The sequence below is a fragment of the Malurus melanocephalus genome, unplaced genomic scaffold, assembly GCF_030028575.1.
Source record: "Malurus melanocephalus ecotype Western Australia unplaced genomic scaffold, MMel_1.1 scaffold_356, whole genome shotgun sequence".
Lineage (NCBI taxonomy): Eukaryota > Metazoa > Chordata > Aves > Passeriformes > Maluridae > Malurus > Malurus melanocephalus.
This window is the reverse complement of record NW_026623588.1, coordinates 103,423-170,438: the sequence shown is the minus strand read 5'-3', so window position 1 is coordinate 170,438 and position 67,016 is coordinate 103,423. Positions and strand designations below refer to the sequence as shown.

General features: G+C 55.3%; 6 protein-coding genes across 11 annotated transcripts; 2 read left to right on the top strand and 4 right to left on the bottom strand.

The window, feature by feature from the left end:
- The first annotated feature begins 7,529 nt into the window (after positions 1-7,529).
- SRC (SRC proto-oncogene, non-receptor tyrosine kinase) lies at positions 7,530-22,745 on the top strand. Of its 2 annotated transcripts, XM_057378373.1 has the most exons (12): positions 7,531-7,637; positions 10,984-11,233; positions 11,441-11,540; positions 15,321-15,419; positions 16,143-16,246; positions 17,351-17,500; positions 17,765-17,920; positions 18,080-18,259; positions 18,339-18,415; positions 18,775-18,928; positions 19,068-19,199; positions 19,514-22,745. In XM_057378373.1, exons 2-12 carry the CDS (start codon positions 10,993-10,995, stop codon positions 19,720-19,722), a joined length of 1,602 nt encoding a protein of 533 aa, XP_057234356.1. In that variant the 5' UTR covers positions 7,531-7,637; positions 10,984-10,992; the 3' UTR covers positions 19,723-22,745. The 2 variants fall into 2 exon arrangements, with proteins under 2 accessions (XP_057234357.1, XP_057234356.1); XM_057378374.1 differs by lacking the exon at positions 15,321-15,419 and having other exon boundaries at positions 7,530-7,637.
- A 4,253-nt stretch (positions 22,746-26,998) lies between these two features.
- Positions 26,999-34,862, bottom strand: BLCAP (BLCAP apoptosis inducing factor). Of its 2 annotated transcripts, none has more exons than XM_057378397.1 (2): positions 34,650-34,862; positions 26,999-28,620 (listed from the first exon to the last, which is right to left on the bottom strand). In XM_057378397.1, the coding sequence occupies exon 2, from the start codon at positions 28,530-28,532 to the stop codon at positions 28,269-28,271; it is 264 nt and encodes an 87-aa protein (XP_057234380.1). In that variant the 5' UTR covers positions 28,533-28,620; positions 34,650-34,862; the 3' UTR covers positions 26,999-28,268. The 2 variants fall into 2 exon arrangements, with proteins under 2 accessions (XP_057234380.1, XP_057234382.1); XM_057378399.1 differs by lacking the exon at positions 34,650-34,862 and adding an exon at positions 31,611-31,711.
- A 1,952-nt stretch (positions 34,863-36,814) lies between these two features.
- PIGT (phosphatidylinositol glycan anchor biosynthesis class T) lies at positions 36,815-42,193 on the bottom strand. Its single transcript, XM_057378375.1, has 12 exons — positions 41,993-42,193; positions 41,430-41,607; positions 40,446-40,573; positions 39,887-39,987; positions 39,656-39,742; positions 39,302-39,389; positions 39,130-39,227; positions 38,665-38,830; positions 38,375-38,575; positions 37,677-37,842; positions 37,476-37,559; positions 36,815-37,363 (listed from the first exon to the last, which is right to left on the bottom strand). The coding sequence occupies exons 1-12, from the start codon at positions 42,180-42,182 to the stop codon at positions 37,111-37,113; spliced, it is 1,740 nt and encodes a 579-aa protein (XP_057234358.1). The 5' UTR covers positions 42,183-42,193; the 3' UTR covers positions 36,815-37,110.
- Positions 42,194-44,047: 1,854 nt separating this feature from the next.
- DBNDD2 (dysbindin domain containing 2) lies at positions 44,048-51,669 on the bottom strand. 4 transcript variants are annotated; one of them, XM_057378378.1, is made up of 4 exons: positions 50,878-51,012; positions 46,032-46,187; positions 45,441-45,584; positions 44,048-44,670 (listed from the first exon to the last, which is right to left on the bottom strand). In XM_057378378.1, the coding sequence occupies exons 1-4, from the start codon at positions 50,918-50,920 to the stop codon at positions 44,468-44,470; spliced, it is 546 nt and encodes a 181-aa protein (XP_057234361.1). In that variant the 5' UTR covers positions 50,921-51,012; the 3' UTR covers positions 44,048-44,467. The 4 variants fall into 4 exon arrangements, with proteins under 4 accessions (XP_057234361.1, XP_057234362.1, XP_057234363.1 ...); XM_057378379.1 differs by lacking the exon at positions 50,878-51,012 and adding an exon at positions 51,472-51,669 and having other exon boundaries at positions 44,062-44,676; XM_057378380.1 differs by lacking the exon at positions 50,878-51,012 and adding an exon at positions 51,485-51,668 and having other exon boundaries at positions 44,062-44,676.
- A 3,480-nt stretch (positions 51,670-55,149) lies between these two features.
- LOC130580718 (neuritin-like) lies at positions 55,150-60,581 on the top strand. The gene is made up of 3 exons (XM_057378402.1): positions 55,150-55,287; positions 55,674-55,821; positions 58,461-60,581. Exons 1-3 carry the CDS (start codon positions 55,245-55,247, stop codon positions 58,684-58,686), a joined length of 417 nt encoding a protein of 138 aa, XP_057234385.1. The 5' UTR covers positions 55,150-55,244; the 3' UTR covers positions 58,687-60,581.
- A 1,378-nt stretch (positions 60,582-61,959) lies between these two features.
- Positions 61,960-65,041, bottom strand: SYS1 (SYS1 golgi trafficking protein). Its single transcript, XM_057378401.1, has 3 exons — positions 64,837-65,041; positions 64,120-64,187; positions 61,960-63,551 (listed from the first exon to the last, which is right to left on the bottom strand). The coding sequence occupies exons 1-3, from the start codon at positions 64,996-64,998 to the stop codon at positions 63,311-63,313; spliced, it is 471 nt and encodes a 156-aa protein (XP_057234384.1). The 5' UTR covers positions 64,999-65,041; the 3' UTR covers positions 61,960-63,310.
- Between the last annotated feature and the right edge of the window lie 1,975 nt (positions 65,042-67,016).

The following is a 67,016-nucleotide window of genomic DNA, read 5'->3' as shown; positions in this document are numbered from 1 at the left end:
GTCTCACCTTGGGGTGCCCTTTAGCAGTAATTTGGGGTTGGAAGTGTAGCGCCGTGTTTGAGTTTCACTTCTCCACCTTGCTTTCCCACTGCGTTCCTCAGTTTCCCCCAGGAGCACCTGAAAAGCTGCTGTTGGATCTTGGTGAGGTTTTACACCGAGTGGGTGCCTCAGTTTCCCCCTCTCCCAGCCGCAGCTGCACTGCCCTACCCCACACAGGAACGATGGGCAAAACCTCCCCTTAGCAGGGTGAATGGAATCTGATCTCTGGGAAGCACAGCCACCTTCCTCATCCTCATCTACAGCTGCAGTGGGGTCGGGCAGTGCTGTCCTGGGTTTCGGATGTTCCCGGGTGGAAGCATGTGCTTGCTGACTTATGCAAAAAAATCTACACGAGAAGGCTGCTGGAGTCACTCCCTGCTCAGCCCGGCCCTTTCCTTCTCCTTGGGAAAGTGCTGGTGGGTCCCTGCTGTACTGGGAAAGGGATTAGGAATCCTTGGCACAGCTGAGGGGAAGCGTCCAGTGAGCACCCTGATGGCAGGGAGTGTGACATGGGGTCAGGAAGGTGCAGATGTCACTGCAAAAGTCACCATGACCAGGATGAGTTCCGTGCTCCGATGCCGTGAGCAGCTGGGTTTGGAAGGGTGTGTGTGTGTGCTGGGGGCAGTGAGGGTGGCTGGGGCTGGCAGGGGGAAGGCTGCACAGCTGCAGGGGTGTGGGGTGTGTGCACACTCACCTGAGCCCTCTGGTGCCTTGGGGACAGGGACAGCTCTCGTGCTCTCGTGCTGTGCTCCAGGGGGCTGTGCTGAGGGCACCGTGAGCCACAGGTGATGGAAGCAGAGGAGACGCCCTTCATCCCTTTGTCCCTGCATCCCTTCATCTGTCCCCGCAGGATGAGCGGTACCAGCGAGGGCTGGAGAGATGCCATGGGAGGGTGCAAGGTCCTCGTGTCACTGGCCACATCCCCCTTGCCCACAGCCCATCTCTGTCCCCTCCAGCCCTGCAGCGAGCRGTGCCAGAGGTGTGCAGAGCCCGTCTCTCCACTCCAGGAGTGACAGGGATGAAAGACACCAGCTCAGCATTTTTCTTTGTTTTTCATCTGCTCGGGCTGTTGATCGTGAGCACCGTCTGGGGCTGCACCTCCCAGCTGGATCCTCTCTGGCACGAGCATCCCGCTCACCGCGGGAGCAGCTGGCAATCCAGCGCGGCTTTTTGGGCTCGGAAATGCCTTTTTTGGGGCTGGCTGATCCCCGTTTGCTCCTCAAGACCCTCCCTGGTTGCTTCCTCTGGCGCATCCTGAGCGATGCTTTGTTTTGGTGGCGCAGATGGGAGTGGCTGTGGGGACCAGCATGTCTCAGGGCTCTGTTGCCAATGGTGGCCAGGCTCTGCTGGGTGTTCCAAGGCCACGCTGTGATCACTGGTACGGGACCTGCTCCTGGTCCCATCTGTGCCCACAGAGGTGAAAGTAAGAGTCAAATGTGCACAGCTGGAGGCTGATCGTGGTCACCCAGCCCTGACCTGCAGCCACACGCAGCATGTGTGCTGGTGGCCCCACAGTCCCCGGAGCATGAGGCTTGTGTTGGGCCTTATCTGTCCCAAAGTAAGACAGGAAAATAATCAGCATAAATTTGCTCCGTGGGATCCTGCTTATTTATTTAAAAATGTTGAGGGGTCTGAAAAGTGGGAAGGGTTTGAAATCTGTGACAGAAGAGGCTTGGCCTCTGCTCGGCTTGTCCTTCACCCATTGCAGTGAGCCCCAGCGTGTGTCCTGTCCTTCCCGTGGCTCCAGCATGGACAGGGGCCATTCCCAGCTCCGTGGCTTTGTGTCAAGGGTGCACAGACCCACATACCCTCCCCACATTTTCCCTTTTTTCCCCCGTGAGTGTTTCAGTTCCTGTTGCATGTCAGGAGGGCTGCTGGGAGGTTTCCTGCCATGGGGGTCCTCGGCAGGGCTGATGGGGCTGTGCCTCTGGTCCTGGAGGGCYGATGGAGCCCCGGGAGCTCCTTGCCTGGCCGGACTGGATGGGCTGGTTTCTCTGAGAGTGGAAATGTTTTAGCAGTGACGCCAGCGTGGCCAGGGGTGGTTGTAACTTGCTCAGATCTGGAGCTTTTCTGCCTCCTGCGTTCCTTGCCCCTTCCTCCCCCTGCCCTGGAGATTTGCCGCCTGCCCGTGCTGCCGTCTCGCCCGGGTCACAACGGGTGTGGCAGCCCTGGAGCCACGGCAGACGCAGGTGGCACCGCTGTTTTGTCCGGATCTGAGCCACCTGTGAGTCACATCAGCCTCCTGCTGCCACCTGCCCCTTCCCCAGGAGCCGGGCAGGGCACGGAGTGGGCTGGGTGCTGTCCCTGTGAGCACCCGGGGTTGATGTTCACTTCCAAAAAAGCAGAAGGAAACCACATTTCCTGGAGCCTGAGSCTGCCTGTGCTGGGAGAGGCGCTGCAGAAATGGGGAACAGAAATCAGCTCTCCTCCTCCAGGGGTCAGCTCGTGTCACCAGGTCCCCATAACCCCCTCCTGCGGGGCCGGTCCCTTGTGCTGGTGTTTTGCCTGGAGGAGGATGGGAGCAGCGCTGATGTGATGGGCATAGGAAGTTGGAGAATCAGGTGGCAGGCAGTGGGAGCTCAGAGGTGCCAGCATGCCCGGGGGCTAAGGTTAAAAGGGCACATTTTGAGGAGTGCTGAGCCAGAAAGCTTTTTTGGGGAAGAATTGCACTGTGGCTCCAGGCAGTCCTTGTGGCCAAGAGCTCCAGCTCTTACTGCCATTCCAGCTCGACATCAGTTTCCCTGCCCAGCATTGTCCCTTCCCAGCCCCACGGGCACTCCTACCTTTGGAAGCATTTCCTTTCAGTTTCCTTCTCCTGCTCTTGGCAGGAGGACAGCRGTGCCCTCATCACCTGTCTGGGAGAAGCCAGCTTCAGGTTAACACAGGCCAAAGGCTTTGTGTGCCTTGGAAAGCATTTGCTGGAGCTGGTTGGGCAATCCCTGGCTTTGGCTGACATCCTGATGCTGGAAGTGCAGGCTTGAGTCAGGCTGGGAGGCACTGGGAGGCACTGGGAGATATCCCTGCTCCGAGCCAGGGCAGCACAGCAGTCAGGCTACACAGCACCCAGCCAGCTCTGAGCATCTCCTGCTGGGATCCCACCAYCACTGCAGCCTCTGTCCCTGTGCTGGGCCACCCTCAGGGTGAGAAAACTTTCTTTTCCCTTCTTTAATTGCTGGATGCCCTTAGAGTGCAGAAAGGACCCTGTGGGTCCCCAGGCTGGCGGGATGTGACAAGGTGTGGCAGTGGCCACCTTCCTTCTCACATCTCTCTGTGGAGAAAAGGCTTAAAACRGAGTGCTCAGCTCAGCACCAGCAAGCACAACTTGCAGCACATCCTGCTGCCTCCGTTCAGCTGCTGCATTGTTCCAGGGAGATAAAGTCTGTGGCTTTCTCCCRCCAGCCTTATGCAAGATGGGGGTGCCCAGTGTCAGGATGCCACTGCCCTTGCCTGTTTTGGGGTGCTGTAGGGGACAAGAGTGGCATAGCCTGCAGCTCTGTGACCACTGGTGTTGGCAGAGCCACTGCCCATCACCCCAGCAAGCCAAAAKCTGCCTGTGGAGGGGCTGATGGCAGGGAGAGCTCAAGCTCCCTGCATGCTCCTGCTGTGCATGTTTGGAGTTTCCCAGTTTCTTGGCCACATGAACATCCAGAATGTGCTTGTGTGCTTCTCAGAGGTTTGTTTTGGTCTTTCAAACTCCCTGTTTTGACATGTCTTTTTGGAGGCGTTCTGCATCGCTCCTGACCGTGACTCTCCCCTGTGCTTAGGGGGAGTGATTTTGGATGGTTGATCTAATTATCCTTTCCCCTTTTGTGACGCACTGGCCTCTGCTGTCTTGGGCTGTGGAGCTTTAATTAAGATGGTTTTAATTTTAATGGGAGTTGACAGGGTCAGATAAGGAGGGGTTGGGACTTATGACTGTGGGGAGTGTGTAGCTGGGCCCCCGCACAGCAGCTGCACTGCTCTCCCTACTCCAGCCGTTCCTTCAGCTGGAAGAGCTCTCCATCAGCTGGGGGAGCCAGGGGATGGCTGGAGTGCCTTGGCTCAGGTTATGGGGTGAAGGAGAAATCCCAGACAGGCACTGGGGGCACCTGCCTGTGGCTTCTCCTGTCTGCAGGTTGGAGCTGAGAGATGAAGTGAGCATTTCTGCATTGCTCCTGGGTTGGGAGTCAGTGCAGGTGAGAAATGAGTGTCCTTGTGCAGGAGAAGGGCTGGAGGCACAGCCCAGACTGAGTCAGCCGGGCAGGGAGAGGGTCTGCAGCATCACACCCCACTTGTGGGGCTGGAGGAACAACTTCCCCCTTCTCACTCTCTCCAGTGAGCTCCTGGAACTCACTGCAGTGAGGCTGCTCTCAGCCTGGCAGAGACAAGCCCCTGTTCCTTGTTTTGTACTGAGCAAAACCTGATGCCATGGTACACGGGACAGGAATTGCTCTTTCCGTAGGGGACACAGTGACTGGCTGTACTCGGGTGGCAGAGGGGATGGTGGGCTGAGCTGGGCCAGCACGGCTGTCCCCAAAGCAGCGGGGCTGTGCTGCTGCTTGCTGGCCCCCAACTGTGGTGCTTGCCGTGGGAAAGGGCAAAACCAGGAGCATCCCCTGGGACAGAGGGGGAAACTGTTGTGCGAGCATATCCGGGGCTGGAGTCCCACCGAGATGTGGGGAGGGAGCAGAGAGCGATGCGGGCAAGGGGACCTTAAGGGACCTTAAGGTGACTAAAAGACCGCCTCGATGTGGTTACAGCAGCACTGCCCGAGCTGGGACTCCMCCCGCAGCACTGACCCCGCTGTCAGGGGCGGCACCGCTGCCACTTCGTGCCACCCACGCAGGGAGACACGGGGGATGGCAAAGTGCCCTTTGGCTGCCTCCAGCCTGGACCTCTGGTTTAATGGCCCCCTTGAAAGCARCTTCCATCGGTCCTGCACGGATCTGCCCCGGCTGGCCCCCAGCCCTGCTGGGRGGGGGTTGGTGGTGTGCCAAGGGGATGGAGGGGGCTGGGTGTGTTTGGGACCGCTGCTGTGTGCCTCTCCCTGTCCCGGGAGCCGGCTGCCATGGGCTGGGTGCCGCCAGGCTGCTTTGTCTCGCCCGCCGTCCCGCACGCTTCATTTTTCAGTCTGGTGTGAGACAGTTGCCGTGATTAATGTCAGCGGGGCTCTGCGAGCTGAGGACGCGGCTCAGCTCGGCTCCTTCCACCAGTGGGTGTGTGCTGGTGCTCCCAGCCCCTCGCCCACCTCTCCCCAGCACCGCCGGCAGTGCCGCTCAGCATCCCCCGGCTCCGGAGCAGCCCCAAGGACACCGCCTGTTTTGCCGGAGATGTTTCCCTCCCCAAAGCTCGGTGTCTGGTGTTGGGCCCCAGCCTGTCGCGGCATTTCCCAAGGTTTCTGCCTCTGCTGTGTTTTGTCTGCTCCCAATCAGTGTCTTTTGTTAGTGTYTTTGCGAAGACGATAAGATCGCTTCCCCTGCCCGCCAGCCCGCTGTCAGCCTGCCCGTACACGGCCATTGCATCCTTGAGCGACCCAGCCGCAGCGGGGCTGGCCCGGGAGCTGCCGCTTCCCCTCGCTGTCGCCTTTGCGAGAGCGTCTCTCCACAGGGAGGTAGGGCTGAGGATGGAGCCTTTTCCTGCCACCCAACCTTCCAGTTAATTTTGGGGGGCAGCAGCCTGGAGCGGGGTGTCGGAGGCGGGGRGATGCTGGCRAGWCCAGGTGGCGTTTCYWGCGCCCGCAGCGGGGGACGGGGGTGCCGCTCTCTCGCGTGCCGTGATCTGATCCGAGCTGAGTTGTGCAGCCGAGTGTGCTTCATTTTTAATTGCTTTTGGAGAGGGGAGGGCGGGGTCGGCCTCTCCTTGCTGCGGCCTCTGCCCCGGGCAGGTTGCATGGCTGAGCTCAGCCCTGGCACCCTCCCCTCTGGCTGGGGAGGAATGGGGATCGGGCAGACCCCAAATGCCGAGCCAGCAGCACACGGAGATGGGTGAAGGTGGCAGTGCTGGCCGGTCGGCTGAGCCTGGCTGTGGCTGTGACCGTGATATACTGATGAGGATGRCAGCYCCCTGCCAGGTGAGCAGCAGGACAGTGCCAGGCTRTGCCACATGTGCCACAGCAGCCACCTTCAGTCACCAAATCGCCAAATCTGTCAGCGTGAGGTTGCTAATGCATCCATCCCCCCAGGGACCTGCCCCTTGCCCAGTAGAGGACCTGGCTGCTTGCTGCTCTGGCGCGTGGTTGACCTTAGACTGAGGCATACTTGGTTTTTCCTCGTGGCTTTTTTCACCCTTTTTTGTCTAATCACGATTGAGCCCGTGTCACAGCGTGCCCGGGTGGCAGGGACACGGGCACCACGTGTGTACGCGGCGCAKCTTTATTTGTATGTGCTGCAGCCTGGAGTTGGGGCTGCAGCGTCCCCCCTCCACCCTGCTGTGCAATCATTACCAGCCAGTATTTGTCAAGTACAAATTACAAACTATTCACCGTCTTAAAGAGCTGTCAGTCAGCTCCCACTCATTATCCTAATCAAATGCACTAAAAATAGTGACAAAATTTGTTAGCAGGGGGGAAGGGGAGGCCATGAAAACAAACCTGCGGTGGGGCACGGCCCCTGCATGCAGACACTGGGGTGTTCCCCTTATACGAGGTGTGAAACCTGGGATGTTCCCCTTGGGGGAGGTGTGAAAGCTGGGCTCCAGCTGGGACAGGAGCCCGTTGGGATATTGCTTGGGGCTGTGAAGTGGGGTCTGGATCCTCTCTATGTAGGAGCAGAAGCTCCTCGGGGTGGTTGAAGCCTCTGCCCGGCACTGGGTGAGCAGTGGGAGAATTTCCTTTTGGTGAGAGACGAGAGCTCAGTTCCTGCAGGATCTGKGGTTGGGAAAGGATGGCAAAGCCAGGTGAGGGGCTGTCCTGGCTCTGCGGGGCCATGTCCTGCTCTGCTTTCCACCTGACGCTCTGTCCCAAGCCACTGCTGCTAAGTGTCCCCCCTGTGACAGAAAACCATCTTTTAAAAAAAAATTTAGCTAAAATAGGCTTTTCTGGATGAGTCAGGGCTSGAGCAGCACAGGTTACCTTGTGCATGGTTTGTGCCGTAGCATTTGTCTCTGCCGTTGGGGATGGAGCAGGTGGCTCATCCCGGGGGACAAGGTCYCTAGTTGGTGGCCGACCATCCCTAYCACAGGTCGTGGCTGTCCGGGGATGGAGCAGCAGGGCTGGAAATGCCGGTGTGTCAGGAGGAACTGGCTTTGCTCTTCCCCTGAAGAATCCCTTGGTGGGCTGGGGGTGGCTGTGCTCCCCTTCCTCTCTGGGACATCGCTCGGGGCGGCTCCAGCCGCCTCCTCTCCCATCCCCAGTGGGTTTGATGAAGTGGAGCAGAGAATCATCCCCTCTTCACACATGAGAGATCAGAGCGAGCGGGTGTGAGCTGCCGGCCCCGCGCCGGAGGGATGGCGAGGAGGAGGAGGAGGAGGAGGATGAAGGCAGCCCTGGGCACTGGGCCGTGGCGGGAGAGGGTGTCGGGGCGCGGGGCTGCTGCGGGTGCTGACGCTCCCTCTCCTCGCAGGCTGCAGCGGGAGCTGAGCTGAGTCCCCACCCCGCGGCCGGGCTGTAGCCGAGAGCACCGGTAAGACATCACCGATGGCCCGGGGAGGGAGGACCGGGCTGCTTTACCTGCCGGGGGGCTCAGAGCTGTGGCACCGGGAGCTCTGCCGCAGCCGGACCGGCCCCGGAGCATCCCCAGATGGGCTGGGGTGGGTGCGGGTGCGGAAGGCGCAGCCCTGGCCGGGTGTGCGGAGCTGAGCCCCCGCAGCTCATGCCGGAGGTGTTTGGCGATGCTCCGCTGGCGCTGCCCCCGGAGCGGAACGCAGGGAGTTCCTGCAGGCTGCGACGTGCCCGGGCTGCTAATCCCCGCCGCAGGAAAGCTGCCCGTCCGTCCGCCGCCTCGCATCGCTCCGAGCCGAGCACAGGGAATGCTGGCCGGGCTCCAGCCCTCTGCACAAGCCTCGGGAGGGGGACAGGAGCAGTCCTGCTGCAAACCGAGCASTGCTGAGCCCCCCATCCCAGCACTGTCAGCTGTGAAAAGGATGGGAGCAGGGGAATATCCCACTGGGCATCAGCCAGGCTGGGTGTTGGGGGTGCTGAGCATCCCTGCAGCGTGCTGCGTGTGGAAATGCTGTATTTATTAGACATAAATTTATTAGATATACACGGCACAGCTGCTGGCAGTGTGTGTTTTTTGCAGTCTGGCCRCGGTGATGCTGTCCCACAGCTCGCAGTGATAATGCTGGGCTGTGCTGGGTGGGCTCACCCACTTGCTGCTCYGCTCTTTGACTCCGGGGGGATTTCAGGGGTCTCTCCCTGGTGCCTCCCGAGGACCTGAGTGCACAGCACATTCCTGCTGTCATTAATCACTCCTTTGCCAGGCTCTTGCACAACCCTGCGCTCTCCCAGGGGAATCTGCACCCTTTCCTTGCTGGCTGCTGAGGGAATGTGGGGGCTGCAGGGGATTTCTCAGGCCCCTTTCCTCCCACAGGACAGGTGGAGAGCCACAGGGCTAAAGCCACATGGCCGTGTTGGCTAAGTTACATGAGAGTGGGGATGGTTCGAGGCTGCCAGGGCCTCTGGGCACAGTTTGGGGTTGCCAGCCTGCATTTTGCACTGGCCAGGTTGAAGTCAGAGTGTGCAGGTATTTAGATACAAAGCAACAGGATGGTTTGGCGTGGGGGCTTGCTGCTCTGCAGCCCCTTCCCCAGAGGCCTGGTGCCTCCTCCGCCTCTTCCTCCTCCTCTCCTCGTCCATCTTTGGCTCTTGCAGCCAAAGTCCTGACAGTTGGACTGGCCTCTGTCACAGCACGGTGTCCCGATGACCAGCACACCCCTCCTTTCCTGGGAGGGTCAGCACCTCAGTGCAGRGTGGGAGCTCCCCCTGCCCAAACCACGGCATGAGGAGGGATGAGCTCACAGTTCAGTGTCCCTGGCTGGGATGTGCCTGGAAGCTGCACTTTCAGGCTCACAGGTGTGAATGCAAGGACCCTCCCCAGTTTTAGGGAAGTGCCTGGGGGATCCCCTCTCCCTTCTGTGTTCTCTGCTCCTGACTAATCTCTGGCCATATTGACCATTTCATACCCTGATTTTCTCAGCACCCTGATAAATAATTTTCTAACCCAGGCTCAGAAAATGTGCTTGGGGGACACTTGTGTCCCCRAAGTGCTGCTAAATCCACCACCCTGGCTGGGGTGTTCTTCTGCCTGGGGAAGTGCTGCTTCCAGGGGAAACTCTGAGCAGCTCTGCTCTTGCTCACAGTCCCGTGGCRAGTCACAAGCCACACGGTCACAGCCCCACCATGCTCCCATTTTTCTCCCTGCACTGCCACTGGCGTCCCAGTGAGTGCCAGAGCCCCGGGCAGAGGTGAGCAAGGGACTGGCTGGGGACAGGGAGGTGGGGGCTCCTTGTCATCACTCCTGCGGTCCTGCTCTCCCCTGCAGTTCTGCTTCTTCTGCAGCAAGCTTTAAAACTGCATTTATTCATGGGGCAGACTCCTTCTGTCTGTCTTGGCTGCAGGATCTGCCTCTGGATTGCCAGCAGTGACCATTTGCAAGTCCAAAGCTTTTATTTTAAAGCCTGGCACAGATATGGGTGGGCTGAGTCCTGTGGCTGACAGAGGCACGGTCCCTCTTCATCATCACCTGCATCCACAGGAGGARGGACAGCTCTTCTGCCCACTGGAGTGGCTGCTGGAGTCATACCCAGCCTAAAACAACCCAGTTTATTACATTTCCCAAACCCTGGCAGGATCTGAGCCTGCCGGCACGGGTCACACAAGGACACTGCTGGTCCTCTGTGCAATGTGGGAGCTGGAAAACAGTAGATGGAAATTGTGTCTTTTGGGAAATAAACCCTGATGGTCAGGCAAAGCCCTCGCTGTGGGAGGGGAGCCGAGGGGGACAGGGAGCAGAGCTTGTGCCTGGCACTGCTGAGCTTTCCCACAGCAGGAKYTGAGGGCTCTGCCCCACTGACCCTGGGGCTGTGCAGGCTCTGGGGGCTTGGCCCGAGCTTCTCTCCAAATCTGGGCCAGAAATCCCCTGTGCTGGCTGAGGCTGAGCCCTCCCAAATCCTCACGGGTGGCTGTGGCCAGGTCTGCACCCCGTGGGCAGCGCTGCCTCCTCTGCCCCTTCCCTGCTTGTGTTCTCTGATCAGAGCTGCTCTCCTCCCTGGTTGTCTCCACCTCCCTCTTCCCTGCTGCCATGCGTGATCTAGCCTAAATATTTCCTTCCATAGCTTCAGGACACTGCTGGGTATCCTGCCATCTTTGGAGACTGCAAATAATTCCCTGCCTTCATTTATGTCATTACCTTGAAGGTATTTATAGAGTGTGGTCTTGAGTGGAAAGGAAGGCTATATATAAACTATTTGACTATATATAAAGGAGAGATCCCTTGGTCCTTAGCTGCAAACCGCCTGAAACTGCTCCTGATTTAAACTTTTATCCCGTTTGCTGCATGTTTTGGACTTCAAAGACCCATCTTCAGTACTTAAATCTCCATCCTGGTAGAAACTCTCACGTGGGAGGAAATGTGTGGATGTGGCTATGTCCCACAGCAGATGCCTGGCCCCAGAGCTGCCACAGCCTCGGCACAGGTCCAGGCTYCACGCTCAGCATCCTTGCTCTTTATTCCCGTGGCTCAGCACGCTTTCCTCAGCTCCCAAAGCGTGTCCTGGCCSTTTCTGTGGCTGCTGCAGCCACAGGAGGTGTCTCAGTGTTAATGAGGGGCGATGGTGTCCCAGGGCAAGGGCAGGATGGCCAGACTGCCCAGCAGCTGCTGCTTGAACTGAYTCCAGAGGTTGTTTCGTTTCCTGATGGGCGGGCATCTGTCACTCGAGCCCTGGGAAACTACTTCTTGTTATTAACAATAATAATTACAATAATAATGAAAATAACAGAAGCCCCCTCTATRTGTGTGTGTCCTCCAGCCCGGGACCATGGGGAGCAGCAAGAGCAAGCCCAAGGATCCCAGCCAGCGCCGGCGCAGCCTGGAGCCCACGGAGAACACGCACCATGGGGGTTTCTCTGCCTCGCAGACACCCAGCAAGGCGGCTGCTCCCGATGCCCACCGCACCCCCAGCCGCTCCTTCGGGACCATGGCTGCTGARTCCAAGCTCTTTGGAGGCTTCAACACCTCTGACACCGTCACCTCRCCCCAGCGTGCGGGGGCACTGGCTGGTCTGTATGGGCTGCGCTCGGCAGGGTGGGGAGGGTCTGTGGGTTTGGGTCCAGCTTCTTGGGCTCTCGGGCTTTTGGGGGACTCTGGGCTTGGGGAGAAGCARATGTGTGTGTGTTATGGGATACTGGGAGGATGGAGGGAGGGTCCCAGCGCTGTTTTGTGGCCACACCCGTGGCTGGGCCCCTCCTGAATGCTCTTTGTCACAGGAGGCGTCACCACCTTCGTGGCYCTCTACGACTACGAGTCCCGGACCGAAACCGACTTGTCCTTCAAGAAAGGAGAGCGCCTGCAAATTGTCAACAACACGTGAGTGTCCCTGTCCCTGCAGCCGAGCCCGTGTGGTGAGCTGTCACCTCTGTCCCTCCTGAGGCACCCCCAGCCCGGCAGGACCAGCTCTCCCAGGGGTGGGTGCTCAGAGGGATGTGCCAAAATGCACACGGACACTGTGACTTGTCCAAGGACACTGACACTGGAAGCACTCATTTGCCTGCTTCCTCATCCTCCTGGCCCTGCTCCTGGTCACTGTGGCCTCGCAGCCTTGTCACCAAGCCACATCCTCTGCTTGCTGGCCATTCTGTGCCCTACAACGCAGAGCCACATCCCCACCAGTCCCATCCCCATCCCTGCTCAGCTCCCTCTGATTTGCCTGGACACATCCCTGAGCTTTGTGGGTGCTTTCCCCTGTGCTTGTACACTGCCTCTGATCTCAGCTTCTCTCTTGACTCTTCTTTCTCTCCCTCCATGCTGTCGTTTAGGAGAAAAGTGGATGTCAGGTGTGTATTGCACATTCTTMCTGTTACTATAAATGACCTAAGTGATCAAAGCCTGTCTGCTGTCCACACTGGGGCAGGTTGGATGGAGTGRGGCTGGGAGGAGATGGTTTCCAGGTGGTTTTGTGGTTGGTTGCATTTGTTCTCCCTGAGTGACCGGAACAGAGCAGGGAGTCCCTTCCCATGGTGGGGAACAGAGCTGTGTCTGCACCTGGAGATCTGAACCCATCCCCTTTCCTTGCCCATGCCTGCCTCYCCTCTGCACTCTCTTTCCAGCTGGCTCTCCACTCCCCCCTGGCCTTTTCACTTTCCTTCTGAATTTTTTAATTTTACTTTCATATTTCATGAGTGGCTCTGGTGATTCAGGTATTTCCTCCTGGGTCTGGCCCCCTGGTTTGCTCCCCATCCTGGTCACCACAGCACATCCATCACGTGCAGCGCAGCATGGGCAGCTGGAAGATGCTCCCAGAAATGATCCTGTATTGARCCCAAGTGTGATCTGTCCTGACATGAGGCACACACAGTCCAGAGCCTGGCTGGCAGAGCCAATGTCCCCGATGTCCCCAGCCATGGAGCTGCCACAGGGTTCTGAGGGTCTGCAGCCTTCCAGCATGGGCACCCAAAACAGCTTTGCAAAGTCAAAGGGTGGAAGGATGAGGGAACATCCCACGAGTGAGATTTCCCCTGCAGTGTTGCACAAACATGTTTTCAATCTGATCCTTGTTCTCATTGTTCCAATGCTGTTTATTAATGGTTTGTTTCATTCACAAAGGCCAGGATGTGCAGGGCTTCAATGCTGCAGGAAGAGTCTGAATTTGGGGATTTTGGTGCTTCTTATTTCCAGTCTCAGCAGTGTGTGAGCTCCATGCTTGGGTTCTGGTTTGGGCAAAATTAGCTCTGTGGGGGTCCATATTGGGCCCACATATGAGGGTTTTTTCTTTACACCTTGTATCCATTCTGGGGTTTCCACATTTTTTTTTTTCTTCTGCTGCTCTTTGTCAAAGGCTTGGACAGAGGGAAGGGTCAGTCTGTGATGGGCTCTGCAGCATCCTGGGGATCCAAAGAGGTTTTTTTTTGTGACACAGTCCTTTTGTGGAGGGTGCAGGATGTGGCTGCCAACCTTCCCAACCTTCCCAGTGTCTGTGTGGGTGGGATGTGCACAGGGACAGAGRTGGTACAGGAAGCTGGGTGGTTTGTGCAGTGCTCAGGGGGTGAATCACTCTCCTCATTGRCTTCCCAGAGATGCTCACACAGTCTGGGAACAGCTCAGGCTGCTGCACTTTGGGGACAGCAGCAGGCAAATGTGCAATGTCCCCTTCCTTTGGGCTCCCTCCAGGACAGTCAGTGCCCTGGAGCTGTGGGGAGGGGACTCAGATTCAGTCCAGGAAGGGCTGGCAGGTGCTGGGCACAGCGGGAGCCCATGGCCAGGGTGGATTTGCAGGGTGGCAGCAGSTTCTGGCTGCTCTGACAGGGCTGGGGTTGCTCAGGGTGAGAGGAGAAGCCTCCACATCACTCACCTCCCTGCTCTGGGTCATCCTACCAATCCTCCCAGTGCAGAAAGGCTCTTGTGGTACCATTTGCAGTGGGAAGAAATCTCCTCCCAGCCTTCAGGCAGCCAGCTGGGATGTGGTGGGATATTTTGGGTAAGATTGTGCAGGGAATTGTTGAAATGCTTTGTTTTGATGATGATGATTATTATTATTTTTTTCCCCACTGAGACATTTTTGGAATAGTTTGTTTTGCTGAATTCCCAGCTTGTAGCCTTGCAGCCCAAGCTGGAATAAAGCCACAAGTCAAAAGCTGGGCATTTTTCAAGCAGATGTTTACTCTGGTGCTGTGGGAAAGGAGCCCAACCAGCCTCCTGTCTGCTCCAGAGCCACCTCAGTGAAGGTGACTGGGCCAACAGCCCAGGCTGAGGAGCACAAGCTGCCTGCCGTGAGATGTGCTGGGGCTGGAAGAAGCTAAAACGTCATCCAGTGAGGCTGGTYCAGGGACAGAGCCCAGCTCTGTGGGTGGGAGGAGATGCCTGGAAGATCCCCACTATCCCCAGCCCCAMTGACACCATTGCAGGGAGCTGGGRGCWGTGTCTGGGTTATCCCAGTGCTTTGAAGCATCACTGGTTTAGCTGGGAAAAGCCCTGGTCACAAGCAATGGGTGAGTCCAGAGCAGGGATGGAGGTTTCCACGTCTGCAGGGTCAGGGACGGGTCTGGCTGTGGTCTGSTGAGCCTTGTAGTGGTGGCTGAGGTTGTTGGTGTTTTTCTGTGACATGTTTGAGGAGCTCGTCCTGCCAAGTTCTCGTATCCTTACGGAGCTGTTCCCACGAAGCTGCAGCTTTCCCGTAGCCTCGTCTCCCTTGTGGTCAGGATGAATTCAGTGGCTGTCTTTGATGGGCAAGGAGATGCAGGTGGTGGGAGGAAAAGCCCTGCTGCCTGCAGGAAGGGGAAGCCACCTCCTGCGGTCCTCTTGTTCTTTATTTGTTGTCCTTTCCAGCCCTGTCCGGAGCAGCAGCCGGTGGGAAGGAGGGCAGAGAACCCTCCAGCTCCTGGGGCCCCTGTGCCCGGGGCAGGAGGGATGGATGGTGGCTCAGGCCCAGATTTTGGGGACAAGGAGGCACATCCTGGAGGCTCATGATCGGGGTTGAGCCTTGCAGGGTGCCCATCCTGGGGCTGTAAATGGGACACCCAGGCTGGACACCACAGCTGGCCAGGGCTCAGCCCCTGCCCAAACCTCAGCCCTGTCCTGCTGCTTTTCTGCAGCCTGTGTTTAACTAACTCCCTTGGGTTTTCCTGGTGCCTTTTTTAATCACCGCCATCATTCTGTCGCTTCTCCCCCTTTCCTGTCCCTCCCTTTGCCTGCTGCTCCCTGCTGCCAGGACCCCCAGTGCCTCACAACCTCCAGCCAGATCCCCTTCCCATTCAGGTGACTACAAAGATACTTTGGCTTGCTGGCTGCCCTGCCTGATTTAATTTTAAAGCATTCTGTACGTGGAGCTCACCCAAACAGAGGCACGGGCAGGCAGCAGGAGCACTCTTGGCTGGGTCTGGCTGTGGGGCTGGGGGCTGTGGGGCTGCATCCCTTTCCTGGTGGGGCTGCACCCTTTCCTGGTGGGGCTGCACCCCTTCCTGGTGGGGCTGCACCCCTTTCCTGGTGGGGCTGCACCCTTTCCTGGTGGGGCTGCACCCTTTCCTGGTGGGGCTGCACCCCTTTCCTGGTGGGGCTCTGTGCTGCTCATCCTCCCCCGGTGCCTGTGGGCGGGCGAGGGGCTGGCCGGGGGGCTCCTGGCTTCACACTGAGTGTGTTTTGGTTCTCTTGCAGGGAAGGTGACTGGTGGCTGGCTCATTCCCTCACTACAGGACAGACGGGCTACATCCCCAGTAACTATGTCGCGCCCTCAGACTCCATCCAGGCTGAAGAGTAATTGCCATCTTTTAGTCAGTTTAAAGACAAGCGATAGCAAACATACCCCAAGCGCTCCCCCTCACCCCTGCTCCTCTCGTGGGAGAAGCCTCCAAGCCCTCTGGGTTTTTCCTTTTTGTTATTTTTCCCCTTTGAATGTGCAAACCAGCCTTTCTCTAAGGCCATAAGGGCAGTGCTGCAGCATGCTTGCGTGGTGGAGGGGTGAGCGGTGGCAGAGCAGGGCTGTGGATGCTTTGGGTCTGTTCTGTTTYRTTTTYCTGGAGAAGAGAAGGCTCCAGGGAGATCTGATTGCAGCCTTCCAGAACTTCAAGGAGGTTCTGAAAAAGAAACAGACTTTTTACACAGAGAGGCTTGTGAAAGGACAAGGGGGAATGTTTTCAAAGTAAAAGAGGAGAGATTTAGATTACATGTTAGGAAAAAATTCTTTACTCAAAAGAAGCAACACCCTGGCACACGTTGCCCAGAGAAGCTGTGGCTGCCCCATCCCTGGAAGTGTCCAAAGCCCGTTTGGATGGGGCTTTGAGTAACTTGGTCAAGTTGAAGGTGTGGCAGGAAGGTTCCAACCCCCATGGCAGGGACAGGGCACGCCCCGAGGTGCTGGAACCTGGAGCCACAGCCCCTGGCCCCCCAAARCTGCAGTGAGTGGGCCAGGGCTGCCCCTGCTTGGGCAGGCAGTGCAGGGGACAGTGCCAGGTGCTGAGCCCTGCCTTGCTCCTGCAGGTGGTATTTTGGGAAGATCACTCGTCGGGAGTCCGAGCGGCTGCTGCTGAACCCTGAAAACCCCCGAGGGACCTTCCTGGTCCGGGAGAGCGAGACCACGAAAGGTGAGCAGGGCTGGGAGGGGTTGGCCTGGAGGAGACCCTTTCTCTGGGGGGTGTGGGGTGCCCTGAGTCCCCTCAGTCTCTCCTGCTAGGGCTGGTCACATCTCCAGTGCCATATCTGTGCCAAATGCAGTCACCCCACCGAGCCTGTGGGCTGCAGGGATGTGACCACTTTTCTCCCACCACTGCTTGCCCAGTGAGTGCCCTTTACAGAGGTGGTTCAGCCCSTGGCAGGGTGGAAGCCAGGGTTCTCACCAACTCTGGCAGGACCACCAGGCAGGATGGTCTCTTTTCCTGTTTTTTTTTTTAATTGGTTTGGTTGGTTGGGTGTTTGTACACCCCCAGCTAGATGTATTTTTGGTTTTCCTCTTGGTCCCTCTAYGGTGGGAAAATGTTCAACTTCTGCTTCTTGGGCAGGCAGGCTGARGGAGTGATGAACTTCAGTCCTTTTTTCAAGTCTGATGATTCTTTATACTTGTCTTCTGTCTCCTGAAAGCAAGAGCTGGTGATCTTTGAGGTTTGACTGCCTAAGGATGATGTTTCTTACCTGGTTCAGTTTGGTTCCAAATGCACCTTTGGGAAAAGTCCCTTGATGTTCTTTTCTGGTTTTAYGCCCTGAACTCACCACTATTTATTTGATTCTGGTGCAAGCAGCTCCTTCAAGCAGCAGCATCAATCTTCCCCTCTGCTGTCTGCGGCCCCAGCAACACCACGTTGTTCTCCCGTGGGCAGAGCAGCCCCAAGCTCCTGCAGTGATGCCCGTGGTGGGATTTGTAGAGGAGGGAATGGGGCTCTCCAGCCCCTCGGCTCCTCTCTGAGAGCCTGGGGGGTTGTTGGTCAGCAGCTCCCCAGGCTGGCTGTGCCTGCTCCTGTCCCCTTGTCAGCACATCCCGTAGGATGGCTGGTGGCACAGCTGCTGTGCAGGCAGGGGCCAGCTGGGCATGGCTGTGACCAGGGATTTGTGCCYGGAGCTGCTCCCCATCCTCTGCTTTTGGGTGAAAGCAGCACCTCCGTGCCCAGTCCTGCCTGCCCCGTGCCCACCCGCAGCAGAACCCGTGGGGAGCACCCATCCTGGCACATGTCCCCAGCCCTGTGTCCTGCCCACAGGTGCCTACTGCCTCTCTGTGTCCGACTTTGACAACGCCAAGGGGCTCAACGTGAAGCACTACAAGATCCGCAAGCTGGACAGTGGCGGCTTCTACATCACCTCCCGCACCCAGTTCAACAGCCTGCAGCAGCTGGTGGCCTACTACTCCAGTGGGTAGCCACRCAGGGTCCCCTGGGGGTCAGGGTGGCACCCTGGGCGTTGTGCTCGTCCTCACTGCAGGGCGGGTGCTGCTGGCAGGTCACTGCTGAGCTGGGGTACACCTGTKGTATGTGGGGCCCTGGTGGAAAGCTCAGCCCCACGGGGTGAAGGTTTGGGTTTGGGTCCCCAAGGTGTTGGTGGGGATGATGGGGGGTGAAGACACCACGTGCCTCAATGCCCATGTGTCACCCTGCTGTTGTCCCTTCCTGTGCCAGAACACGCTGATGGCTTGTGCCACCGTCTGACCAACGTCTGCCCCACGTCCAAGCCCCAGACCCAAGGCCTTGCCAAGGATGCCTGGGAGATCCCCCGGGAGTCACTGCGGCTGGAGGTCAAACTGGGCCAGGGCTGCTTCGGAGAGGTGTGGATGGGTAAGGATCATTGCCACCCTGCTGTCCCCTCTGTGTCCCCAACGATCCTGTCCCCAGCATCTGCAGATGCCTGGAGCCTGTGGTGGGGTGGGGGAGCAGGGGAGGGACACRGCCCCCTGCCCACTATGTCTGTCCTGAGCAGCCTGTCCTGTGCCACAGGGACCTGGAATGGCACCACCAGGGTGGCCATCAAGACTCTGAAGCCTGGCACCATGTCCCCAGAGGCCTTCCTGCAGGAAGCCCAGGTCATGAAGAAGCTCCGGCACGAGAAGCTGGTCCAGCTCTACGCCGTGGTGTCAGAGGAGCCCATTTACATCGTCACTGAGTACATGAGCAAGGGTGAGCAGGGGGGGACAGCGAGGAGGCAGCTGAGGGGCTCTGCTCCTCTGGATTGCTCTGACCTCGCTCTTCCTCACAGGGAGCCTCCTGGACTTCCTGAAGGGGGAGATGGGCAAGTACCTGCGCCTGCCCCAGCTCGTGGATATGGCTGCTCAGGTGGGTTTGCACATCCCTGGGCCTCCCACATTCCTTGGGAGGGCACTGGCTGCCTGAGCTCCTCACTGGGCTGTGGTGGCTGTCACTGGTGAGGCAGTGGGGTGCTCTGCAGCCTCTCCTGGGCAGGTGCCACTGTTTGGTCTCAGCTCAGAGCTGGGTTGCACTCTGGGACCATCACTTTGCCCATTCCCGTTGCTGCCAGCAAACCCAAGTCTGCATGGCACTTCTTGAGCCACTGGTTTTTCCCACACCCCGGCTGGGCCCCACTGCAGAGCTGCTCCCCTCAGTGGTGCTGGGCTCTCCCTGGGGACCCTCGTGTCACCCTGTGAGCMGCAGTGCCCACGTGCTGCTCCCCACAGATCGCATCCGGCATGGCCTACGTGGAGAGGATGAACTACGTGCACCGGGACCTGCGGGCAGCCAACATCCTGGTGGGGGAGAACCTGGTGTGCAAAGTGGCTGACTTTGGCTTGGCACGACTCATYGAGGACAACGAGTACACGGCTCGGCAAGGTGTGTGCCCGGGGCTGCCACCACCACACACGGGCAGGTGGCACCGCAGCAATGGCCACTGGTCCCCACGGTTTGGGGGCATGTGGCTCTGGTGGCACAGAGTCCTGGAGRCAGCCCCTGACCCTGCCTCTCCACCCAGGTGCAAAGTTCCCCATCAAGTGGACGGCCCCCGAGGCGGCTCTGTACGGCAGGTTTACCATCAAGTCRGACGTCTGGTCCTTTGGCATCCTCTTGACGGAGCTGACCACCAAGGGCAGAGTGCCATACCCAGGTGAGGGCTGCCAGTTGCTGCCAGAGGCCCTGTCCCCATTGCACTGCCCAATACCAGCTGTCCATGCCCAGCACTTGCCCCTGAGCTGCCCCTTCCCAGGTTGGATCCTGCCCCTCTGGGGTGAGCAGATACTGGCCGGGATGCAGCATCCCAGCCCTCCTGTCCTGCTCTAGTCCCCGAGAAAGGTGACAGGGACAAGCGCTGCTGGCTGGGGCCTCTCTGTCCCTGGTCACTGGGATTCCTCCTAAGGTGTGTCCCAGCACAGCACCCCTGGCCTGGCTCTGATCAGCGCTGTCTCCTCTGGCTGCACGCAGGGATGGTGAACCGGGAGGTGCTGGACCAGGTGGAGCGGGGGTACCGCATGCCCTGCCCGCCCGAGTGCCCCGAGTCCCTGCACGACCTCATGTGCCAGTGCTGGCGGAAGGACCCGGAGGAGAGACCCACCTTCGAGTACCTGCAGGCGTTCCTGGAGGACTACTTCACCTCGACAGAGCCCCAGTACCAGCCTGGAGAGAACCTATAGACACGGGGCTCCTCCTGGCACCAGGGACACTGCTGTGCTCACCGCGGGGCRCCGAGGGCTGGCCTCCCCAGCGAGGGGCTGTGTTTGTGGAGCAGCCCTGCAGCGGGACAGGGCATTATCTCCGGATGCAGCCAGGGGAGGTGCTGGCTCCCCCCATTGCTCATTAAGACTTGTGGCCCGTGTTTAACGAAGCGGCGCCACGCTGCTGGCAAGAGGAGCCTGTGGGCACCGACRGAGCCAGCTCAGGAGGGCAAGCAGAGCATCTCCTGCCAACAGACTTGGGTTTTGGGAGACTTTACCCCCTCCAGCACCCCCCCAGGCGTGAGCTGGGAGGAATTGGGGGACAGCAAAACCCCACCTCAGACACACAGTCCCAGTCTCCTGCACCCCCTTTCTAAATCAGCACAAATGTCCCTGCCCCTTCACCCCCCCCACAATCTCCCCCTTGGCTCCGGTTCTCCTGAGGATGCTGGCAGAGATGTTTTGCCACAAGGATGACACAATCCCTGGCTGGCTTGAAGGGGGTGATGTGCCAGGGTGGTGGTGGTGGTGGCATGGGAGGACAGAGCTCTGGTGGTCCCTGTGGCCTCACCATGACCTTAACGGCTGGTGGGTCCGGGGACCCTGAAAGGTGGCTGCTTCTGGCTCTGGTGACCGACACTGCCCCACAGGAGCACCTGGGCACACAGATCAAATCTGCCAGCTATGTCTGTTCCCCCAGGGGACACACCTCACCTCTCCCAGGAGCAGGACTGGGGATGCCAGCAGAGCCCTCACCCTGCTGTGCTTTCTCCCACCACGTGCTCCAGGTCTTCCAGCCAGACTCTTGGGAAGTAGCCCCAGCCACCCTCCCCAGCTCTGCCACCAGYTTTCCACCAGCAGAGTCCCCCTGGGCCAGCCCTGCCACCAAATCCAGTGCCACTGTGGGGCTTGGGTGCATGGCCCATGTAGCTGTTCTGGGTGTGGGAATGCTTTGGAGGAAGTACTTGACTTTGACAGATTCTTTTGTCCACCTGGTAYGTTTTTAGCTGCCTTCCCTCTACCCACTGTGTCTCAGCTTCCAGGCAGCATCCCCAGCCGTGTGCCACCATCTGGAAGGATGGAAGGAGTCCTGGGAAGTGCTGTGCCACATTTGCATCCTCATCTTCCCCCTGGTCGCTCCCAAAGGCCTCAGCACCGGGTTTGTCCCACACACATCCCGTGGGGCTGATCCCTAGTGTTGGCAAGGCAATGCTCATTCCCTGCCCTCTCCCACCCAGCACCTGCTTGTACATAATCCTTGAGTGATCCCTGCACCGTCCCAGACCTTGACTTCATTGCATGTGTTGTTTCCCCCTCCTGTGGCTGTACCCAGCTGGAAACCTTTCACCATGGTGGCTCACAAAGTTTCACTCCTTCACCTCCTGGGTCCCACAGATTCTTGCTCAAAGTGATCTGGGGGTCTTCAGATGCTCTCCTGGAGCATGGTGGGTTGGGGACTCAGGGGTTGCTGAGGGGCAGGGGTGTTGGAGGGAGGGACCTGGAGAGGAGAGGCAGTGGCTGTACCCTCCCCTTGCTCCTCAGTGTTTCTGTGCCTCCCCATCATCTTTGGGGTGGTATTTCCCTCTGGCACAGGCTCCCTGCAGGCAGCAGATCCAACATCCAACCTGCCTCTCATAGCCCCTGCCATGGCTCTGGTGTCCTCGAAAGCTGGGTGGGAGCCAAGTGTGGGCAGGTGGTGGCCAAAACCCCCACCCCAGATCTCCAACAGAGCAGGGCCCAGGCACAACACTGCCTCTCACTCACTCGCACAGCCCCCTGGCCACTTAYTTATGAACCAAGTACATGGTTGGTTGGTGTGTGGCTCCTTTTTTAATGAGTAAAACTTGAGTTTGAACGGGCACTTTGGTGGTATGGAAAGATCCTGCTGGCTTGAAGAGCAGCAGCTGATTTAATGGATTTTTTTTAAATCGTTTTGGGAGCTGGAGTCTTTTTTCTCCCCCTCCCTTCCTAGCAGGTCAGCATTTCTGTATTTGGGCAGGGACTCCCCCAAACCTCGATGTTCTAGGTCTTCCCATGTTTGCAGCCTTTTTGCAGATTCCAGCTGCCACAGACACCTGTCCCTTGGTAGCTCTTCCGAGGGGTGGCTTGTGCCATAGCTCTGCCTGAATKACATAAAATCCCTACCCCTGGGAGAAACCTTTTACAGCTGTAACGTGCAGAAGCCAGGTTTGGTCTGGAAGCTGGGGAGAGAGAAGGCAAGCACACATGTTAAGGTTTGGCCTTTGGTTGTTGGTGGCACGTGCAGGGTCTTGGATGCAGCAGGACGGGAATGGGCTTCACTCAGTGGGTGCAGCCTCTCTCTTTCTGGAAGGCRGCAGGTGCAAGGAGCACCCCAGGATGGCTTAATTCCCTGAGCCTTTCAGCAGGATCTGGCAAAGGAGACATGCTGGAGACCCTTCAGGGCAGAAGGCAGTAAGGCAATCCCAGAGAAGCCCTCCTGCACAGGGCTGTGTGTCCACATGTCCGTGTGTCCATCTGTGTTTCTGTGCAGTGCTCGTGGAGGGACCCAGCGTCACCGGAATCACTGGAGGCGCTGGGAATTCAGAGCCTCCCCTCCATCATCATTCTGTCTGCCAATTTTGTTTTTAAGCCAATGAACTCCAGAGGGGAGCCCCCACCTAAGGATGCCCTTTGGCTTCCTGGGGTCCATAAAACCCTACAAGTCATTCTCCTCTGCTGTTATAATTTTTTTACACAGTCTTTTGTAAGATCTCCAACTGACTATGCAGAGAACATGTGGATCTGTGTCTCTCTCTCCAGCTCCCCTCACCTGCCTTTTTTGGTGTCTAAGTAAGATATTTAGCTTTTTTTTTYTTTTTTTTTTTTTTTTGAATAATAAAACTTTGGAAGAAAACCTGAAAAGGTCCAGCTTTGTGGGTGGTGGGGGGGTTGAAGATGCTTTGAAACTCTAACGTCGATGTAAATACTTTGCTATTTGATAATTAAATACAAACAGACCTCACAAAACAAAAGTGTAGCTTGTGTATGAGAGGACTCTTTAGCTCCTTAGCATCCCTGTTTGAGGAGCTGATGGTACCTGAAGCATGTGAAGCGCTTGGTGCTTTAGACACTTTTTCTGGAAGATGCTTCTGGGGTCTGATGCTGCTTCCATGCCACTGGAGCCATTCCCCACACAGGCTCRTGGTTCAGGACAGGATCAGGGCCAAGTCTGGCATCTCCAGCAGTCCTGGAAGAACATGAAGCGGCAGAGTGATTGCAGTTGGGCACGGAGGGGTGTTCCACGTGCCCCCAGCCTGGGACATGCCACAGTGCGTGGCCCAAAGCAAGCACAGGGCAGGGCAGGGATGGWGGCTGTGCCACCAGAATCCAGCGCACAGGACACTGTCCCTGGGTGAAGCCACCCTGGCTGGGCTGGGGGGACAGGAAAGGGGCAGCCTCCCTTCAGCAGAATCTGCTTCATCAGCAACTCAAAGACAGACCTGCTCTGTTAAGGTAATTAGTGGGTGCTGATTGGGATCCCTCACTCTGTGATTGAGTAATCGATACACAGCACAACGCTGGGGGTAGGAGGCTTTCTAAACACAGGGTGGATRTTGCTGCTACCCCATCACTGCTGCCATCACCATGGTCTGGGATGGCTTTAATGTCTCAAGYGCCCAGTCTGGCTGTTCCCTCCTCCTCAGATTGGTGACTCAGTGATTCACCTTCAGTGTTGAATGCTTKATGTTTTGTTTGTCTTTAAAACAATTAAGCGATTGAGGGATTATCTCTTGTGTGCAGGTCCCTTGGTCCACGTGCAAYGTGTGGGCTGGGGGTGGGCTGGTGAGGTCACCCCAGGAGGAAAGCTGAGGCTGTGCAAATCTGCACCTTTGGTGTTGCTGTTTGACAGTGGGATGGCCATGGGGAGGCAAATGGAGGTGCTGTGAGAGGCTGAGGGGCTGCTGTCCAGCCCAAACTCAGGACAGCATGGGGGACTGAGCTGGTTTGCGTATAGGGCATGAGGGGAGTGGATTCAGAACTTCAAAGTCCTGCCTATGGCACTGTTTGCTTCCTCCTCTCCCCCTCAGCCTCAGTGGCAGTTGAGGCATCTGAAGAGGGTATTAGGGGCTGTGGCTGGCCCCAGAGCAGCTCTAGTGAGGAGGCAGGGGTCCAGTACCAGGCAGTTTGTGCTGGCAATGGGCTGGAAAATGGTGAGGATGAGTTGTTTGATTTGAGCATCCCATTCACTTTCCCAAAGCTCAGTGGTAGCACTCCCCAAGAACACAGTCCTGGCTCCCACAAGATAAATGCTCTGGAGTACACAGGGGCAGACCTGAGCTGAAAATACTGAGTTGTGCTGAGAGTCTGGGGTTTCTCCCACAGCCCAAAAGCAGCAGAAGGGCTCCTGGGGCAGGAGCAGGGTGGTGTTTGTTAAAGGGCTGGCTAACAGCAGGACTGTGCCCCTGTGTCAGACTCTTTTGCTGGCAGTGCCACCGCAGCTCCCACAGTGCCTGTTACTCACTGGTAACAAGGGGTGGACAGGAGGCTGCCAGCATGCGTTGACTCAGAGGACACAGCCTGTTGTCACTTGGATCTCAGCCCCTCCAGCAGCAGGTCGGGGTGGCACCTGAGCCATCTGTCCTCCCTTGCCCTGCTACCAGAGGATTTGCCTTTGCTGGAAGAGTAGCAAAACCCTCTTGCCAAGGGTTAATCTCCAGGCTCTGGAGGGGAAGGCTAAAGTCCTTACCTGACTGTAGCTTACCTCCCACGGCTGGGAAACCACCTGGTGCCAGAGAAAAGCTGCAGGGCAAGTGACCCTGAATGCTGTTTGTGTCTCCTCTGGCTCAGGGGATTTCACTGGGCCAGCTTGGGTGACAGCACGAGGGGACAAGGCTGGTGCTATTGGCAGTGGGGCTGTGCCTCTGGACTTGGCTGCCTCTCTGAGCCCACTGGTGGGTGCTTCCAACCCAAATGGYTCCTCCATGGGATCATGGATCCTCTGGCTGCTGCTGTTTGTTGTGGGCTTGTCTCAGGGYGAGCAGGAAGAGAATCAGGGCAGGAGATATTAATCACCCAGCAAGATCCCTGGATGAGAGGCAGATGCTGGGAGAGCAGGCTGGCTCCTACCTGCACCCCGAGCATTGCTGGGGAGCTCAACTGCCAAGTGTCAGATGATTAACTATCATGGATGGCAGGCAGATCTAAGGTTCAAAAAGCCGTACCATGGCAAGCCTTGTGGTATTCCAGCTGCTCATCCTGGGGATGCTCCCTCTCCCTAAGGGTTGAGGATGAGTATGAATGAAAAGCCCCTGGACCCTAAGGCTGCAGTGAGGAGTCCAAGGACTGCCTGAGCCAAGCTGCATCTCTGTTTCTAGGGATTGGAGCCTGGGCTGGTTTTTGTTTTGCCTTTTTTCCGTTATTGACTCTGCGGTGTCACTGATCTGTTATGTGACCTAGAAAAGAAAATGATCTCTCCTTCATATGGAAAGACAAAGGAACAGCTTAAGGCTCCAGCTCCCTGTATCTAGGGAGCATCAGGCAGATGGACACTCTGTAATTCAGCAAGGTGATGAGACTCACTCAGTGCCAAAGTGTCAAGTGACACTTACGGGCAGTGTCCAGCCACAGTGGGGCCTGGCACAACACAGTGGTTGTGTTCTAAATCCCACTGTTTGAGTCACTGRTGTAGCTGCCCACCACTGCAGTCCCCACACAGAGATACCATGCTGCCCCCAGGGACAGAGCCACCCCACTGTTCTTCTGGCAGAGAAGCTCCTCGAGACCAGGGTAAAGCATCTCGTGTGTGAGCATTTTTCCATGTAGCTGGCAAAGCCTGGCTGGGCRCTCTGGCTGTGCCTGTGCAGCTCAGCCCATCTGTGGTGCATAGGCAGGGAAGCTGTGATGCTGCTTTTCAGAASCCATCGGGTTCAACCTGTTCTGCATTCACAGGCTGGTTTTTCATTGTCTCTTTACAGAGAAGGACGAGCCACACATTAGCATGGCCTGTGAGACTTGGTTGGGTTCCTCATTCTGCCTGAGGCTTTCTGTCTGACCATGACAAAGTTGCTTTAATTTTCTATCTTTAAAACGAAGATGGTATCTCAGGGCCCTAAAGAGAGAAACAGAATGTGCTGGGGAGGGCTGTGTGCATATCAAAGAGTGCTCCTTCTCTTCATTAGGGGCAGGAGGTTTCTTGCCCCAGAGAGCTGTCCTGCAGCCTTTCTCTTTTGAAGTGCTTTATTTGAGCTGAGCCTCACAGAAGGCAAGAGCCTGCAGCTGCACCTTGTCTTGAACCCCATGTACAAAGCCAGGGCTTCCTCTCATCCAAGGGTTGTCTGCCTTGGTGGCTAGGATTTATTTAAATTGCTGTAAAGTGCAACTTGGCTAGTAGGCAACAAAGGTGTATTCTTGACAGAACTGAGTGCATTAGCTTAAATACATTGAAACTTAAAAGTTGCTCAGGGCACAGTTGTGCCATGGCTTGCAGTGAGTGCCCTCCCCTCTCCTTTCCATTTGTTATTTATGCCTGAGTTGATGTGACAGCTACTGGGATTTCCCTGGGTTTGACAGGTGACAGAGCTGTCACATCTATTTTTGACGTGGTAGATGGGTTTTTTTAATCATGTAAACACTAATATGCCCTGACCTCTTTCCAACTTGAACCTGGTCTTYGGAGCAAGGGATAAAGCAAGCCTGTTTCAGCTCCAACACCCACCCTTTAACCCTCTCAGCTGCTCTGGGCACTGTTGTCTCCTGTAGTCTTGTCTCTCCCCACTCAACACAGGAACGTGGCCAAGGCTGGGGAACGGCTCACACCACCACRTCCCCGTGCATGGCTGGTGGCAGCTGGGCTGCCCTGAGCAGAGGGACAGGCTGGGGTGATGTGGTGTCGTGGGATGGGCTTAAACCACATGAGCACCCAGCAGACACTTTTACTGTGTGTGTGCACTGGGGATTAGCAGCTTCCAGGACACASCTTGGGGGTTTAATTTCATAAGCAGCAAGAAAAAGGGGAACCTGTCCCGTAAGTGCGGAGACACACATGACACRGGTGCTTCTGGTTGTGAGATGAGGCTGTTTAGGAATTGCCAGTCTAGCTCCCAATCTGCCCACAGTCAGGTTAAACAGTCAAAAAGAGCCAGTACTGGGAGCTACAGGGCAAACAAGCTCTGCTTCTCACTGTAGACTGTTCAGTGTTGCTGTGCTGGGAACAGAACAATACAGACACGTGATTGCTGGGCTGAGGCATCCACAATGAACAGCCAATGCATCATGCTGGGCAGGAGGCCATAGACCAAAGTTTATAAAGCTTTATTAAACATTTTGAACAGCTGTGCAATGAACAAACAATACTCTGGAAGTTTCACAACCTCATAGCGTGAACTGCCTCAGGAGAGCAATGGCCACTTCTGCTGCTCTCCACCAGAAGACTCAAGGMAAGACAAACAGATGGCAAAGTGGAGGGAAACCTTCAAAGTTTAGAGATAAGCGTTTCATGTCAGCCTCTAAGGCTTCTCACAAACCAACCTCTGCCCCAGGCTGTATGCCTGACCAACCACCATCTTGGATTCTTGACATCCTTCTGCCAGGGAAGCTGGAGACACCAGGCATTCTTCCAGCCTCTGCCCTTCTCTAATCAGTAGCACCAGCACCTTTTGTCACCTCTGGCCCAAAACCATTATCTCTGAAAATGGCTGAAGCATTTACTGCTTCAAGCCATGCCTCCACCTGCGGATCCGCTCCTGCCCTGCCCACACCCAGCCTTTCAGGCCAGCACGAGTTTTGTAGGGTGAAGTTCACAGTGGCTTCCACAACCCTGTGTCTTGCAGCATGCCAGTTCTTTATCTCAACAGTCAATACCTTGGTAAACCTGGGACATGTAGGAGGAGGGGAAGAGACAGTCTCTACTGCCTGTGAGGCTTTATAAAAGCAGCAGCATAACTGAGGCTTTCAGACTGGGATCTTGGAGCATACAGAGTTCAGAAAGCACTTCAGCAGTGCACACATCTCTTTGGCAGGCTGAGCAGGAGAAGATGACTCAACTGCCTCTGGCTCCAGCAGCTTTKGGCCAAGTCCATTTGTGAGCTGTTGCACTTGCCCTTGATCAGCAAGGTGGGAAGGCTGGCTCCCCACAAAGAGAGACAGAGAATCTTGTAGCTATTCGAGCAGGATCAGTGGGCCAAGAGTCCTGAGTTAGACCACCATGGCCTAATGCAGACAAGTGACACACAACTCCAGCACTCCCAGCTGGGCAGGAGCCAGCGGCTCAGGCTTCTAGCAGTTCTCAGTTGAGAGGGCTGGTGTCTGTTCCCGGTGATACGGGAAAGGAAAAAAAAAAAGACTTCTGCTTCTAAAAAAGCAGGTGGTGCTGCCAGAGTTCACACAGTAAACGAGTCGAATTTCACAGGCAGAGTGGGAAGAATTTGCCACTCTAGTCCACACACAGTTACAGGAAACAGGCTGTCCTTACTCCAGKCCCATACCCAACACCCCCTCCTCCCCAGCCCCACCCCCATTTTAAAAGCAAAACAAGAGCCCTCTGCAGAGTGGAAGATTATGATTTTCTAGGTGCCCACTATGCTGGGATCGTGAGCTGATTCCGGTAACTGGGATCCTGTGCAGTGATACAAGAAACAGTTCCCCCAACAGCTGTAGCAGATGAGGAAYAGAGCTGCCAGGAAGACCAAGGCACAAATTGTGCAAGGTTTCCGTTCCAGGAGAAAACTGAGCAGGTAGAATCCCATGAACATTGAGTGACTGAACCACAATGCTGGGTTGAGGGGCTTGGGTATGAGCAGGACAGGTAGCAACCACTGAAGGCAGTACATCGTGGCTGGCTGGCTGGGGSCTCGTGGCAGTAGCAGTCAGATGTGCTCCAGAACAGGCTTCAGCAACTCCTCCAGCAGGCAGGCTGTTCTGTAGGGAGGGGAAAATGTCAGACTGTCAAAAAACTGCAGGGAAAAAATTATCTGACATTCTTCTAAAGCTTCATTTATTCCCAAGCATTCACATGCTGATGTTTGAATTCCCAGTACTAAATTCTGGTGTGTCTTGGAGCTGGTGGAAAGCTTCCTGCTTTCTGAACCGCTCAGCTGGGGACAGGATCAGCTAATGCTGGTGTAGAAGTGTATCCTGTGTCTTCAGTTCCTCAGGCCTTTATCGGGGCTAACAAGTGMGACCCTTTTAGCATAGTGCAGGAACAGAAAGGGAAAAAGKGGAAATGGAAAGGAAAACARGCTGCCACAGCCTTCCCTACACATATTTATCCAAGACAGTCCGAAAATTTAAGTGATGATATATAATTATTTGAGTAATAATTATTTGGTGCTACAGAGATGTGTTAAGGGAGCATTAGTGTCCCTTAACACATTAAGAAGTGTCTGGGAATAGTTCAGCACACAMACTCCTTCCACCCAGGCACAGACAATAAAGTCTTCCAGCAGGACAACACAATAGTTCAGCCACCCATGTAGCTACCGAGGAAAGCCCTGGCAGTGTCCAGGCTGCAAAACAAAGGGGAGGACAGTCCCTGCTTAAGGATTTATAATCCTTGTCAAATAGCTGAAGTCAAATAAGACAAAGTATGGGAATAGATCAAAGGGGGGACAGGCTCAAAATGGCAATTTCCATAAGTGCTGTAAACACAGGATTTCCTCACTTGGATTATTATAAAACCCTGTGGAAACTGAGCTTTACGGGCCTTCTTAAGAAGGGATGGCAGCACGCTACAAGTCCAGAAAACCTGCTTCTACCTTTAGCAACCACCTCAATGACAGTAAGTGTGTGCTTTTGTTTTTCCTTTGAAGCACTACAAACACTTACAAGAATTTCAAATGGCTATAAAAATAATAAATGCCTCACCCCCACTAAGGAGAGTCTGGTGGGGGTGGACAGCTCCTCGTAGCAATCCTTGTATCTGCAATTACTCAACAGAGCAGTGCTCCCCCAGAAGGATGAAGGGCTCAGCCGAGCCTGTTAGGATTACAGCTGGGGGGTGGGAAGGTTAGTAGGATGAAGGAGTGAGAATGTAAACAAACAGCACATTCCACTGGCTCCTGKTGGCAGGAGAAGGGATTTCCTGGCAAAGGGAGGGAGGATGAGGGATTGCATAGAAAAGCCAAGAGAAAACCACACATGGTTCTCTTCCAAAAGAGCACAGAGGTCAGACTTGTCTCGCAGGTGCYGATGGGCTCTGCTGTCAGCAGCAGRAAACGCTGCCATCCTGAGCAGTAGGATCTATTTTATTTAAATGTTAGTAAGAACATGCAGGCCAACACCTCCACCAGCACAAACATTATTTGGGGAAAGTACATTGTGCTGGCTCTCCTGCAAGGCAGCGTTCTCCAGCAGAGAGGGCAGCTGGAGTTCAATTAGTAAATCTAAGCTGCAGCTCAGCAGTCAAAGAGAAAGGAAGAAGTTTTAATACTACAATATAGATAAAGCCTAGTCACAGGAATAAAGGTTCCAAAGTTAGTCCTGTTTTAGGCAGGTCATTCACTTGCATCTTTAAGGGCAAGTCTGGTCCCAAGCCTTTTTCCCCATCTACAAACTGGAACTAGCTATTACTCATTTCATAATAAAACATGCTGTCTGCTGTCTTTGTGAATTGCTCAGATTTCTGGAGTCAACAATACCACAGAAGTACAGGAGAACTTTTTTCCAAGGGAAAGAATGAAKAGAAAAAGATCTAACAAATATTTGAACAGGAAGGTAATTAAACCCCATCATCCAACTTTTTAGTTCAGATTGCATTGAATGCAGCAAAGCTGTACTAAATCAATGATCTGCAGCTGCCTTAATCCTCCTGAAATGTTCCTTTCTTGAAGCTTCCTGCATGTTTTTTCTCCTCACAAACATCGAGCATTAAAAACCACAGCATAAACATCCTGTCATGTTTTTGCTAGATCCAGTCCTAAGTTGCCACTGACTTCTGGGGCAGTGTGTGTCACCTGTTCTTGAAAYTTAAGTTTAAAGTGCCTAATTTGCTTTGGGCTTTTTGTCCCTATAGTGAAGAAATGGGTAAAGAATGTGTCTGTTAAGTAGCACAAGGCTGAAATAAAGCACTAGAATTTTCCAGAATTCATGTCACAAGTCCCTCAGCTTTAACAGGGTCATGTATCACTATGGAGYCCTTAGCTCCAAACTTTACAACTGACTACAGTTAGAAAATAATTATAATTTGTGTTGTAGCTACACTTTGTACTTCATGATCCGGCCTCCTCGCTCCTGCAATGCTCTGAACAATAATGCCCAAAACCACTGAGTTTATTTTAAGCATCTAAGTTTTACTTGAGCACTTCCTACAAATACAAAGCCATCTCAGAACAAGTTACTCATTTTTAAATATTAGTATTTCCTGCAAGAGCTGCTTGCTTGTAGCAATCAATGCAACCACTCTGCAGAATAAAGAAYCATTTAATAGTAGTTATTTTTACTATGAAGTTTCAATGCCARTGCCCTTCAACCTGCAAACCTCTTGGATTTCTGACAAATGCAGACATTCAAACAGTTGCTCTTTGTATGTGCAGACAGTTTGCCTGTATTTTCATGTGCCACTTTGCTATCCACCAGTTAAAAGCTGAGGAGCCTTTGCTGCATCCCACAGCTGATCYTACATAAAGTACTACTGGAGGCTTTTACAGCTCTATCTTCCTCAAGGGACTTTGCACTAGTAAGATATGTACTCTTCACTAGAGATTCTTTGTACAGCTAGCAATGAAATTGAGTTTTCTTTCCACCGTATCGATCAAAGAGAAACAGCACCTCCTGCTATCAACTCTTTACTGAGCAGGGAACGTTCTCCTTCATGCCCAGGACAGGCAGATCCTTCTGGGAARCCACAACAAAATATTCAGTTTTACCTGGATTCTCAAGCAAGGTGAAATGTACAAATTAAAGATTCCTACCTTGTTGTCTTTGTCCTTTCCTCATGATCCAAGCCAAAGATTACCATGTTCCAGAGCAAATAACARCCTGTCACCCAACAGAACTGGTTTCACAACCACATCCTGCTTTCCCTCAACCAGCTGCGCTTGTTGTCCCCTGCCTGACTCACCTCTTGCCTCAGCCAGCCCAGTGTCCTGCTACCCTCAAGCCTGCTCCTGTGCTGCTATGGCTCCTTTCCACCACCTCCTCTCACCCCTCTGCAGCCCTTGGAGCCACTTGAACTCACTTCAGACCCTTCAGCAGCAGAGCTGGTGATGCTCCCACTTTGGCTCAGTCTAATCTCCATGTGATACCAGAGCCAGCTCCTGGAGGCAGAGGAGAGCCAGGGTAGGTTCCCTGTGCACCTGGTTAGTAAGTGAACACCAGTACTCTTCCACATGCTTATTAGTTGGCTTCRTTGCATTCCTAGCCCTTCCTGTTGTCATCTTCCCTCCCAAAAACATTCAGGTCCTACCCGCATATGTTTGTGGGGAGGATTTTGGAATTCCAGTGTGAAGACAGCAGCATAATTTCCTAAGCAGACACAAAACTTCAATTATGACAGGTCTAAAGTGAGTAGCATGCTGCACTGCTTCACAATGATCASTCACGTTTTGGGATAAATCCATCTGAGGAGCTAGCAAGCTGCTCCTTCATATTCTACAAAYTAATTCAGCAATTAACACACTGAGAGTGTTCCTACACCATAGGTTTGACACATCACTATGCCAATAGTGAGTCTGTACCTTTCTCAAGAACATTCAAATTCCTTACCAGTCCACTGCTCTGAGAGGGGAGAATRATCAGCCAGCTTTCCCTAAGCACTCCAAGGGTAAGCTTGTTCAGGCCTTACTAAGGCAGCCTTTAAGCCWGTGCTGTCCACATGGAATCTCCCCAGCAGATGCTACAGAAAGAGTCTCCCAGGCTGAGAAGTCAGTGATAAAACACTGAGTAACCTTTTTATTGGGGCATGCTGGTRCCATTCTCCCCTCTTCCCAAAAGCTGAAGTCTCTGCTTGTGATGAAAAGCCACACTGGTTAGATAAAAGTCTTTCAAAGTATACAGTGCATATAAACTGAAGACTAAGTCTCAAGGATGTGTTTCTTACCTACAGCGCTCACCTGTTTGCTTAAAATTGTTTTTATCAAAAACCCTGTTACAACTATTAACTGATGAGTGTGGGCAGTGCTTCACACTGCCAGCATGTGTTCAAAACCAACTCAAATATCACACTGCACCCAAAACAGCTGCTAAAAAATACACAACATCCTAAGCACTGGGACAAAAAGAGAGGTGAAGAACTATCAAGTGACAAGTTTAAAGAGTTCAGCTAAGAAAAGCAACAGCAAACCAGCTTCCCAGATGCCAACCTTCTATCATAAACYCAAGAATCACAACCGTTCAAACTTTGAGACCTATTTGCAGCAGGGATTAACTTCTCCAAGGTTTTTTTAGCCTTGCCACTATTATTACAACTTTTTTAAAAGCTTCATCTGCTGGTATGACTCAGCTGGAAAGAGTGAGTCCATAATTTTTGGCAAAGGCTTTATCCTAGTCTTGGATAAGTTCATGCCTTGGACACTTGATGTAGACTCAGAAATGGTGCAATGTAATCACAGTTTCCAAAAAGAGCAACAAATCCTTGACTAATCAAGCCTTGGGGTTAGTGTTCTGATTTCTCAAGCTAGACACAAGCCAAAGCAACTCATTTGGTGGAAAAGTGGAGGCTCCCTGTTGAGCCACCCTTTTCATCACTTCCAAAGCTACCCTCTGAGCTTTATTATTGATGGGGGATGGACTAGGCTTTGTCCAGAGGCCGTGCCCACCCCATCTGGACTGCAGTACCCTCACAGCACAGCACCTGCCTCCACCTGTGAGCAGGAAGGCAGCAGTGTTCTGTGTTTATCTCCATAAAAAATGGASGAGACATCCAAACAAAAACGATTTGGGTTTTTTCAGAGAAACTGGAATGCGCCTGGAAATAATCAGGAAACAGAGGACCAGAAGCTTACATTGGCCAGCTCTGTGGTGGGAAGAGATGTCAGTATTCACAGCTGTCACCTGAAGTATTACTACCTTAATTTGTACTAACTTATTAATTTTCAGTGGTCTTCATTTCCACCTTCTACCTCTGCTTAACTGCCAAAGATCACACCTTGCAGGCCTATTCCAAGTTCCCTGAAAAAAGCACTTTTACTTTGGACATTTTCTCCACCTTTTGTGCCTTCAGCAGGCTTCTGAGGTCCAAATAGAGACTGAAAAGGGTGAGTTTCTGTATCTCAGGTTAAGAGTGGCAAATATGCTGTTTGGGCAGCTATGAGCAGCTACGACCTATAGCTTGGAAAAACAAAGGTTACTGTAGTATGGCAGTACTTGCAAGGTCCATTGAAAGGTTTCAGTAGCAAGGCAATATGGGAGAGTTCAGCATGTTGTGGACTGAATTTAAGAGCTTGTTTTTCCTCTTCTCTTGCACTTGCATGTTTGGGATATTATGAGCAATGCTCGTATGACGGAGCAGCTTGTAAACTCACTTTGTAGCTGGCTCAAAGCATGCATGGGGGCTCGGGGAGGGTGCCTGGCCGGGCACTACAGCACGGCAGAGCGCTGTATTCACAGATATCACAGAATATCTGTGAGCTGGAAAAGACTCACAAGGCCCATCCCAGTCCAACTGCCTGGACAAAAGCCTGTCAGAGCGTTGTGCTGCTCCGGGGAGAAACGGGCCTGGGTTTCCTTTCAGAAGGCGCTAAAGAGAGCTACGAGAGATTCGTGACCGACAGCAGAGGGAAAGGAGGGGAGGGCACACACAGTGCTGTTATTTCCATGCTGGCGCCAACCTCGCCGAGCTCAGGGCCGGTTAAAGCCTTTTCCATCCCGGCGCACGCAGGGCTACGAGCGCGCGGCTCCTCCGCAGCGGGGACACCTTTACCCCTTTCCCCCACAACCCCCGAAGCTCCCAGGGTCCCCACCGGTCAGTCAGTGTCCCGGCCGCACCCCGCCGCTCCCCGGCCCGCACTCACCGCGCCGTGCCGCCGCCTCACGCCGCCATCCCGAGGCCGCCCTGAGGACGGAGGGAGAGGCCTCCCGGCAGGCCCCGCAGGCCCAGGCGGCCGCCCGGCTGTCCCCGATGCCTCCCGGCCCCGGTGCGGTGCTGTGACCGGCGGGCCCAGGGAGCGGCGGCTCCGTCAGGCGGGTCCGGGCAGCCCCGCGCGGCGGGGAACGGAGCGGAGCGGAGCGGGGCGGGTGCTGCGCATGCGCGGAGGGCACTGCGCCTGCGCTCGGGCCGGGCGGCGCTTCCGCGGGCCGCGCTGAGAGCCTGGCCGCGCTGTTGGCTTGTTTGAGAAAAAGATTTCTGTGTTTATGTGTTCTTGTAATGAGCCGCACTTGGTCTGTTCAGCCTGGAGGAGAAGAGACAGGGGGAGAGCTCATCGCTGCTTACAGCTTCCTCACGAGGGACAGCTCTGATCTCCTCACTCTCATGATCAGTGACAGGACCGAGGGAATGGCCTGGAGCTGTGTCAGGGGAGGGTTAGGCTGGGTATTAGAAAAAGGTTCTTCACCCAAATGGTGGTCGGGCACTGAACAGGCGCCCCTGGGCAGTGGTCACTGCACCAAGCTTGWCTGAGTTCAAAAAGTGTTTGGACAATGCTCTCAGGCACATGGTGGGATTCTTGGGGTGACCTGTGCAGAGCCAAGAGTTAGAGGATCCTGATGGGTCCGTGCCAACTCAGAATATTCTGTGRCTATTACTCAGTTGTGTTTGTTTGTTTTGTGGCTATTACTCAGTCTGTTGCACCTTGTGCTGTGCTGCTTCACAGAGCCACACAGGACAGGGTCTGGCAGGGACCATCCATCCACCCCCCGTGCTCTGGATTGTGTCCAGGGGGCATGGGAATGTCTCCAGGGAAGGACCTCAGTGGGCATCCTGTTCCAGTCATCCACGCAGTAAAGTTCTTCAGGTGGAACTCTTGAGTGTTCCTGTTACCTCATCCCATTGTTCAGCACCACCTGGGGGAGCCTGGCTCCATCCTCAGAACACCCTCCCTTCAGCTGCTCAGACATTGATAAGGTCCTGTGCTCGCTCCGGTTTTGATTGTAGTGCCAACTATCTATAAAGAAATTCCATTTTGCACTTGAAGCCTGGCTGGAGGAGCTGTAGCTGGAAGCACTGTGAGTTCCCAGCCCCATGGCACCTTTTACAGCAAGCAAGAGAGGGATCATCCAAAACTCCTATTTCAGCAGGCTCTGCAGGCTGCATGGGGCCATCCAGTGGAGTGGAAGAAGCTGCAGAGTAAAGAGCATCTCTGGCATGGAAGGAAAAGGTAATCCCAGGCCAACGGGAACAGATTGTTCCATGCAGGACAGGAGGCAATGGGATTTTTATGGTTTTTCTGTTCAAGCAGAAGCTTTTAAAGGGAAACCCACACTCTGGCTGTGCTCTGCTTTGGTTCTGGGGAATATTTTTTCCAATGATTTCCCTGTGCTTTGTTCTGCTGGTTGTAAGCAGCATCAGTTCCCATCATAAAAGTCACATCTGAGATGGAAAAAGGGCGTTACCCCCRAAAGCAGCACTGTCAGAGGCCAAGCAGCACCACCACTATCCTCCCACTGCTCTATGTGAACCACAAGCTGGTAATTTGTATTTTGAGAAAATAACTGAGGAGCACAGCGGTGCTGGTGTTCCTGTATTCCCAGTCCAGGGCTGATTGCAGCTCAGCACTCAGGCTCTGCTGAGCCAAGGCTCCCAAAAGCTCTGAGGACACCTCTGCATGGGTGCAGAGGAGGGTCTTGTGCTGTTGCAGAGGGGTGAGCAGGTGGAGAGGGTTCAAAATGCAGAAAACAGAAGTTGGGAATGAGAAAAGCTTTTTTCCTGAGATAGAAAATAAACCCTTGCCACTGCTGAGGGTACAGAGGTACACTGTAGTCAACAATTCATTTGCAAACCGGCTCAAATGTGGCCAAGTGTGACAGGACACATCTGTGAAATGTGGCAATCGTGGAAGGWGAGATGTTAGAGCAGATGAATCCCTCTCTCTGCTGCAGATTAAACCCCATTGCCTGGTGCTACCTTCATCAAATCCCAGCTGACCCAGGCAGTGTCCTACAGACTTGGCAGCTCAGTCTGAGAGGGTCCACTCTGCCTGTGGGGCTGAGAAAATAAAACCAACCAGGAGCAGCACAAATATACAAAACACTCAAGTTTACTTCCAGCACCATTCTCAGTATGTTAAGTTACACCTCTCCCAAATAGAAGTCTTTTGCTTTTCCCAATCCCATAGCAGTGCAGTTCAGTAGTTAATGGGCTGAGAGCCATTTCCCATCTTAGCAATGGAATTGATCTCTCAGCTTGTTGGATCCCAAAGAGAGATCCAGGCAGCAAAACAGAGAAAGCTGCTTCCAGCAAGACAAGAGGCAGCAGTGCTCTGCTCCCTGAGTCCCCCCCCAGAGCCCTGCAGGCAGTGCTGGCTGCCCTGGTTCCTCTCAGAGCAGGGGCACCCCCCTGAATTTTCGGATGACGTTGGCCAGCCGCTTGGCCAGCCCGCCCTGGCTCGGCTCCTCCACGTGGAACGTTCTGGTCAGCAGGTTGTAGAAGGAGCCGTAGCACACGGCCACCACGGTGCAGGTGAGGCAGATGACATTGTAGGGCATGCTGAAGTCTGGTGTTGGCAGGTTCACCAGCAGTGGCTCCGTGTACAGGCGCACRAAATAGCTGGAGCCATCAGAGGAAGGAAAGCTAGAGAGTGGAAGAAGGAAAGAGAGGGTCAGCCTGCACAGGAGCACTGCTTGATGCTCCCAGACAGAATGAGAGCAGCCACAGCCCTGCTCCCAAGCACAAGCACACTCACAGCGAGGTGAAGAGAGGGCTCTGCTCCACATCCATGTCCTTCATCGCAGTGACACTGGGCACCAGGGCGCTGAGCACCGATGAACTAAGGGGACAAAGAACATGCCAGTGTCAGCCCTGCCAGACAGACATCCTCAGAGACCTGGACAGCAAGTCCTGTGCAAGGCCCAGGAGGGGATGAGGAGCTGAGGAATGTCGTTACCCAACGTAAAAGCCGTGATTTGGGTCGGGTGGGTACTCTGTCCACTTCAATAAGGCCCTCTCAAACTGGATTGTGATCTTGGTGACAGAGTTGGCTGGCAGCTGGATCAGCATTTCCAAAAGGTGAGGCCGTCTCCGGTCCTGGGCTGGCTGGTAGTGGATGTAACCTAACCCCAAGGAGATGTCAGCAATGGCACCAGGGGGACCTCATCCAATCTCACACTGCCTGAACATCTCCCATGAAGTGGATGCTCCTGCTCCCACTGTCTTGAGAGGTTTTCTGGGCAAGTRAAGATGTACCCATAGCAAAAAGCATGTGTAAAGCTAAATTTAGCTGGTCTTTAAAGCTACTGACCCATGAAAGTCAAGTGTTCGTAAGGAAAGGTACAAATGCAAAATAAAACCCAGTCATCAGTTTTAAACTGAGCCTCCTGTAGTACAAAAATTAATTCACATTGGTTTAGACCCTTGTTGGCTTATGAAACCATCCATGTGCCTCTTATACAACAGACTTAATGGTCTCATCTCACTGCTGTGAGCAGTGAACTCAAGGCTAGGAAAACATCCTAAGATGTTTTGTTTCACAATCCAGTTTCCCAGTGATCACTGGGGCCTGAGGGAGGGACTAAACCATCTTTGGAATGAGCCGCTCATGCCAAGGGAATCGGGTGGCATGTGTTCCACAGAGGATTTACTCACTGGGCTTGTTTTCCTTGCCCTTGGTGATGATAGTCAGGGTGTGCACATAGAGCCGCAGGTACCAGGGCACAGTCTCCAGCAGGATCACRGGGAAGGCCCGGTAGGGGTGGGTGTTGTAGATGAGGGTGCAGATCTCCCCSGTCTGCAGCCCGTACCCCGCCACGTACCGCTGAGCGTGAAGGATGGGAATGGGCATTTCCACTGCRGAACACAAAGGACACCACCGGGGTRATTTTCAGGCCTGGAGCCCTGGCCAGTGGCGCAGATGAAGTGAAGYTCTGCTCACTCACAGCTGTCTTGGGGCCGCTTCCACTTCAGCTGCACATTGAGGCTGCGAGATGTGTTGAAGAGTGAGGGGCTCAGAAGGTCATACACAGCATAGGTTTTCTTCTCTCCCTGGACAACAGCTTCATGTACAGATGTTGGAGGGGGGGACACTTCCAGTAGCTCCTTTTCCTGAGGAGAGCAAATGGACCATCAAAGGAAAAAGTGCCCCTTGAAGAAACTGGCAGCACTGGACAAAGTCCCTCCAGCTGGCCCTGAGCTTTCCAACCCGGCAGCCAACTCTGCTCTCACTAACACCACCAGGCTCATCCCCTCTGCCCTGCTCAGAGCAAGGAAATCACCTCCCTCTGTTAGTCCCAGAGGGTTTCCAGGGGCCAGGCCATGCAGGAGATGGAGGTGAGGATGTTTCAGAGCCACATGAAGTGGCTGAACTGAGGGAGCRGGGCATGCTCTCTGGCCCGTGAGCTTACCTTGTTCTTAGGGGAGATGTCAACGTAGACTTTGCTCTGCGATGCCAGAGGACACGTGTCAGTCAGTGTGCGAGAGAACATCTTAAAGAGGGACCAGTCTGTGGGGTGCAAGGTCAGGTGGCAGGTCCAGTGCTGCAGACTGGGAGCACTCGAGCACAGCCACCAAGCTTACCTTTCTTTCCTTGGCCACTGGAAAAGAAGTCAAACACCACAGTRAGGGTCTGTCTGAGCTCCCAGGACACAGCCAGGCAGGAGGCATCCTGGACAAGAAAGAGACAAGCAGCTCTGATCACACCTTCTGCAGGGGCAGGACACCAGGACGGAGCTGGAATTCCACCAGGACTGCAAGATTCCCGTTGGGGTGACCAGAGAGGCAGGATGACAGCTGTGTTAGACACACTGAACCCACCACAGGATAGCTGGGCAAACCAGCGTGACATCTTGCAGTGTAACACTTTGCAGTGTGACAAGGTGGCTTGGGATTTTCTTTTGGGGTGTTCAGGGAGGGACTGAGCCCAGCACTTACCCTGCAGACAGGCCGGATGTGCACTGCCTGTGAGTGGTAGCTGCTGTGGAACAAGCGTTCAGCCTTCAGCAGCACAGCGAGCCCGGCCTGCAGGGAGCAAAGAGAAGCTCAGCCCCTGTTCTGTCCTCTGCTCCCATCGAGATAAAAGCCCCACTGAAACATCCCAGTGCATTCTCCTGGACTGAGAGTCCATCAGRAAAGGTCCAGTTAGGCAGCAAGACTTGCTGTTACCTTTGAACCACATGGGAGCAGCTTCTTCCAAGGRGTGAGGTTYTCTGTGCAGACRACTTCCCGGGGCAGGACAGCRTATCTCAGGAGATGRTGATCTGTCCCTGGGCAGGGAGAGRGAGGGTCAGCATGCTGATACTGCCACAGGCATGAGGACAGCAGCTGATCTGTTCCACCCCACAGGCCACCACCCTCTCAATATGCCTGAAATGATGTGAGCTCCACCAGAAGTAGATCCCGCTCTATGCAGTGACTGGAAAGAATAGGTAAGGAATATCCTATCAGATTTTTTTTTCATGAATGCCTTAAATCCTGTAGTTCTCACTGTCTACAAAACACTTTTCAGACAGACAGATAACGACCTGAGAGCATCTCCCATGTCCAACTTGTGGGTTTCCTCTATTCAAATCCAAGCCTCATTTGTAGGGAGAGGAAATACCAGGAGGAGCTTAAGGGACCCTGTTGTACACGCCCAGACCCAGAGTCGCTGCAGGAATCCTGGCAGTGGCACAGGGCAGAACAAAAGCAAGAGGCAAGAGTGAGAGGGCAGAGCCAGGCTCACCATTGGTTAAACCCAAGGGTTTGAAGGAYGCTGTTGGAATGACTGTGTTGGTCGAGTCAATGAAGTTGAGAGAAGCACAGAATATTCCYGAGAGGATGTTACTCAGTTCTTTCCAGGCTTTGTCAACACTGTGTGAGAACAGATACAAGAGATTACTCAGCAGCTCAAATCCTTGGAACAAGTGTTAATTCAGTAACATTCAATAAATACAGCGGGGTGACCACACTGGATTAGAGAAGCTGCATGGAGAGTCATGAACTGGACATCCAGAGGCTGCTGGGCATGCACTCTCCCACTCTCTTGGTATTTGATTCTGACACATCAGATCTGGGGGACAACAGGGACACGCAGCAGGGACACACAAACATTACACAGCTAAGGGACATGGTGTGGGCACAGCTGGTGTGTGAGGAGAGAGGCCAGGGGAGCAGGGAGCATGCAGGAGGTGATGGGGAATGGGGAAGGGGCTGTGAAACTAAAGCAATACCTTGGTGCAGCTGCAAAGGCTGACCTGACCAGCAGACAAAGAATGGGACACTTGTAGGGAGGAGAGAGCTGTGAGTCCCCACAGGGCTGCTGCAGCCAGAACAGGGCTGGTGGGCTAAGGGAGGTGGTGACAGGTATTGGATGGGAGTCAAAGGAAACGAGAGGAAACGAGTCTTGGATAAGAGGTCAAGATACATCCCTACATTATTAGCACAGCAAGGGATTTGTCATCACAGAGCCCACAAGGGAATCACTTGGTCCTTTGGAACAAGAGTTTGCCCTCAGCATCACATTCTGTGCTGTGCACAGATGGGGATATGTTCTGTGGTTTCTTTAGAGTTACTCTTGGGGTTCCAGGCTCTATTCTAGCAGACATTTTCCAACCCAGGAGGCTGGGTTCACACACTGTGGCTGCCTCATGAGAGACAAGCAACAGCTCCTGGGAGCAGCAGCCACAGAGGGGACCCAGAGRGACAGATCCATGGCTGGAGTACCTACTCGGTGACGGTGGGCTGGAACCAGACCCAGAGCTCAGCGCCGGCGGGYGCCTGGAGGGGTGGCTGGCCCCAGTACCGGGTGCGCCAGAAGCCCTGGGTGAGGGCGAGGTGGAGCTCCCGCACGCCCAGCGCCGCCACCAGCCGCCCCAGCGCCTTTGGGAAGAGCCTGTAGTGAGAGACTGTGGGCAGCGTTAGTCCCTGCCCTTCTCATCSCGATTCCTTCCCCTGACATCACACCAGGGCCTGCCCAAACATGACAGTCACCCCTGACACTGCCTCTGCTTGCACCATCACACACAGCCCGCTTGCACCACGGCCCCGACCCCTGGTGTGATGTCACCAAACGCTCCGTCCCCAAAGCCTCGCTCTGCCATGTCCCTGCTCCTCTCACCCCGCCTCTGACGTCACTCGCCCCGCTGACGTCATATCTCGAKGCAAAGCATCACGTCGCGCGGTCCCGCCGCGGTAGTCCCGCCCCTGCGCCGAGCCCCAGCCAATAGCAGCCCGGTCCGCCCCCGGGCCAGCCAATAGCGGCGCGGTCCGCCCCGGCCGGGCCCGCCCTACCTGMGCCCCGCTGCAGGTCCGCGTCCCAGCGCGTTCGGAACTGGAAGGTGGCGGCCACGTCGCCGGTGGGCAGCGGGCTCAGCAGCAGCTCCTCCCGCAGCGCGTCCCGCCGCTCCCGCTCCGAGCCCGCCCGCCCGGGCCCGGGCCCCGCTGCCACCAGCAGCAGGAGCAGCAGCGCCGCCGCCGCCATCCCACCGCCCACCCCGCACAGCCCCGCCCCGCGCCGCTTCCGCTTCCGCCCGCTCCGCCAGCGGAGCCGCTTCCGGGGCTGCGTGGAGATGCTGCCCCCGCCCGGGCCGCGGGGCTGTGCTGCTCCGGGACCGGGAGCGGCTGGACGGACCGAGCATGGAGCCTCCGCGGGGGGCAGCGCCAGCCTGGCTGTGCCTGTGCCTGCCCCCAGCCCAGGAGCGAATATTCTGTTTCACGGAACCGCAGAATATTCTGCGTTGGGCAGAACCCACAGGGACCATCGGGGCCAACTCTGGTGGTTTGAGAGTGGGTTAAGGGGCTCCCCGAGGGCTCCCTTCCACCGGTTTTGAAATTGGTGCTGCACGGGAAGCCCTGGCGCAGCCTCAGCCTGGGTGGTTCCCTGCTGYGCTGTGCCCGAGGTCGCTGCCAGGACTGTGCCTGTCCCGGGGTGCCTTCCCCTTCCCAGCTCTTCCCGCGGCTGACAGCTCTCCCTCGCTCCTTGTCTCCTTTCCGGAAAGCAACGTCCATCTCCGGGTGCAGAGCCATCCTTCCAGGAGCTGCCAGCCCGGGGCCGCCCCGGGAGAGAGGGAACGGCAGCCGCAGCATGGTCCGATGGAGCTCCCACCATCTCCTCCCGGTGATGATTTGAGAATAGAGATGATTTGCTCCAGCAGCAAATAAGCATAAAAATTATAACAACATGTGGTTGTCACTTACCAGTTGCTGTACCTTGTTGATTACCCACTTACTTGTTCAGATCTAAGGTCTTCATGCAACATTAACTTGGAATCAAATCCAATTGAAATGACAGTGTGCTTAAGTGTTTGTAAAGGGTGTTACTTTTAAACTCCTTTTTCCCACTCTTGCTTACTAGGGACATCACGTAAAACCTAAAGGTCAGTATGCCCAGAAAAACAAAAACAAYGTCTTATTTGCAAAATGTTGTTGGGTTTGATTTTTTTCACAAAAAATCAACTGGGCAACTCCTTGCAACAACATACTGGTGGGTRAAAAAGTTTTAGATGCATTTTGGAAGTGATCAGCCAAATTAAAGGTAAAAACATCTATCCAGAGCTATTAATTACCCTATTCCTAGTTTGGGAATTCCCTGTGCTATGACCTGAAAACTCATGAAGCCTGGCTCTGTTTTCTCTTCCTGACCAATTTCTCAGCTTAACATAGCACATGCAACATATTTATGCTCCACTCTTAGATATGGGGCACTCCAGCCGGTCTCACAAAGGATTTGCTGGCATGGGAGGAGTGCAGTAATGTCTCAACACGCCCTGGGAAGCAGCCAGGATGAGGAGCATTCCCTGGCTGCTACTGCTTATCTCCCAGGCTCCTTKCCTTGTGGAGGTGTGCTGGTGCAGGAGCAGGGACAGCGCTTTCCTGACCTGCAAGTGCTGACAGTGGCAGGGGGCCTGTGACGAGCTTTGTGCCCAGCTCCTCTTGGCCTGGCTGGCAGGGACCAAGCACAGTGGGCTGTAAAGTGGCTTCATGTTGGTGGCATGTCCTTCACTCCTGTGGAGCAGCTCTGGGGGAGCAGCTGCTGGTGTTCTCTGCTCAGCCCATGTGTGTGGGAAGTCCCCAGTGTGCTCATGGCTGGTGGTTCCAGGTCACGAGCACCCCAGTCCTGCCCAGCCCAGCTGTGCCTGTGCTGGCTCTCTCCCTCCTGGGGCAGAGCCCAGCACAGTCTGCTGCACCAGCAGCCCTTCTCTGCTGAGGTCTGTGCTTTCTGCTCCTGCCCTTGGTGCAGGAGCCATCCCTGGGCTGTGCARCAGGAGGCTTCATTTGCTCCTGCACGGCACCATTAGCACACTGGCTTTGCACTGCTCTCTGTCCTGCAATCCACTCTGAACCCTCATCCCCCGTGCTGTTTTCTCCCAATGACACACACAACCACTGCTGGGTTAGATCAGTGTTATTTCTCTCTGTGCCATCGTTGAGTGCTTGTCTGGACAGAAATTTGTCAGTAGGGCAGGTGGAACTGGGATCCTAAGGGATGTTTTTCTGGGAATGGTGRGCCTGTGGGATGCTGAGCCTGTTGGGGGAGTGAAGCAGGGAGTGTTAGCAGCAAAGCCTGAAGAGTTAATTTTGGGAACTTACAATACCCCTTTCCTTCTCCTCTGGCTGCCAGGAGAACACGTGGAGGGAGAGGAGKGGAACACCATCTCTCCCCTCTGGCAGGGCAGCAGTCCAGGATGGGGTTTACAGAACACCAGCAGCTTTCCTTCTGGGCTGGCAAGTCCGTAGGGAGGAGCTGGGAGCAGGGCAGAGTGGCTGCTAGCTTCTCAGCACCTGCTCTTTGGGACTGTCCTCCTGCAGGTCCTCCTCATCCGACTGCACCACGGGGGTCTCRGCCCCCTCCTCGCTGGTGTCCAGGCTGTTCAAATCCGTGGAGGCAGAGGACGTGGAGGAAATGCGAGACTTGCTCTCTGCTGCRTTGGGCACTTGCAGGGTGATCTCCTCTGGGCACTGGCTGGCATCTGCCCCTGGGCAAGAGAGCAGTGTGAGAAAGGAAAAGGCTTTTGGAGGTTTATTGCTGCTTAAGCTTCATGGACAGCCCTCACTCCTCAGTGGGCTATGCATTCCTGACTGCTCCCCATGTGGCTGCTGTGGCCATTCCCCACCTCACACCCCCGGCTTGGCTCAGGGTAGTTGCTGCACATTCCTTCCCTGTTTTTGGCAGGGGAGCCTTTTCCATCTCGCCTGAAACAAGGCTCAGAGCCACATTGTGTGAGGCCATTGGGTGCAGCAGGCCAGGAGATGTTTGGGTTGACCTCACTASAGTGTGGGAGTGAGGAGGATCATGCTGGCAGCCTGGGCTTTCCCTGCAGAGCCCAGCTCAGCTCCCTGGGGTCTGGCTGGGAGGTGGAGAGGTTCTGCAGCTGTCCTGCCCAGCACAGTGAGCTCTGCAGCGTGGTGGGGACCTTGGGAATTGTGACAAGGCACTGGATGCTCTGGAAAAGCTTCAGGACAAGGGAATTTGACCCACAGACCCTGGAAGGTGCCTGGGTTCTCCTGTCTCCTGCAGCATCATGCATTTACAGGGGTCTGTATGTCGGGGCTGTGGAGGTGGATACTGATGTGGAACAGCCCAGTCCCTCCAACCTCACAGACCCAGCACCAGTGTCTGCCTTTGGGTGGCTGTGGATCTGCCCACAGGGTGGCCAGGGCTGAGGGATGAGCCAATGTGGCCACTGGGGGCAGGAAGGGCTTCCAGCCWGGCCCACAAAGGGCTCAGCGCTGCACGTACCTGGCAGGGACCCAACAATGCTGCTCTCCTCTGTCCCACAGCCCAGAAACACATCCACAGTGTCCTGGTCTGACAGGTCCAGCACGTCCATCTGCTCCAGCATGTCCACGTTCACCTCCATGGAGGAAATGCTGCCTAAGGGGGCTGCAAAGACAGAGGCCAGTGAGAAGGTCGGTGATAGTGCCAGGCAAAGGGCACCATCAGCCCTGTGCACACAGCAGCCTGAGGAGGGAGCCTTGCCACAAGGAACCCAATTCTACTTGCTGGAAAGAGGTCCCCAAGAAAATGTTTCCTTAAAACATCCCTCTGGAAGCCCCTGCTGTCTCACTGCAGTCTTTGTCCCTGCTCCAAACTGCTGTGTGGAGCAGCCTGCCTGAAGCCAGAGACTCTACAGGGCACCAGCCTGGGCACCCACATGCAGTGCCGTCAGTTAATGGTGTGAGTAACCCACAGCACACCCACACACAGCCTGTGCGGTCCCTTCTCATGCAGGACATGTTTGTCCTGTGCAGACTGGGGATGTCCCAGCAGTCCCTAACCCCTGTGTCCCCTGAAACACCCCCACCCCCGTGTGCTGCCCACAGCGCTTACGTCTCCGGTGCTCTATCTGCAGGTGAGACATTGGGAAGAAGAAATCCACATCATGCTGGAAAACCTCCTCAAAGAACTTCTGCCGGTCCCGAAGTTTCAGCTGCTGCTGCTGCATTTGCTCTGCATCCAGGTTCCGCTGGGCCTGCTCCATGTCAGCTGGGGAGAAAGGTGAGGAGGGTTGGACAAGGCAGGGCTGTCTGAGCCTTTCTGCCTGTCCCAGCTCATGCTGGATGGCTRTGCTGGATGGTTGGTGATTCCCTTCCATCTGCTTTACAGCACACATTGATTTAGTCACCACGGATAGATGTTACACACCAGAACAGCGGTGTCACCAGCCCTTGCTGTGCTGGAGCCTCAGATCCCGCCCCCGAGGTGCAGAGCAGCTGGGAATGGGGAATTCATACGCTGTGCTCACGGCTGCTGAAGGGAATTGTCACGGGGAAAGGGAGCTGGTGTGAGATCAGCYGCGGTTTGCACACGTTCGAGTTTCGGTTTCCCTGCTACCAAACAGARGGCTGTCTGTAAATGCTAACGAGAGGGGAACTCCCAGGGTCAGGAGGTGCCCTTAGTGCTCCGGGCTGAAGGATGCGTAAGGAATTAAAGGAAATAGCGACCCTGTCACCCCTGCCCGTGCACGCCCCCGCCACCACCGTCGCTATAAATGCAGCCGCACCCGCGCTCGCAGGCTCCCACTCACGGCCCTGCTCACAGCCAGCTTGGCTTCTGCCTGCACAAACATTTTCATTCCTGTAATTCCTCACACAGTTCACTGCCGGTGCCTGTGTCCCCAGCTCACGGGAGGGAGTGATAGCAGCCCTCGGGCTGTTGTTGAAAGAGCTGGTTGCTTACCCTGGTCTTGGTAACTTTCTTTTGGGCTGGGTACCCAAAGTAGCAAGGACCCAAGTGGCACAGAGAGGCTGTGGCTGGTGGCCCCAGCTGTTCCCAGGCTGGTGTTTGACCTCAGCCATTCCACATTTCCTTTCTGCTGCACTTGGCCCAACCAGCACAAGGAAAATGTGATTATTGGAGCAGGCGGTGTAATAACCAAGGAAACCAAACAAACATCCTRTGCTCTGCCTAAGCACAAACCCTCTGCTCCTCCAGGCTGGGGAGGAGGGAACAGAGGGAGCAGCATCCCCACCCTGTCTGGCAGGAGCAGGGGCAAGRGCMAGGACAGCAGTGGAGCTGGCTGTCAGCAGCATGGAGCAGCACAGGACCCAAAYGGGAGAGAGGTGGTGAGCCTGGTGAGATGTCTTGGCGATCAATGCCACACCTTCCTGAGAGCTGTTCCAGGGCTTCTCTGCATCCCGTTTATAGGGCATCCTTCAGTGAAACCCCATCATCTGCAGGTGCCTGCCCGGCGGGCTGGGTTGTGCTGGCAGCACYGCGTGGGGATGCACCGTGACTCAGGGCGACTCATCACACACTCTCTGGAAGAGCCTCTGGTCCTCTTCTGGCTGCTCAGCGTCTTCCTGCGCTGCCCAGGGCAGCGTTCCAGGCTGCCTGACGGGGTCCTTGCCTTGCTATGTCTGACCACAGCACTGGTGCCTGCTCTGGTGCCGAGTGTGCTGTGCAGGGTCCAGGATGGTGACAGTGACAGTGAACCTTTCCTCTGGGTAAAGCTGCCTTACTGAGTGGCTGCAGCTTGGYGCTGCTGGGGTACAGCAAGAACCTTCAGCCTGTACTGTCTGCAGAACAGAATGAAGCCAGCGACAAGGAGGGRTGATCAAGGCACCAATTATGGAGCTGTCCCCCTTTAGCAGCTGGCTGTCCCAGGCAGAGCTGTGCTCCCCAGCCCAGCTGTGCTGAACCCATGGCAAACTGCCGCAGTTCACCACACCATCGGGCTCCAGCTGTAGGGAGGCTGGGCTCAGGGCAGGGGCTGTGCTGGCTYCCAGATTCAGGGTGACAAACCCGCTCTCCACGGGACATCTTGCCAAAGGAACCTCAGTGTGGAGTAAGGAGCAGAGTGTCCAAATCCTCCTCCAGTCCATACCAAAATGCTCTTGGGTGATGTCCTGAATGCCACGAATGTGGCTGATCTGGGCTGTTAATGCTCTCCCYGACACGTGGCCGATACTCGGAGTAAGTGTGCTCGGGGAGAGTGACGACTGCTGCTGGTGGCAGCATTCCTGTGGGCGCCAGCGTTTCTCTTGAGGGAGAAATTAGCAGGACCTGTTTATGAACTTGTTTTCGAGCTCTCGTCGGGGAGCTGGGCACGAGCACTGAGATCCCATTATGTAAGGAAGGCCGGCAGCGGGAGACAGCAGCTGGGGCCGTGCTTGGCCCTGCCTGACCCGTGACCGCGGTGAGAGTCGGGGATGGAGCCTTTCCCCCCTCGCAGGGCTCTTCCGGGCCCCGGGGGAGCCAACAGCCCCGCTAGTGTGGCTGCCCGGAGCCACCCTCGTCGGGGGAATAAAGGAGCGCGGCGTTCCCTGCCGCGGCCCTTGCCCATGTGACGGCCGGTCACAGTCCGTGGCTGTCAGTCGTGGGATTGTCTCATCCGCCTGGCATGTTCCCACCGCGGGACACGTTCGCACACACAATGCRGCCCCTGTGCACCGTGGGGGATCTGTCGGTACCTGCTGGTGGCCTGGCTTTTCTTACTATTGTCATGGTTATTACTCCAGCGCGCTCAGGCAAGGGGCTGGAGGCTGATCAGCATTCAGAGCCAGGCTCTGCCCCGCTGGCTGAACCGCCCAGCGCGGCTGCGGCGGCTCCGAGCGCCCCGCTGCCTTCAGATCCTTCCGGCTCTCACGGCTAATTCGCCAGCGCAGCTTGGACAGGAACTGGGGCCAAACACTGGTGCAGAGTTTGGGCGGGCMGGGAAGGGCAGGATCCCCCCTAGGAGGAGCAGGCAGGGATTTTCTTCTCAGCTGCCCCTCGGCAAATGCCCACGGGGTGGGCTGTGGGCGAGGACGATGGCCCCATCAGCCCCTGTGCCCTGCCAGGGCACACCGAGCAGCCACYCCTCGCGTGGTGTGGGCTCGTGGCCACGCTGTGGTGGGGAAAGSCGTGGGAGGGTTGGCTGAGAGGCAAATCTCCCCTCTGCACCTTCGCCAAAGCAGGCTGGGAGAGGAGCTATTCCTGGGATGGGGCAGGGGCCAGGCAGGGCTGGAGGGTGCTGGGAGCACCAGCTCAGGGTGTGCTCGGCCCCAGCTGCCTTTCTGCTGGGAGGGGATGCACTTTTCATTGCTCATGGCCAAYGGGATCCCGGCACACCCCCCTCTGTGCCGGTAAATAGGAGGGGTGWGTTTGGGTTGGGAGAAGGATTGTTAGTGAAGGCACAAGGCCAAGAGAGGATGGGGTTGGCCTCTTCTTGAGGCCACAGCTCTGCAATATCTTGCAGAGATTTCGAGGGATTTAAAGAAKGTCCTGAAAAATTATCTGGGCTGTGGAGAGAAGCAGCAGGTGCTGGGGAGGTGAGCAGAGTTTAAGTGGGAGGCTGCTCCAAGCACGGGTCAGTTTGAAATTGCTAGAATAGGCTGCTTTTTTCCCTTCCCCCTGAACCTTCCTGGAGCCCAAACCCCTGACTCTGCTCCTCCAGAGAAGCCCAGTATGCCCAATATGCCCTCAACTTGCCAGAATGCACCTTCCCCCGCCGCCCCCCCACCCCAGCCCCCCTAGGTCTGTGAGAAGATGGGTGGGGGACGATGCAGCTCCTCAGCTGCCACGACACCTTCTGGAAAGCTCTGCAGAGATGGCAAGCCTTTCCCTGTCACCCTGCCCCAGCACAACCCCTGCGGAATAAGGATAACTCGCAAGGGCTTTCAGCTCCCTTAGCCTTGGGAGAAGTGGCTGCTAGGGAAAGATGCCCAGATGCGCGATTYTCTGGGGCTGGAAATGTCCCAGAGAATCACGCAGGGTCAGGCCATGCAGAGATGGGATGCTCAGACACCGGCTGCTGAGTGTTAATGCCCTGCTCAGTTCTCCATCGGCACGTCTGACCTCGTGTTGCAGCGCAGCAAAAAATAACCGTAGTCCTGATGAGAGGAAATGCACCAGGCGAGTGCGAGGGAGGCAGTGGTTTTGGCAGGGCTGCTTGCTGGGAAAAGCGGGGAGGGAGGGGGATTGAGAGAGAGGACATGGCACCTCGTAACCCCTGTGTGTGCCGTGGTTTCATCGCCTGCACTCCTCCGAGCGATCTCCAAATCCCCTGCGTCTCAGCACTAAAAATATCCTTCCCTGCCGCCCGGAGCTCCTTCCCCGGCAGAGGCTGTGTCATAAGACCCTGCTATTTGCGGGGCCCTRCTTCCTTTCATGCGAGGAGAAGCATGAGAACGGGGCAGCGCGGTGCCCGAGGCACAGCAGGCACGACCCGGGCACGGTCCCTGGCGGGCTGCTCCTCCACAAGCCCCGGTCCCCCGGCAAGTGCTCGCCCCGCCACTCGCCAGTGAGTTTGCTCTGCTCAGCATCCTCAGCCCCGCGGGTACGGGGGGATCCGCTCCGCTCCTTCCGGGAGCCACGGGGCTCCGAGGGCTGCCGATGCCACTCCAGAACAAGCCCGTGACCCAACAGATTCCCGAGCTCTGCCACTTCCCAAGCAGGTGTCCCTCAAAGTCTCYCGCTCCCCGAGCATCCCCGTCCCAAGCACGGAGCTGGCCGAGCAGCCCCTGCCCTAAAACAGCCGGGCAGAGGGGCCGGCAGCAGGTTGGTGCAGCGCGGGGCTCGGGGGCTCGGGGCTGGAGGCTCCGGGGGTGGCTGGTGGGGCACAGCCGCTTTGCCAGGGGCATCAGGTGGGCGCTGCGGGGAGGATGGAGGGGATGTGGCGCCCGAACGCTGCCCGCCCGCCCGGTGCGGTGCCCCGCTCCCATCCCGCCGAGCCCACCCCGCGGCCGGCACTTACCGGGCAGCCGCCGGCTGCGGCTCTGCGCCCCGGGCCCCGACATGCGGCTGCTGCGAGCGGACCGAGCCGGGCCGGGCCGGGCCGGGCGGGGGGACGGGGCTCAGTGCGGGCCCCCCCCGCCGCCGCCGCTCTCCCAAGCCGCGCTGCGGGGCGGCGCTCGGCGCGGCGCGGGGCGGTACCGGCGCGCCCATCACCGCGGCACCGCGGCCGCGCCTCCCCCCTGCTGCCCCGCCGGGGTCCCGCACCGCTGCTGCCGGGGTCTCCGGGAGTCCTGCGGCCGGGATGGGGTCTCCGGTCCGCGGGGAGACTCAGAAGGTCCCCGGGAAGGGTCTCTGGAYCCCGTGGAGAGCAGGGTCCCATGAAGAGGACCTCGCGGAGGGTCTCTACGTTGCCGGGACCCGTGGAGATTCCCTGCCTCCCAAGGAGKGTCCCTGCAGAGGGTCCCACCCCGCCACAGCCGCCCCAGGCAGGGATCAGTGCCCGGTGGTGGGCTGCAGGTGCCCTGCTCCGGCAGGAGCTGCGCCCCGCGGGGCAGGAGGTGGGCAGGGGGAGGCGGGGGGAGGTAGGGGCTCTGCCTGGCCAGGGAGAAGTTACCATTCATGCTCGCCTTTTCTTTGCTTATCTTCTCAAAATGCTCAGCTCACGCATTCCCGCGCGAGAGAGGACAGCGGGATGTATTGATGGGCCACGGGCTCCGTCCCCATCTCACTCCTGGCCTTGTGAGACCCTTAACCCCGCTCTGGGGTGTTTTCTCCCACGTTCAGCCCTGCACATCAGGGCTGCTCCTTGGCAGAGCCAAGGACTTGGCCGCCGCCTCCTTCCTGTGTCTCAGCAGGGTGAGTCAGTGCCTCGCCGTTCCCAGTGCCAGCTCTGCCCGGAGCCCGGCCAATGCCAAGCCGGGATGGGGGACATCCACTGTGCCCTTTGCTGTGGCTGGAAGGGAGTTTCCAGAGTCTGTGGCGTGTCCCGCCTGTCCCGTTCTCAGTGTGTTCCTCTCACTGCCTGTATAACAAAAGATAACTGAGTATTGTTTGAGTCACAGCTCTGTTTTGGCTACTGTTGCTCTGCTGTCCCCCCTGTGTCCCCTGGGACCTCCTGCTGCCACAAACCAGCTTTGTGCTGGGGACCCGGAGCCGGCAACCCTGGGGCTGACTTCAGCTTTCACGGTGGGGTTGAATTTTATATTCAAGGGGTACATAAATGTTTATCCCTACCCATAAGCACCCTCAGTCCTGCCTAATGATTTGCACCGTGGTGTAGGATGCCAGCACTGCGGTTTTGGGGGGGAACCAGGCTGGTGTAGCACGAGTTGGGGCTTRTGGTCTCTGAGCAGGTGCAGGAGCAAATCTCTGCTGGGCACCTGCCGGCGCTGGCTTGTTCACAGCTCCGTGTGGCCCCCGGGCAGCATCAGCCGGTCAGCACCGTCCCTACTGCCCCCTGCCCTGCCCTGCCCGGCCCTGCCCTGCCCTGCCCTGCCAGTGGAGGGGCGAGGGGGCAGGGCCGGGAATTAGCTCAGGTCTGTGCTATGTGACGCGTCTGTGTCTTTTGGCACCGGTCGCTACTGCGAGGCGTGGAGGCTGTTTGTGTGCTCACGACTTTCCGGAGCACCCCGAGGTTCCCAGGGCTCTCTGCATCCCGAATCCCCGCTGCGGGGACGGCACATGGGGGTGCTGCCCGTGCAGAGTGACACGTTCCCAGGCCCCTCGCTCTCGTGTCCTCTCCATCCTGCCTTGCTGGAAGGGCGTTGGAAAAGCACTGATATCATCGGCACCGAGCCTGACTCATCCTGGCTCTTCAGCACAAGCCGTGCCGCTCAGCGGGGCACACATTTTATTCCAATTAAACCATTGCAGGCGAGCCAGATCTACACAATGATTTTTTTTTTTTTTTTTTTACTCGTAGCAAAGCGTGCCTGCCCCCGGCCAAAAGGTGAGAGGGACAGAAGTGACGCTGGAGTCAGTGGAGAGTCTCCACTTCTGGTACAAATCCCTAAGAATAAGCCTTGCCAGAACCCTGCAGGGTCTGTCTCGGCTGCCGCAGCATCCCTGCCTCCCTTATGTCTTCAGTGCACGCTCACAGCCCTGTCTTGTGTCAACAGCCCTGCCCTAACCGCAAATGCCCAGGTCACCAGCCCAGGTCGGAATGTCACCTCTTCTCTCCACGACACAGAGTCCAGCTCCTGCCAAAAGACCCCAGGGGAGCCAGCATCAAAGTGTCCCTCTCATCGGGAGAAAATGTGAGGTGACTTGTTCCTCCTGCCATTCCTGCTTAGGTTTTTTCCCGTTTATTAGAGGTTTGGGAGGTGAGTCAGGGAGCTGCGGGGTGAGGATGGAGYTGCRGAGGAATCGGCAGCTAAGGGAAAGRCAAACCAGTTCCAGGCACAGGTGAATCACTTGCTGGTGAAAAAATACATCTTATTCTCAGGGAGGCGTGCGTGGATGGGGCTGGGAGTGAGCTGCAGCTTGACTCCATCAGAAAATTGTGGAGTCAAGAGAAAAACAAGGCAAGGCAAGGCTGCTTTTCCAGTAAATGAGGCGATACATTGCAAAGGAGCAGCCTGCAGGCGGCAAGGCTCCAGCAACCCATGGTCCTGTGGCTCCCTTAAAAGGGGCGATTTTAGCCTGGGACAGCRGGGAGACAGAAAAGCCATAAACACCCTCAAAGGAATGTGGCTGCCGAGAAACGAGAATCTCGGCAGGCGAGGCGAGGTGGGGGGAGCCTGCCTGGGTTTGCAGCACTACTCCATGCCTGCAGCCAGCCGGCTCCTTGGATATGCCCTGTCCCGAGGGAAGGATCCCAGTCCCAGTGCTAACAGTCCGTGTGGTGCTGGAGGGGCTCCTGCCAAGCCCCTGGGGTGTCGTGTCCCCGTGTCCTCGGGCCCCATGTACCCATCCCTGATTGCCAGCTGCTGGCACAAGAGCTGGTAGAGCTGGGAGATCATGGGGGGGGCAGCAGGACACCAGCCTTGGCCGAAGAARGAGCAGGCAGGGCTGGTAGAAGGTGCCTGGCAGGGGCTGCCCGCAGCCCAGAGGGATTTCCTCTCCATCATATCCCACTCCTTTAGGGGTGGCTGAGCTATTCTGCACAGAGTGTGCTCTCAGTGCAGTGGAGCAGCCCTGTGTCCTGGGGCATTGTGCAGGTTCTGGGGAAGCGTCCTTGGGGCTGGTTTGTCCCTGCAGGTAGCTGTGGGCATGTGTTGACACCTCTGGGCCAGGCTCTGCCCTGCGTGTTCCAGGCTGGTGGCAAATGGAACGTGCATCAGTGGCCTGGCTGAAATGACTGTGCTGCTTGCTTTCCTTCCAGGACTGATGGTGATGCAGCACGTGGCACTTGTCTGTAAATAAATTTTGTATGTCATTGGTTTTGCTGCTCTTTTATTTGTTTTTCACACGCCAGCTCTCTTTGCATTAGGTTTGAGTATTTGCAGTGTTTGCAGAGTTGTGGTTTCCAGTTGCTCTGGGTTCCTGGGGCTGGAGGTGTCTGGGGGTGCTGGCACAGCTGGCCCGTGGGTGGGGGCACYTGTGCACAGAGGGGACCCCCATATGAAGGTCCTGGGTCCAGTCGTGTCCATGAACTGGTGCAGAGCAGTGTCCCCAGGAGCAAAGCTGTCACCAGCAAAGAGCAGGGTGTGACACGAGCAGCCTCCACAGTAATGCCACCAATGCAGGTGGGAAACTTTCTGCTCTCCGTCCTGCTGGACCCAAAGGGACTCCTGAGGTGAGGGTAAGGATCAGGCCACCAAGATGCAAAATCCAAACTGATGCCACAAAACCCATGCAGCCTTGGGAAYTGCTGGAGCCAGGGTCTGGACAGAAGGTTTTGGAGCTGTAGGTACCGATATTCAAGGCTTTGACCCTTTAAATGCTCTGGGCTTTGCTTCCCACCTTTCATTGCGTCCCCCTGTGCTGTTCAAGAGACTCAAGGCAAGCGAACAGATTCTCGCCCTGCCCGGATTCCTGCTGCTGGCAGCGGCCACTGTCCCGTGTTCCCCACTCGGGTGACATCTGGAGCGGGCAGCAGAGGCTGTGCTGGGCAGGGGCGGGGGGCTTTGGGTGAGGATGCMGGTGCCGGCAGGTGGATGCAGAGTGTGGGGAGCGGTGGGTGCTGGTAGAATCTCGGTGGGATGGGATGGGATGCAATACGGGGAGGTGCAGGGATGCGGGATCCCGGGGCTGCGGGGTGCTCCCGGACTCTCGGTAGCTTCGGCCCAGCCTCCTCCTTAATTAGCCACGGCCGAAGACTCTCATTAGCAGCCACCGGGGACGGGTGCCCTCCCCGCGGAGGCGGGAGGGAGGGGAGCGCTGGCGGCCCCGGTGGTGCGGACACCGGCAGCGGGAGCGGGGCTGGAGCCCGAGCCCGGCGGAGGGATGGGGCAGCGGCGGGGCCCGGCCGTGCTGCTCCTCGCTCTGGGTGAGGGGATGCAYGGGCGAGGGTCGGGTGGGGGGACGGGCGGTGTTCGGGGTGTCCGGGCGGGGGGCGATGCGATGAGGTGTCCCCTTCATCCCTCCCTCTCTCCTTCCGTGCGGGCGGGGTCTCCCCGGCGGGTCCCGCTGCCAGAGCCGCTGAACGATCCCCCGCCGCCCCGGGCCGGGGGTACCGGTGCCGGGATGGCTGACGGGGCGCGGGTCKCCCCGTGTCCGCCGGGCTCTGGGCAAACGCCGGCACATCCGGGGGGCGGCGGGGGATCGTGGCCGTCCTGCGTGGAAGGGACCGCTCGCCGAGCCGGGGCACCCCGGGGCGGAGCTGGGCTCTGTCCCCAAAGGGGCGGGTGCTCACTTCACCCCCGGTGCTGGCAGGGCACCTGGCCGGGCTGCTGGCAGCGGGACCCTCCTGCGCCGACGCTTACCGGGGCCTCTCGGACTGCGTCCTCAAGCTGGGGGACAGCATGGCCACGTACGAGGAGGAGGAGGGCATCGAGCTGCAGGGGCTGCGCCGAGTCTGCAGGTGAGTACGATGCTTAGCCAGGCCGTCTTTTGGCATTGCCCCTGTCTGAAGTCTCCTGCCCGCCGGGGTCTGGTCATGCCTGCACACACACATGTGCTCCACACCTCACTCCGGTTTCAGATAGACCAGGTGAGCTCCTTTCTTTTCTCCATCCATCCATCCATCCATCCATCCATCCATCCATCCATCCATCCATCCATCCATCCATCCATCATCTATCCATGCATCCCCTGCCTGTCTCCCACCGCAGTTTGTATCCCTGGTCCTTGGCAGCAGCTCCAGCCCCCAGGACTGGTCCCTCAGACCCTGCATGCCCGCAGCCGGGAGGAGCGGGGCTGACGGGACCCAGCCTGTTCTGCCCCCCAGTAAATCTCCCCTGGACCCCAGGTTTCAGGCAGTGACGTGCAAGTGGCTGCTCTGCCCCTGGGCTCAGCGCTGTCGGGAGCAACCTGCGCTGGGCACCTGCTGCCCAAAACAAGCCTTCTCCCTCCCTGTTCAGACCCTCCATCCTTCAGGCTTGGATTCGTCCCAGCCCTGGTKTGCCTGAGTTTGTAGCGGGGCCCTGAGATGACGATATTGGCAGGACGTTAACTTTAATAGAACTGAAGGAGAGCTGGGTAAAGAGGGGTGATGTTGGGGAGGTTTGGGGAAAGGTCTGCTTGAAAAGCAAATGAGTGAGAGTGGCAAGGTAGATATAAAATGTTTGCAGGGATAAATGGAGGCAGCTTTGTGTCTCCAGAGCAAGCTGTGGGGAGTGAACAGGAGTTAAAGGAAATGCAAAGAGTAATGGAGGAAAACCCACGTGCCTGGGGGTGGTGGAAACCTGGCAAAGCAAGGTGGAGGGCTGAGTGCCCTGGGGTCAGCCTTTCTGAGCTGCTGGARACCGCCCTGCAGGCTGTGACCTGCTCTGTATTCCCCCATCTCCAGGAGACAGCCTAAATTAGGATGAACAACCTCTGTGAGACCTGGCCAAGGCTGTGTTAAAGTGGGAAGTGCTATGGTTTGGACAGAAATGATACTTTTTGGTTTTTTGGGGTTTTTTTTTAAAGGACGCTTCTTGGTGTTAGAAAACATCCAAGAAAYCAGCCCACCCATGCTGCTGCTGGCTGCTGGAGGAGTGATTCCTTTGGTGAAGCTCATGTGAAATGTGCGAGCTGAGGTTTTCTTACAGCTCAGAGGCACAGACCATSGCAGGGCAGGTCCTGGGATCTTCCCCGGCAGGAAGCTGCAGATGTCCCAGCTTCCTGACGGGAAATATTTCTGAATTATTTGCCTTTGACGCTCAGCCTTATCCACTGCTGCTTGCATTCCTGGTGCCGTGGTCCCCTCTCCAGGAGCGTGGGTGAGGGATGGACAGGCAGSCAGGAGCTCGGTGGGGGCTGGTGGTGTCTCAGCTCTGTGTGCACGCTGCCCCCGAGCCACCCGGGCAAAGTGTGYGCCAGCAGCCTGCCTGCCTGAGCAGATGGGGGCTGTGAAGGGTGAAACGCTGGGAATTGCCATCCCAGCTGAAAGCAGATCCAGGTGGAGCTGCCATTCCCCTTCACCTTCCCCCAGCTTGTTTTGCCTGAAGACATGGGTCAGGTTTAACTCTTACCTGTCAAAGCTGCCTTCTGCTGCCGCTGCAGATCGGGAGCAAGTGCCGGGGGTTGCCAGAGTTGGCACCAGCTTTTCTCATTATCTGGGGACGTTTATTCTGCCACAGTGGCTCGGTTTAATGAACTCCCTCACAGCTGGTGTTCTGATGTAAGCCCCAGGTCTCAGTACGCAGAGTGCTCAGGTTTGCCTGTCTGCACAAAGTGCCATCTTCAACACAGTGCACTCAGACAGCACTGACCTGTCCCTTTCAGGTGCAATGTCCCCACTCAGACACTGGGCTGTGTCCCCTTCCTGACGGGTGGCATGTGTGCCTGGTGTGTTGGCAGACACAAGGAAGGTGTCAGAGCAATTGYTCCTGTCCTCTGGACAGTCCCCAGCTTGCAGGGGCTGGAGGTGGTGCTCAGCCCCAGCCCATGTGGGACAGGACAGTGGAACAGCTCACAGTTTATTCCTGCAGGACCATGGGTTATCTTTGCCTGTTTTGCCTTTTCCCTCTGTTACTCCCCAAAAGCCTCTTTCCACTGAACAGCTTGTGCTTGTGCAAGTTAACACCCAGCAGATAAATGGAGACGATTCTAATGAGAACACAGTGAATAACTCCTTCTGCCCCTGCCCGTACCTCAGTTAAAGCTGTGACAGTCTGTGGGAGCTCTTGTCCTTCTCCGTGCTTTGTGCTCCCATTTGCCCTTGACTCTGCTTGGAGAAAGCTTGGAGAAAGTGATGAATGAGATGTGCTGGGCCTTTGTTTGCAGCCTGTGTGAGATACTCAGGGAAACATTTGTTGATGGAAATAATGGATTTTATTGACTTCCAGAGAAAGGTGGGGGAAAAAAAGGAATAAATAATTTCAGTGTTTTGAGGTTTGGAGTTTTAGCCRAGATGCTCTGGCAGATGATGGAGAGAATGAATAGTCTGGGCAACTTGTAAAAAACACGAGGATTGTTGCCGTTCAGAGGGCAGGCTCAGGGCAGTGAGGCTCTGCCTGGCATCTRGCATTGTGGGAGTGCAAAGGGACTGACAGTGTGGTGTCTCCCGAGCTGCAGGTATTGGGATGAATTCCACACCTGTGCCCTGACAGCGCTCTGGGAGTGCCAGAAGGAAGCAGCGGCCGTCTGGGAGATGCTGAGAAGGGAGTCCCGAAAAAACAGATTTCAAGGCAGCCTGTTCGACCTCTGCAGCCCCAGCATGGCCCAAAGCTTTGCCTGGACCCGCATTCCCAACATTTCCATCCTCAGCGTCCCCCTGATTGTCACTTGGCTGAACTTATAAACTGCAGCTCTGTGAGTATCCCAGCAAAGGTGATGGCAGTGTGTGGCATGGCATCTTTCAGATCTTTTTTCCAAACCTTTGAGGAATATACTGTGGAGCTCAGAAAGTCCCAGCTCCATCTTGTGTCTGTGAGACATGGAAGAGCTCAGCAGCWTCTCCCAGGTGTTAAAATTTCTCTGTAATTTGGAACAACTCCTGTCCTTTTCTGCCTCAAGGCTCATGCACAGATCTGGCTGACTGGAGAATTTGGGAACTTGTAGACAAGGGGCAGAGGATTTGGGGAAAAATGATGTATTCTGGAAAAAGGATGAATGCTGGACACTTTGGCACTCTTTCATGGCTACTGGAAGGAAACCTGTTTACTTTGCTGACTCTTGCCAYCAGATCAACTCTCCAGGTTTTTGATTTGGGCACTCAAAATGAGATGGGTATTTTTACCACTGCTCTRAGGGGCAGCGGATGATATCTGTCCTGTCACAGGCTGAAAGGAGGTCTTTACTGCCCTGTACTGGCCTTTTATCTTTGAGGACATGGCAAAACACCTGCTGAACAATAATCACAGTTGCATGACTTCTCTTGCACACATCTGAATTCCCAAGTAACTTCTGTGTTATGTGTAAATCCCTTTTCTAAGGATATAGAGGGGGGAGAGGGAGTATCAAGCTAGGAGGACAAATGGGATTTATAGTAACTCTTCTGCTTTAAAGTTTTCCCCAAGGTACCTGTAAGCAGCTCTGTGGGTAGAAGTATATAATTCCAGAGTATTAAAGTTTGTTGTAGAGCCAACAGCATGGCAGAAGTTATTTGTCCTGGCTCTTGCTCAACAGCACAGTCTCCTCTTGTCTCCTTTGTGGCTCAGAGTGTTGTCAGTTTTGTAGCTTCAGTACAAGCATGGAAGTATTTGGAACAGAGAGGTGTTTGCAGGTGATTTCTGAGTATGTTAGAGAAACACAACAGTATCATCGGTTAGCCCAAGGCAGTCTGTGTTCTAAGGATGCTGATGGATCCCTGTGCCCTGCCTGGCTGCACAGGGCTCTGGGGTGTGTGCTCTTCAGTGTGAACAAGGGATTTAGGGCCCTGCCTACACCACATATCCCACCAGATGCATTCCAGGCAGTGGGAAAGCTTCTAGAGCAAAAGATTTTTTTGCTAACAATGGTGCTGGGCTTTGCTGCTTTCCTTTGGAACTCACGCGTTCTTCCTCTTACCTTCACTCAACACTCTGCTCCTGCAGCAGCAGAAGAGAATGAAGAAATCGAGGCAAATTCAACTAAATAAGCCAGGGAGGGGCAGCTGGTGTTCAGACAGCACTTCAGTGCACCTTGGCTTTCTACACACAGCAGAGTTGTTACTTATATATTCAACGTTCAGCATCTGGGGCACAAAGCCTTAGGGTGAGTGTGCAGAAAGGGTAAACCAGAGCAGGGTAAAACCTGGAGTGAACCACCCAGATGCTCCATTTTGTTCTTCTCACTCAATTCCAACAGCACTGTTTGCTGTTTGATCCTSTTCTCCCCTCCCCTGTTACCCTCTTGTGGCTGGGGTAAGCTGAAGCAGGGGCATGTCATGTACAACCAAGACTAGAGTATCTGGGATCCAGATCCTGTACCTGCTCTTTGTTTAAAACAGATTTTTAATGCCTTTAGGAAAAGAAATAAGCACAGCCCTCTAAAATCCTACAACCCTTGCATTCCCTCTGTCAAAATTTTCTACTTTGAAACAGCCTTGGGGAAAGGRAAGGTAAAAGCATCAGATCTGCAAGAAATCTTCCTTTTGCAAAACTCTGGATGCAAGTGGCTGACTGCCATTGCCACTGTCTCTGTGAAAAGCAGGTGTTGGGACATATCTTCCCTGGCAGCAAATCCCTCAACTATTGCACACAAAAAAAAAAAAAAAAAAAACCCCAAAGATTCATTAAGAAACAAAGACCATCTGCCACCGTTCTGGTATAGAGCAGTAGATTTTTTTTTTTAAAGCCAAAGGTGCTTCTAAATCTGACTGAAAGCATGTGAGAGAAAACTAGGTCTCACAGTATGGGAGTGATGAGTTTCCTCAATCAGTATTTCATTTTTAGCAGAACTTCCTCCATGCCTAGGACAATTACAGTAGAAGGCCTTTAAAAAGAAACTTATACTCACATTCAGTTCTCCTAGGCAGTCAGCAGCCTTTCAGAAAGATTTCTGATCCTACAGCACACTTTATGCTGATGAATACAGCTCCCAGGATGTCCTGCAGCCTCAGTATTAAAGCYCCATTTGTCAAGGATTCTTCTCATGGCCTTGCTCTGAGTTTCTCCAGATACAAAGTTGTCCCCAGATTTAACCCCCTCAGGGAAGCTGCTGAAGCAGTTACAGCATATCTTGTATATTCAAAAATAAATGGGTTAAGTGTTCCTTAGTCCAAAGTCTTCACCTTTGTTCTTGCACGGGAACAAAGATGGCAGCTCTGTTAATGCAGGCCCACAGCATCTCTGGGAGCAGCTGGAAGAATGTGGCTTTGTCTCCTCACTCTCAAATTCACTGTAATTAATCTTCAGCTCCCACTTGCCTCAAGAACAGCCCCGAAGAACACAGGAGTTCACATCACACTTTGGTGTGGTATTAAGCCTTAAATTAAAACTGCAAACTTTCCTTGTCCCTGCAGGACTGGGATGTTCTTCCTCAGGAATAGCACCAAAAAGCAGCAGAGGACAAAATGACCCTGAAGGAGTCTTAAAACATGACTAACAGCACGCCAGTGCTTGTCACCCCGAGGCAGAGCTGCCCTCTGCTCCACGCCCTGAACCCAACCACATGCACACTCCCTGGTCCTTTCTGAGGGAGATACTGGCACCTACTGGAGACCAGTTTATATCCAGAGGAGAAAAACAAGTATCCCTGCATGTGAGAAACGAGCAGATTTTGAGAAGGGATGGACTGCCTTGCTGCAGGGGCAGCCCTAGGAAGTGACCTCGGGCTGGGCCTCCAGACTGGCTCCTGCCCAGAAGAACACCCGTGTAAAYTCTTCCCTCAGAAGGGCTGCTACTGTTAGAAACTCTGCTCACAGGGGCATTGGTCAGGAGGGGCTCCTGGTGTAATCCCCCAATATAAAAAGTGCTGGTGACTACTTGTGTAGACAGAAATCCTCCTCTGAAGGAGACCTGCTGAGTATGTAAAGCAGCAGGATGTCATCCTGCCCCAATTTACAGTGTCTGAGTGTGAGAGCAGGGACTGAAATGCAATTCAATTCCGCAGTAACAAAAGTCAAGAGCAGCTTCAAAGAGTTTATCAACTTCGATCTCACATCATCCCACCACTTTTCAACAAGCTGAATTAGCAGATAAGCTATGCAAATTAAYATTTACAAATATTAACATACAAAGRGAAGTTGCTGCAGCAAGATGCTGCACATGAGAAAAATCTTTCTCTAGACCTGGCTTTGGGATTGCACAACCTGGCCATCTCTCAGTGGAARCCAGGCAGTGTGCTGCATGCTTGGGGTGTTGGATCTGGAGGAACCACCTGGCTCAGGCCTCTCAGCAGTAAAGGGGTGTCCCTGCCTGATGAAGCTTATTTGAAGTGCTTCTGAATAAAGGCACATCCTGTTATTTTGAGAAATAGCAGCAGTCTCTTATTTAATATCACCTCTACCGGGCCAGAGCCGCTGCTGAAGCCTGATGGGAAGGCCCAGACAAGGGGGAAGAGCATCATGGCTCCAGAACACTTTTGCAGCTTCCCCAGGACAGCTCCAGGCTCAGGCTGGACATGTGGAGATCCTGGACKGCTGATACTCCCTCTGAAGTGGGATTATGCCAGCTGACTTCCCAAGACAGCACTCAATGATGCCTTCTTTTCAGAGCAGAGGTATGAAATGTTTATTGTAGGAAATTTTATGTGCCCCAGACAGTGGGCACCTCACAGCCTTGTGTTCTTTGGCTGCATCCTTCTGTTGCCATGATACAGACACTCATGATATTCCTTGAAGTGCTCAGCTTCCCAGGAGAGCCGTAACACTCACAGCAAYATATTTTTATTATTACAAAAGATTTCTTCAGCAAACTGCTGTCTGTCACCTCTATGTATCAAACATGGAAACAGCAAACAAACCCATCTAACATTACAGGTTATTTAGTGTCTCAGCTGGTGATTCAGGTAAGTACAACTATTTTCTTTCTCCCCATCCATTYGTTTCTTGACTTTTTTCCCAACCAAAGCCCAAACAAGTCACAGATTGGGAGCAGCAGCTCCCAGTCCCACGTCTCACCGTGCCAGCTCTCGCAAGAAGAGCTGACCATTGTGTTAACCACACAGGGCACTCCCACATCGTTAAATTCCAAACGCTCCTCACGCACCAAGTTTTGCTACCTGGCTTTTAACAGTCTCATGAGTGAAGAGTTTAAGGGCACACTCTCCATACAGTCATATTAATACTTTGTGTTAACAAAATAAACATCTGCTCCTCCCCCGTTGTCAGCTGATGCCAGAGGAGATGCTCAGACTCATGCAGTCACCGAGGTCCAAAATCAAAAAATTAATCATAAAGTCTAAACAGACCTGCTGTGCTTCTTCAGGGATGATTCCGAGGCATTGGATGCACTTGTGCTGGGAACAATGACATAATGCAGCATGTTGTTGCCAGAGCCAGTCTATACGTTGGATTTGGGGGCGGAGTTGAGGGGGATTTCTCGGAGCTCTATCCTCATGCACAGGTACTCCCCGATGGCTGCCATCAGCGCCGTGCACACGATGTGCACCAGCCACCACGTCAGCGTCGAGGGGAAGCGCGAGTTGTAGATCCAGCAGCCCAGGAGGTGGAAGAAGTGAACGGTGACGGTGAAATCCAGGCACTGCTTCCCTCGGCGGATGAAGTACAGCAAGCCCAGGGCACTGCAAAATAAAGACAAGAGATTAATGAACTCCACCAGACCTATGGAAAAGAGGGGGCAGCAAGAGCTATCAGCAGCTGATTATATAGTGGTTTTAGAACTTCTTCAAATCTTTTAAGAATAGATTGTTTCTGACCTCTCTCCTGGCTGCTGCAGCAAGGCTTACAGCTTTTTAATTACATGATGGCAGGGAAATGAAATTTTAGTTTAAAAATTCCTGCCCATTCTCTTCACTATCTCCCCTAGTACTCTCTGTACAGTGGCAAAATACGTTAGTGTTTACAGATCAGTCTTTGCTGAGATACATTAATTCTAACTTTTAGTAAAACCTGTCATAGAAGCAAATCTCATTCCCAGCTGGGAAACTGAGGCAGTGAAGTGAAATGACTCTTCCAGATTCCATAAAGCCAAGAGTCAGCAGTTCCCAACTGCCCTCAGCACACATGTTTAAGAAGGCACATGGATTTCACGAGATGTTTGGAGAGAGGCAGTACATCACACTGAATTCTTTTACAGCTTAATGATATGAAAGGACAAGATGCAAGTGCTCCAGCTAACTTCAGACTTACCAGGTGAGTGCATTGAGGATGAAAGCCATCATGGAGAGCCTCCCCGGCGGGGTTGAGAAGCCTAAAATCTACATGGGACTATTAGTAGGAACCCGCGGCACAAATCGCAGCCCGAAATCTCCCGTGGCGCAGCCCTGCATGGATCAGGATCTACACGAGGAGCTGGGCRTGTCTGTCTGTCTGGGGGCACCTATGGGAAAGGGAAAGGTCTGGCTCTGTGCTGAGGGGAACCACCTAAGCTGGGGGTGGAGTGTGTGTGCCCATACTGGGGTTACCTCTAGGAGGAGGGGGAGTTGTCTTTATGCTGGGGGTACCTGTACAGGGTGTCTCTATAGGGGGGCATCACCTACAGAGTGAGGAGCTCTCTCTCTATACAGGGTACCTACCACCTGTCCCGGCTGTCTGTCTCTATATGGGGGCTACCACCCACACACATCCAATGCTGTCTCCACCCCARGGTACCACCTATTCAAAGGGACAACTCCACCTCCACACCGGGGCACCTAACACAAGACAGCAGGTCTGTGTATTGGGGGGCTGCTACACGGGGTAGGGAAGCTCTGCGTCCACACCGTGGCGCTCCCTGGGCGGGGGGCTGTCCCTAACACCGGGAATGCCCACASGAGAGCGGGGTCTGTCCCCTCAGGAGAGCCCCAGCCAGTCCCCCCCGCTCCAGGGGCCTGTGCCCACGGCGACTAACCCGGGGCGCGCCCTCACCTCGTCGCTGAAAACCTGCTGGAGGGAGGGCCCGGTGCTGCCCAGGGTGCCGAGGAGGGCGAGCCAGAGCCCCAGTGAGCTGTAGTATCCCGCCTGCAGCAGCACCATCTGCGCCACGATCAGCGCGGGGTCCCACACGTAGCTGCGGAACTGCGCCGCCATCGCCCGCCCGCCGCCCGCGACGGAAGTGCCGCCGCCGCCACGAGAGAGCGCCCCCTAGCGCGGGGGAGGACCTGGTGCTGCCTCCGAGCGCCGCCCGCTGCCCCCGACCCCGCTCGGTCCCGATCCCGATCCTGATCCCGATCCTGATCCCGATCCCTATCCCTATCCCGATCCCGATACGATCCCGATCCCGGCCCTGATCCCGGTCCCGATCCCGGTACCTATCCCCGTGCCGATCCCGATACGATCCCGATCCCGATCCCGGCCCTGATCCCGGTCCCGATCCCGGTCCCGATCCCTATCCCGATCCCGATCCCGGTCCCGATCCCGATCCCGATACGATCCCGATCCCGGCCCTGATCCCGGTCCCGATCCCGGTACCTATCCCCGTGCCGATCCCTATCCCGATCCCGATCCGCGCTCCCTGCCCACGACCCCAGAGCCCCGACCCGCACTGTGCCCACTGACCACCTCTCTCACATCTGCCTGCCCAAGGCATCCCCAGCCCTGTCCCCTGCCTTGGGTCAATGCCTTCAATAACTTCGCTAAAAGTTGCTTAAAAGTCAGACTCGTTTTGGTGGCCTCAGTGTTTGCTTGGCTTCAGGTGTGAGAATTATCACTGCCTGAATAGTGAAATTCCCAAGGCTGTGTGGGACAACAGATGATTTTGGAGATAAGTCTTCCCCAGACCCTGTCCCTGCCCATCTGTGCTGRTGTCAGTGTGTTCAATAACTGGGCTGAGCTAAAGACACAAATACCAACCATACAAGAAATTATTGTCCCTGGGTATTTCCTTTCATTTCTAGGCCAGTTCCCTTAGGCRCTGTGGCTCTTGGCAGCTTGCTGCCCAGCTGTGCTCATTTTAGCTGTAGGCCATGGGGCACCAGGATGTTGTTCTGAGTCCTGGTGTGCCCTGGTAGCACCTTTCCATTACAGGGCTGGGTTGGCTTCTTTTGGGAGATTTCTTCTGATACGTGGTTTTTCTGTTTGATCTCATGATATGGCCAGGTGCCAGCGTCCCTCATGCTCCATTGTGCCCCTTCTGTCATCAGCTCTTGGCTGCTGGGGCTCACWGTGAGCTGTCCTGCTCACTTGGTATAAGAATTGTCACTGACTCAACAGCAAAATCCCCAAGGCTGTGTGGGACAACRGAGCATTTTGGAGACAAACTCTTCACTGGAAAAAGAAGAGGAGGCACCCCCGGGCTGTTTTGGTGGATGGGGGTGTTGCCACAAGAGCCATTTTCACCTGGAAAAGAGAGGAGGAGGACTAAAAAGGGGAATCCAGCTTCTATGGGAGGTGGTAGRCTCACATCAGTCGTGGGTGTGGAATATGCTGGCTATAGGAACGCAGATTATGATCTCTGACAGGCTCTCATGACGTTTTTTCCATGCCTCTTATGGGAAGTTCCCTGTGCAGCTTTGTTTTCCTTTCCTCATTCTGTGAATTTCACTTTGCTGAGCCAGATTTGACACATTTTGCTCCCTGYTCCCGGACCATCTCCTAGGAAGGATTGTGCAAGGCAGAGGCACATGTGTGGTGGATGTGGGCCACTGCTGCTGAGTTCTCACTTAGACCTTTGGAGTATTTATTTTTGCAGAAGTTCCAGACTTCTCCAGTACAAAAATGAACAAGGGAAAATCCCAGCCCTGGCAGGGCTGTCTGCTGCCAAGACATTGCTGAGCATAAATTGTGACGCTCGACACTTCCTCTCTTAATTCTTGGTAGAAATTGGTTTCCTTTCTTGAAATCTGCTGTGTTTGGCTCTCAGAGGCATGTAAGCCACCGCTTGGATATCAATTTTGACTTACCTCTTTCTTTTATAGTCCCTTATAGGGCTAAATTTCCTTTGCCAGAAAAACTTTGGCAGTTTAGACAAAGCCAACTAAAACTCCAAGCTAGTGTAAGGTAGGACTGTTGGTATCACTGCTGGGTGTCTTTCCACAGCCAAATATCTGATTTACCCAAAAGTCCATGGTATCACAAGATGCAAGCTGGTGTTTTGGGAGGTGTTGACT

Bases quoted from the DNA above. Each gene is read 5' to 3' on its own strand.
- LOC130580718 (XM_057378402.1), top strand. From the start codon at position 55,245: ATGGGGCAGCGGCGGGGCCCGGCCGTGCTGCTCCTCGCTCTGG. The intron at 55,288-55,673 runs GTGAGGGGATGC...CGGTGCTGGCAG, and splicing joins CGTGCTGCTCCTCGCTCTGG to GGCACCTGGCCGGGCTGCTG. The intron at 55,822-58,460 runs GTGAGTACGATG...CCCGAGCTGCAG, and splicing joins GGGCTGCGCCGAGTCTGCAG to GTATTGGGATGAATTCCACA.
- SYS1 (XM_057378401.1), bottom strand. From the start codon at position 64,998: ATGGCGGCGCAGTTCCGCAGCTACGTGTGGGACCCCGCGCTGATCGTG. The intron at 64,188-64,836 runs GTGAGGGCGCGC...AGTCCCATGTAG, and splicing joins AGCAGGTTTTCAGCGACGAG to ATTTTAGGCTTCTCAACCCC. The intron at 63,552-64,119 runs GTAAGTCTGAAG...TTTATTTTGCAG, and splicing joins ATCCTCAATGCACTCACCTG to TGCCCTGGGCTTGCTGTACT.